Consider the following 66,945-nt stretch of genomic DNA (forward strand, 5'->3'; position numbering starts at 1 on the left):
TTGGTAAACACAAAACACCTATCATCTTTTCTTTCTTGTTTAAAAACTTCTTAAATTTTAAGAATGATTTTTACAAAAGGAAAGAAAATTGTGACATTGGTTATTTCTAGACAACTAAAAGACTTTGTAGTCCTGCTGTCAAAGGCTAACACATTAGGATAACCTTATCATTTAGCCCTTCTTCTGTACGAGTTTCAAAACTTATAAGGATTAGTAAGGGATTTTTTTTGTTATTGCTTTTAAAAGTAATTAAATAATTACATTGTACAAAACAAATTGAAAAGAACTGGTTGCCCCAAATTAATTTCATAATGCTTAATAGACCTTGTGAAAAGATAATAATAACACCCAATGTATGGCCATTGGATTTTCATTAGGAGAAAATAATGGAGTTTTACTATTACTATTTCAATTCAAAGTAATCCATGGTATATGTATAATATTTCCCACATGTTTTAGTCTTTTTTTCAATGAAGCCTTCTCACATGCTAATAAGACGGATCTTCATGGATGTCATGTGGATTGTTTATCTCCCATCAATTGATATTTCTTGGTTGTATTTCTTTTGAGTGGCCTATTTAATTACTTTAGGTGTTATATATATATATATAGTAAAAGATTATGTGATCCTAAAAAAATCTATAGTTACTTCATTATTTATATATTGTCAAAATATTAATATATAACTATTTTTTCATTTGACTTGATAGTTTAAATTTTCGACTGAAATATCCTTTTGATATAATATAAGATTCTCTTTAATCAAATGGTTTAGAGTTCCAATTATGCCACCTTTTTTTAAAAAAATGGAAAAAAAAGAATTATGGATTGGCTTATTTATATGGTTTTCAAATTAAAATTCTAACTTCAATTAAGAGGACTTCTAGTTGAGATTTTATTCACATCTTCTAAAAGTTGCATGATATACCTTATCTCTAAAAAGCGCAAGCTATTAGATTGGTATACAGTAATCAATTTTAAATAGGATTTTCTTTTATTAAAAAAATAAAAGAGCTCATGGTTTTACTGTAACCCCTCATAATTTACTGTGGATTTGCATAATGAATTTATCAAATTATCTCTAAAAGAGAGAAACATAAATGCTTGTTTTAAGGTTTTTTTTTTACTTTTACATGGGATATATTTGGTATTTTAGAATTAGCGAGGGAGTATGGATGCCTTTTTCTCTTTTTATTGCATAGTATAAAGTCCTAGATATCCTTGAAAGTAGAAATTCAATTTTCTTTAGGAGAGGGGATTTTTCGATTTTTCCTATTCTAGAGCATAATGAGTTTATCAAAATAACTTTGGATTTTAAAACAAATATTTTTGTCTTTATGGGTATTGGCGTCTTTCAGACTCTAGTTTTTTTTGTAAATTTCGTGTGGGGTTAGGGGTGTTTTGTATTTATAAAAAAATGAAAAAAATAAAAAAATTGTTGGCGCGTGATAAGAACACGCCGACGTGTTTAGGTTGTTCATGCCATTTAAGCGGCGCATAACACCTCCTCTGGTATCAAAAAACACCCAACCATTATGTGAAGAAAAACGTAGCGGGGCGGAATTGCATCCTGATCGGTGCGTGTTGTCCTAAGGGCCGTTGTTAGGTGACGATTGGATTTCTTCTTCTCCACCATCTTTTCTCTCTCCTCCAACCATTTAAAGTTAAAAAATAGTCCTCACCTTTTATATTATTTCAAAAGGTTGTCCATGCCATTTGGGTGACGCATAACATCTCCTCCGGTATCAAAAAGCACCTAACCACTATCTCAGGCAAAGCGTAGTTGGGCGGCACTGCGTCCTGACCAGTGCGTGTTGTTCTAAGGGCCGCTGTTAGGTGATGATTGGATTTCTTCTTCTCCACCCTCTTCCACCCACTCAAAGTTAAAAAAATATTCTAACCTTTTGTATTATAGTTTTTATTGTTCTATATTTGCTTTTAATTCTTTTTATGATTTATTTTTATTTTCAATTTCATCTTTTATCATTTTATTTTATTTTATTTCTATCTTAAATTTGGTTATATTTCTTTTAATTGATATTTATTTTTTCACCCTTCTTCTAATTGATTTCGTTTTCAATTTCATACCTGATTTTTTTTTAATTTGATCCCTATTCTTTTCATATAATTGCTTTTGGTTTCATTTATTTTCTTAATTGAATTTTTTTTTCAGATTCATCCCTCATTATTTGATTTTATTTGATTTTAATATCAAATTTGATCCTTATTTTTTCAATCCTGATTTTTAAACCCGACCAGGGGTCGACCCCAGGCAAGTCCTAGGTCACAAATTGAGTGGGATGGTCAAGGTTACCTAGATCAACATGGCAAAAAAAAAAAATCAATGGGTTTTAAAAAAAAATTACAAGGAAATTGCTCTTTCATTTTTTTAATTATGGTTTTTAAACCCGGTCTAGAGGTTATCCTTGAGCAAGCCCCGGGTCACAAGTCGGGTAGGTTAGCTAGGGTTACCCGGACAACTAATTTTTTTTATTTTATAAATATGTAAAAATAACATTGTATTGGTAAAAAATTTACAAAAAAAAAAAATCAATAGGTTTTAAGATGGGTTTTAAAAAGAATTTAACGAAGAAATTGCATCCTCATCCTTTTTTTATCAGAGTTTTTAGAAAATAAAATTAGAAAATGAAAGTTTTCAATAATCCAAGTAACGGATCCTAGCCAAGGTGAGGCAAGATATTGATATGGGAGCTATTTTTTTTTAGAAAAGCAGATGCTCAAAGAAAGCCGAAATATATCAAGTGCTAGTCAACTCACGAAACAACAGACCAAAGGTCAAGGTCAAGATCAAGATCACCTCGACCTTGCTAATCTTAGCGGCCTCTCTTTTCCAGATATGTTAGGCCCCACCCTGGATCCCTTCCAAGCCAATAATTGTTTTCCACGGTTTATTGTTTTTGGATTTCTCCCTTGGCGTGTCAACCAAGGGAATAACTTCAATTTTTTATGCAGTGGAATCAACTTTGGAGATCGCTCTCTTTTACCCTTTAGTCTTTCTATATTATCTCTTCGTTCCACTACGAAAAATTAAAAAAAATAATAATCAGAAATATGCAACTGCAACTGATCACTGTTAGGCAAAGATAAACTGGGATTTGCATTGGAAAAGAGAAGCACCCCATAGAGGATGATATTGATTCCAGCCAAATCAATTTCTCTGCATAACCATCAGTCACCGGATAACCCCAAATAAAGATAAAAACTAAGATATTAAATAGTAATCCAATTATTTTAAATCAAGAAAAATATGTTGCTTTCAATTAGCAAAACATTGTTAATTACATTGTAAAATGCTAACGTTGCTTCTTTGGTTTCAGCTTAATTCGAAAATATAATGCCCGAGAAAAAAACAAATTTGAAAGTAAATAATAGCCCATAATCACTTTTCTTTTAATACCTCAAATTTATTTATCATGATTAAAACTAATTCATCTAGAACTTTCTCAAAATCCCCCCATCAAGTTTCTTTTTTTTTTTTCTATTTAAACAATATATTTGATAGATTAGCATGTTCTGATTCTTATCCTCATTTAAAGAAACTAAAGATGATAACCTAACATCTTTGGCTTATTTAATAATCAAAATGTTGAGCTTAAATATATATGAATATATACGGTGAACTGTCAGATTAAGAATTTTTGAGTTTAAACAAACATTGAACCTAAGCATATATAGATCTAACAAAAATCCAAACCTAGTATTATTGGACTTAATCAAGCGCTGGCGTCACACACATGTGATAGAACCAAAAATATTTTTTTTATAATAAAATTGGAGATATTTTTTCACTTTATAAGAGATTAGTCCTTCTCTCAATTAAATAGTAAAAAAAAATGAGCTGTAAAGATCCACTGGATCTTTACCAAGTCCTAACAATAGTCGATAGAGTAATCTAGTAAAAAAACAAAGAACCCCAACTACAACCCTCCTTGTCTGTATAAAGCCGCACACTTCCTACCTGGATGAGAAAACAAAACCGCCATCTCAAGCAAAGCATTTTTCAATATTTGTAGATGTTTTTGGCTGTATTTCTTTTGAGTGGCTTATTTGGCCACTTGAAGTGTTGATATAGAACTATGTTTTGAACTTAACAATTAATTTATTTTTTAAAAAATGATTGATATAATATGATCTAGAGTCTCTTTAACCAAATAATTTTGAACCATATCACCTCTTGTGTTAAAAAAAATTGACTGATGGATAGGCTTATTTATATGGTTTCCAAATTAAAATTATAAATTCAACCAGGAGAAGTTCTAATTGAAATTTTATTTACATCTGTAAAAACTGCATTTTATTACCCTAAAAGCCTCACATGCCCTTTGTTTTTATTTTTATTTTTAATTTTAAGTTTTTCGCCTATTCAAGGATTCTATCAAAACTAACATCACTCAACTCATATTCTAACTTGATATATAGTAAATATTTGTGCAATAAACGATAATTCACTTTGAGTTGCACATCCATCATATAATGCTTTATCATAATTTTTCAAAACTTAAAATAGTAAAATCTACATTTGGTTATTCATTTGAAGGGATGTTACGTAAACCTTCATTGAATAATCCAGATTCATTTTCATTGCATCTATTACCATACTTCTATAAGAATTACTATAATAATCTATAAACCTAGTTATGTTTCTAGAACTAGAAATTGAGCCAACTCACCCTAAAACATGGTTATGTAAAGAATATAGAGTTTTCTGTATGCAAATCAACATAAGTATTTTTTAACTAAATTTTTTTTAAACAGATGCATCATTACAATATCTTTATGGTGAAACTTTTTATTCAAAGCACTTCATGCATGGACATGCAATTTCATCTTCACTAATATTCTTTATATTAGAAAGTATAAAATTAATAAAACGTTTCACCCATTTTAGACAATCTTGCTTATACAACCCTTCGAAGAATTTTAATACTTCAATGAACGATTACCCATTACTTATGAAAGTTATATAGAACATTGATGATAATATTTTTTTAATAATGTAACTATTAATTTAAAATTCAATTTTTTATTAAAAACAAATTCACAATTCAATTACTAATTAACATTTTTACACAAATTCAATTATGGGTCAAATTGTGAACTAAATAATGATATCAACAACAAATAATTGATACCCAACTAATTACCCGTTATTTTTTCAATTTAAACTTATTCAACCTAATTAAATTAATAATTTTTAATTATTATCAATTTCATAAAAAAATAATTTCCCTAAATTTCCTCAAATTTTCAACTTGATAATAAAATTAACAAAATGTAATTGGTACCTTTTAAATAAACCATCATTTCTTCAATTATAACACACTTAAGTTATAAAATCAAACTTAATTTTATCAAATGATAAATTAAATTAATTTCTCCCAAATCCGAAATAAGCCCTAACATAAAAGTCATACAAGCAAAAAAATAGTACAAAACAATTTCAATAAATTAATCTAAAATATAAATGAATTACTAAAAATGAGTAAGTTGTTTATTTAGTGAAGTGAAGCTTCATAGGAAGTTGTTGAACTAATTAGAAAGGGATGCCAACATATTAATAGATTTAAGTCTACGAAATATATTTTGTCACAATCATCTATATTGGCAGACATTAACAAAAGTTTTTATCACTATTTAATTGAAAAGTATCGATATAATTTTTTTTTGTCGGAGTTTTTGTTATTTTTTGTTATTTGATAGTGTAATCCAAGCAGTTGTTTATGTCTAGTTTATATAAATAAAACAAAATTCGATTCTCTTCATCATTATGATTTTGAATTTTATATGGTAATAATATTGTTTTTGAAGTTTTACTTTGTTCTATATTAATAATATTCCTTAATAAAAAATATCACTGTCATGTCTAGGGTAGTAATTGGATGAGAGGAATAATTAAAGGTATGTGAAACATACAATATATTAACCTCCTTTAATTTTTTTTATAGAAAGTGAAATTTTCTTTTTAGTAAGCTATTCGTATCAAGTCACATCAATTTGTTTTTAGAGTAATCTGGAAAAAAAAAAAGAACAAAGAACCCCACCTACAAACCTTGTCTATATAATGTCTCCCAATCCCTACATGGTTCAGAAACAAACCCACCATCTCAAGCAAAGCATCATTCAAGTTCTCTCTCCCTTTACCTCAACAGTGCAGCCCCAACCTCAATCCATGGAAACTATTGAAAATATTGCTGCGGACCAAAATTACTGCGAGATGACTGAAATGTTTTCGAATGATGAGCTTAAAAGGTATACTCCCGGCCTTCTTAGCTGTCTTCGATTACCAAACTTATGTTCTATCGTTTTAATTTCCACGTTAAACAACTTTTTTAGTGTTAGGGGTTTCGAATTAAGAAAAGAAGTATTTTTATTTTGTGACAGTTGGACAGTGCATCAGGCATTTACCCAGTCCTATGAATATTCAAGCTCGCCGGAAGGAGCTGCTTCAACAGCCTCCAAGACTATGGTTTCAGAGAGGAAAAGGAGGAAGAAGCTTAATGACAAGCTTTTGGAACTTAGGGGAGCAGTCCCCAAAATCAGCAAGGTATATGCCTCGTTAATTAAGACATGCCATTGACAATCTAATTAATTCTAATACTGTTCATCACTTTGTTGAATCTAAAACTTTTTGGTTTGTATTTTTTTTTTCATTTTTGGGTTGATCAAATTTAGTTGGATAAGGCTTCCACACTCAAAGATGCTATCGTCTACATCCAAGATCTGCAAGAACAAGAGAGGAGACTTCAAGCTGAGATAATGGAACTCGAATCTAAAAGCTTGAAGAAAGATCCTGGTTTTGACTTTGAGCAAGAGCTACCAGTCTTGTTAAGACCCAAGAAAAGCAGATATGGCCAAATTTATGATCATAGGGCGCCCATAAGTTATCCTATAAAAGTTCATGAAGTAAGTCACTCTTTAGAACTGGAGTGAACTAACACAATCAGTTCTAAACAGTGGAGATATGCCACAGAAAGAAGTCTCTCTCTATGTATATAAAATGACTAATCAGTTATATTAGAACACTTTTTTTTCCCTGATGTCGAGGATATATTAGAACGCTTATGGTATGTTTGGTGATGTGTTTCAGCTTAGGGTTAACTCCATGGGAGAGAAGACTCTGCTTGTGAGCTTGACATGTAGTAAAGCTAGAGACGCCATGATTAAGATTTGTGAGATTTTTGAATCCATGAAGCTGAAAATTATTACAGCAAATGTCGCAATTGTCTCAGGGATGGTCAAGAAAACTGTCTTGATTGAGGTCTGTCTCTTTTCCCTTCTTCCCTCTCTGTCACGTCAATAAGTAGCACAAAATACGAACAGGTTTTTGTTTTGTATTTTTAGCCAGGGTTCTTTCCGGGCTAGTATTCACACTTCAAAATTATTTTTTCCTCTTTATTCTTATAAAAAAACAAAAATAGACTATCCATATTGAACTTTGATGGCTAAGAAAATTAACAGCACAACACCTTGACCATGAGGGCAATTACCCACCTTTGATTAATGATGAATATAAGTTATTTGTAAACTTTGTGAAAACTAACTTAAACTGGGTCAAATTATATATATATATATATAAAGAAAAATATACGGATCATAAAGATTGTCAATTTCTTGATAATGTAAAAAATAGAAATAGAAATGCAATATAAGGAATTAAAGATATTAATTGTCACCATTAGTGAATTAAATAAAAAGATTCTTACTTTAGCAAGGAAGAAAGCGACTCTTGAGAATAGCCTTAATATACAAAATTGACAGAATTTACTTGTTACAAAAAAATATTCCAGCAACCCGATTTTAGCACAAGAAATACAGCTAATTAAGAAGCGATCACTATTCAAATTTGGCCAGGATCATGAAAGCTGACACCAAATTATCTTGCAGGCAGACCTGGAAGAGAAAGATAATCTTATAATAAAAATTGAAAGAGCATTTTCAGCTGTAAGTGATCCGGATAGCCATTTGAGCATGCAATCGAAGTAAGATCTCTATTGTCAACAATGCCTTGGAAATCACGTCCAAATAGTTTAAATGACATGTTCCTTACTCTTTTCTTTTACCATGAGAAAATCTCATAGTTGTAAACTGAAACAGCCATGTAATTCTATGTTCAGGACTTGTGTTGCCGATTGCAGTTCGGACTTGTGTTGCCGATTGCAGTTCGGACTGTGCAATTCATCACGTCCAAACAATCTTTTGTCGGATGTTGGTACATGTATGTGTGAAGAAGTATAAATTATATTCAGGGTGACTTAAATCCAATTACAGGTTTTTATTGGGATGATATTGCAATGATATTTTTACCCTTGGACTAAAGTGGAAATTGAATTAATCACGTGAACCGAATTGACACGGGCACCCCTTTTCCCTAGACAACCGCCTTACATACGCACAATCGAATTTGCTTCACTGTCGCTTCGTATCAAGGAATTAATTAAGATAGATATTCTTTTGATTGTTTCTAATAAATAAATGAATGAAAGATATATATAAAGAAGTTGAACAACTAAAGCCAATCAGAATATTATTTTAATTATTTAATCAAAGGAGAAGATAAAGTATTTTTTATAATTTGTTTTATTTTATTTTCTTATGTGTCTTTTTATATGAATATATAAATTCTACATAAGTTGAATGTAAAATATATATTAAATTCTCAGACAATAACATCATTTTCTAATCCAATTTTTTTTATTGTTATCAAAGTAGGTCGATCATATTTTACTCTAAATATTAGTTTCTGTTTCTTCACCAGGCAACTTTATGTTGTTCATCCAATCACTTTAAAACATTTTATTTTCAATTATCTTCATTATCTATCAAATATTTTATTTATTATCCTTTATTAGTAATACATCAACTCGTTATAAAAAGAAATCTCAAGATCACGTGGATGACCAATGACATCCTAAGAATAAAAAAAATGAAGGTGCAAGATGACAGAGCACAAAAAGAGAATTGAGATTTTGCATAAAAAGGACATAAAATCTTAGTGCAAGTTGATAAGTTCTTGTATAAGAGATAAAGTGACTCTAACGAGACTATCTATAAAATAAAAGAAAAGAGAGTTCTTCCTAAAAAAAAATAGCCAAGGAGTTATGATATAAAGAAGGCATCAGTCTGATGAAGAGTGAGTCAAAATAAAATGACCATTTAAAAAGCCAAATCTTATAAATAGATGTTTGACTAAAAAAATATGGTAAGAGGAGAAAAATGATTAAGAATTTCCATAAAAATAATGTTTAAGGTAAGTATATTTTTTTTAAAAAGAAAAAAATCTACGACTCTTGTTATAGCTCAAGCTGATGATATAATAAAAACTAGTAAAGGAACAACTAAAGCATGCTAGAGTACATACTACAAAAACCAAGAAATAAATTGTAATGCTTTCTCACACCTTGCTTTCCTAACCATTACTTTCTCGTAAGCAATGACTAAGAAAAATACTCTTTAGACCCAAAAGTTAGTGATGTGCTTGGATTTTAAGCAGTCAGGTATGAGTCTATTATAACTAGATAAAAATCTATCATATAAAAATTATGTGAATAACCTAACAGATGTATTTATGGATAAACTGAACAATTCTAGGTGAAAAGGGAGGTCTAGACATGCCAGACCAGAATAACAGCTCAAAAAGATCATAACTTTTGATCCGACCATTAGGCCATGCTTAAATTTTTATAAGAGTTTTCAAAGGTTTTTTTTCTTATACTATCCATTACATCACTATACAGACCGTTGGATCTTTAGATATAAAAAATTTCATTCGGACCCCTAATTTTGATAGTTTTTGTGATTTTCTTTGTTATTTTTGGATATCATGCTATTTTTTAGATTTTATGATTATTTCCTTTGTAGTTTCAAATTTTTGTTTTATTTTTTTAGTTAATGTAGAGTTTTTGACCTATTTAAGGTTTTGTAAACTTCCTAAATAGACATACTTTATTATTATTAGTTAGAGACAATAAAGTTGTGAATTTGGGGTTTACATTCGTAGCACTTTTCACCCACAAAAAAACTGTGTTCTTTGTTTAATTGTTGTCTTTAGCTTCCACCTGCATTAATTATGGTTTATTTCAGATTAATTATGAACTAAACTTATTTTTCTAGGGATTTGATGTAGTCTAGTTTTGATTATACCATTTAAATTCCAAGTTCTTTTATTTTTAATTTCTTTCATATTGAGTGTTTATCCTTGATCTTAATGCTTATAATTTTTTGGCTAATTATTGTTTGATCTATTAAATCATATTGAGATTTTGAGCTAATTTATTATTAGAAAATGTCAGGATTAAACACCATCAGTTGAGTGAAAAATAAAGATACTTTACTGCGATTATTGAGACTATAGAAAAATCCCAAGAACTTAATGAATCTTTAAATAATTTAATTTTCATATAGATATGTTTAATTATTAGATAGAGATATTTTTAATATTATTCAAGAAAAAACATTGAATAATTAAGGGATCTTTTAATCCTTAACATGAGGTTTTGTTATTTTCTAACAATGAATAATAAATTGTGTCAAAATAACTAGGTGAAATCAAAAGCTCTAGATTTATTTTTATTATCTCTACAACCTTAAGTTTTGTACTCTATTTTTTTTTAATTTACTTTTATCAAACACTTTAGTTTAATTTAGGTGGTCAATTTTATAAAATTTTGTTTTGATTTCAAAATAGTAATTAATTTGGTAAATTTCAAAACTCAATAGCATAATTAGTTCTTGTGGGTTCAATACTTTTTTCTTCACAAAATTAACTACTTATTACGATTTTGTTCACTTGTAAATATGATCACATTAAGTTTGTGGCATCATTTTCAGGGATTAATAATTTGTTATTAATATTGATACTAGCTAGATTGTTGCTAATTTAGATTGATTATTTATTTATTATTGTTATTATTAAAGATTGCTTTGATTAGATCTCAGTTTTGCTTTTCTTTTTATTTCAGGATTTAAAAGTGTTCGATTCTAAACCATTAGAAATTTTCCAAAGTAAAAAAATAATAATTAAAAAAATAAAGACCGAATCTAATAAAAAAAATTAAAAGATGATGAAATCATAATAAAAAATTAATTTTAAAAAATATCTCAAATAAAAAAATAGAAACCAAATATGATAAATAAAATAATCGAATGAGAATGAAATTGACATTTTTTTTATAAATTATTTCAAATGAAATAAATAGTGATAAGAAGAACTGAAATCAAATTTGAAGGAAAAATAAATTGAAAAGTTGCTTTAAAAATTTAAAGAATCATAATGTGAAAAACAAGAAGGAAAGAGAAAAGGAAAAAAAACTATCGATGCTAAACCAATGTCAATAAACAATATGTGCCACCTAGAAATGGAGGGGCAACCAAGACAATTTCAATGTCATCATAAAAGACAATGTTTAGTCATCAAGAGACATCGCACGCATCGCCCGAAAAGCGCCAACATCTCCTATCCATTAGCACGTTCTTTGCACATTATAACAATTTTTGTTTTTAAATTATATTTTATAATTATTAAAATATCAAATCACCTATTCAAGTGAGCTTTGGTGGTTTTTAGAAATAGTTTCATTATATGATATAATGTTATAAGAATTATGAATAGATAATTAGATTTAATTAGCTTAATTTTAATAAAATATTACGATATGTTATTCATTATGTTTAATTTTGTTAAATAAGATTGAAATGTGATTGAAGTTATGTGAATTATTGAGGTCGGGAAAACTGTGTTGGTAAGTGAATTTTGCTGGTTTGGGTTTCTCTAGATAGAGAGTTAGAGGCTAGAAAATAGGGGTGAGCGAAAAAATTAAAAAACCAATTAAATCGAAAAAACCAGAAAAAAATAACCGAAAAAACCGAACCGAAAAAAACCGATTAAAATTTTGAAAAAACCGGCTGGTTCAGTTCGGTTTCAGTTTTATAAGCAAAAAACTAAAAAAACCGAATTAAAACCCAAAAAACAGGAAAAGACCAAGCCAAACCGAAAAAAACCTAGCCAAAACCGGAAAAAACCGAGAAAACCGAGCCAAACTGGTTTGAACTAGTTTTTACCCTAAAAAACCGAACCGAAACCGGTCGGTTTGACCTGGTTTTGATTTTTTTTAATTTCGGTTTGGTTATTTTTTTTTGATAAAGACCAAACCGAACTGAAAATGATTATCCCTACTAGAAAACACGTCGCTGTGCATATTTTTTTTTTTTGTAATTATGTTGCAATTATTATATGCAACTTTATATATCAATTATGATATGCAAATAAAAATTGCATTTCATGAAATTATAAAATTATGTTATGATAATTAATTTTTTTTTAATGTGAGTTTTTTTTTACTGGTATAAGATCCCAAAAGGAATCCAATAAGTGCCACATTATTTATTATTGTTTTAGTGTTTTTTTAATTTTTTTTATTTTTTAAAAATTATTTTTAATATTAATATATCAAAATGATTTAAAAATATTAATTTAAATTTTTTTTATTTTTTTTAAAAATATTTTTAAAATACAAAAAACAAATAGATTGAGATTATTAATTTACAGTTTTCCTTGTCAATAGTCTTTTATTCGGTCTGAAACAGATAAACAGTAAAAAATGCCGTCTCCTTTTTCTCAATTCTTGGAGCTGTGAGCAAGCAAGCGAACTAGCTAGCTAGTTAGCAGAAGAAATGAGCAAAACCATGGAAGGACTCTATTCTCTTCTCTATCTAACCTTAGTCTTTACAATCCTCTTCACTCTACACACCCAGGTTGCTCACAAATTACTCGTAGGCTACCACCCTCTTCACCTCAAGAAATCCCCACATCTCCCTCTCAGGTTCAATTCTGATGGCACCTTCAAAATCCTCCAGGTTCTTTTCTGTTTCCTTGACATCCATTCTTTTTTATTCTTGTTCATGTTTTAGCTGTAATTTTGATTTTCTTTCTTGTACTGTTTCGTGATCAAGAATGGTCTTTGTGAAAGTTAACAGGTGGCTGATATGCATTACGGAACTGGGATGCTGACACGGTGTAGAGATGTGTTAGCTTCTGAGTTTGATTACTGTTCTGATTTGAACACCACTCGTTTTCTTAAGAGGATCATTCAATCTGAGAAGCCTGATTTCATTGCTTTTACAGGTACCCTGTTCATTCTTTTAACTCCTATCTTTTGGGGTTTTTTTTTTCATGTGATAACTGCTGAGAATATAGCTTTGTGTTCATGAATATAGAGACCCTTTTTATATTGCATGGTGAAGATGGTGATGCCTATTTTAAAATTGGTTGAATATGGCTTGTATTCTTGTTCCAGCTTCAGTGGATCCAAACTATATTGATTCTGATCATAGTGAAATTTCCTTTCTTCGGCTGTAGACATATAGTCACAGACTAAGACATAGACATAGACATAGACGAACCACATAAAAATGAAAGATTGTAATTTCTTGTGATAGTATAAATATGTTTATTGATGGTAGTTAGGATTATGAAGAGATTGAGTATGGACTTTGGAGAGGTGTTTCGAGCATAAAAATTGTGTTTTGGGACTGGGAGAAGTAAGGTCAAAGACGGGTATATGCGAAATTTGCCTTGTTTCTTGACTGGCATAGCGGTTTAGAGGATGGGTTCTGTTCCTTGTTTCTACTTGGTAATGAAATTATGAATTTCTTCTACTGAGTATACAATTGAATTGCGGCATAGAAGGGTGGAGATCCACTTCCCTTCGTTTTTTTCCTCAGTCACTAACTTGAATTCAGTTCTTGTAACTAGGAGATAACATATTTGGACCAAGCACTCATGATGCTGCAGAATCTCTGCTTCGTGCCTTTGGTCCTGCCATGGATTCTGGACTTCCATGGGCTGCAGTTTTAGGAAACCATGACCAAGAATCAACAATGACTCGAGAAGAATTAATGTCTTTCATATCCTTGATGGATTACTCAGTCTCGCAAACCAATCCACCTGTGGATGATCTCTCTAGCGCCGCTGAAGGAGACGTGACAAAAAATATTGATGGATTTGGGAATTATAACCTCAGAGTATATGGTGCTCCAGGTTCCCATTTGGCAAACAGAAGTGTCCTCAATCTTTTCTTTCTTGACAGTGGAGACAGAGAGGTGGTTCAAGGAATTCGAACTTATGGATGGATTAAGGAATCTCAGCTTCGTTGGCTTCGTAGTGTTTCTAAGGGATATCAGGTATAACCTACTGAGAAAACTGGGTGAAACCAAACCATGAGTTTTGACATTTTAAGAGTATGCTTGTTCTTCAGTTATATTTTATCTGCAAATGTTAGTCATATCTTTTTATGATGAGATAGAAGCAACTGTATTAAGTTATCTATACTATAAACTCTTGCAACTTTTCATGTTTTATTCCAAATCCCACAAGGGAGGCCTCCTAGATTTAGACTTTATTAACATTTTGCAGGCGACAAACTAACAGGGCCAAAAGCAGGATAATAATCACTTGGAAGAGGCTTCAGTTTGTGCTATACCCCCTGCAATGGTTTTTTTCCATATCCCAATTCCAGAAATTCAGCAGCTATACACCCAACAGATTGTTGGAAAGTTTCAGCAACGTGTATCTTGTTCATCAATGAACTCAGGAGTCTTACAGACCATTATATCCATGGGAGTTGTAAAGGCTGTGTTCGTGGGCCATGATCACACCAATGACTTTTGTGGGAATTTAAAAGGTATATGGTTTTGTTACGGGGGAGGATTTGGGTATCACGGTTATGGAAAGGCCGGATGGCCACGTAGAGCAAGGATCATATTAGCAGAACTTGAGAAGGGTGAGAAGTCCTGGATGGGGGTGGAGAGGATCAGCACGTGGAAGCGCCTTGATGATGAGAAGCTGAGAAAGCTTGATGAACAAGTCTTATGGCAATCACACCCGTCATGCAAGATGACGTGATTGCAGGTGTCGATAAACCATATCATGATATCATCCATCTGAATCATCTGATCATGTTGTATATTCTCCATGTTCTGTTTATGCTATTGTTTCTTATTGTTACAATAACTGAGAAGATCTCCTTGTGCGCTTGTAACTTGATGTAACTTAGAATTAGTTGCAAGTATTTGCAACTTAATTTGAAGCAGATAAGAAATGCAGGAGACAATAGTTGCTTTGCTTCGCAAGCACTAATTGCAAGTAACTTGGAAGACTGGCTATTGTTTGCAATGCTAATTAATCTGATGCTATTATTGATTGCAGAATGGTTAGAACTAGATGGAGAAGAAATAAATTGTCAGCAATCCAACTCCTTCAGATGTTAAGATTATCATCTTGCTCTGCAGTTCCTTTGACGAGAAAAAATTCACGACCAAGTTTATGAGACTGTAATAACCTTATATAAAGTAAATCAAAACAAATTATGAAACTTAATTTTCAATAAACTCATTGTTGAAAATTGAAATTGAGAAAAAAATCAATTTAAAAATAGACACAATAAAATGATTTAAGTCTACACATGACCTGAGTCACAATACTCGGATAACCCTATAGAAAAAAATCATGAAGCTTAATTTATAATTAATTTCATATTGAAGGATAAAATTAAAAAAATTATCAATTAAAAAAGATGAAAAAACTTGAGTTAATTGGGTTAACATGTCATAACTCGCGACTAGAGTCATGAGACCGAGATAATCTCATAGAAAGCAAACTAAAATAAATCATAAAGTCTAATTTTCAATCAATCCAATATTGAAGGTAAAATTAAAAAAAATCAATTAAAAAAAAGTATAAAAAACTTGAGTCAACTGAGTCAACTCGTCAAACTCATGATACCGGTTATGAGATCGAGCTAACCATGCATGAAGCAAATCACAATAAATTATAAAATCCAATCTCTAATAAGCTAAATATTGAAGTATAAGATTAAGAAAAAAATATGAATTTGGAAAAAAATAATAATAATATTATTGAAATAAATAATATTTTGTGAGGTGTTGCATGATAAATGATCACCTCTTTTGATTTATTCTATAATATAATAGATGTAGAAAAAAAAAAGTCTTAGGTTATGTGTGGCTATCAAGTTGTAAGAGATATAAGTTTAAAAAGAAGATAATAAGAGCCGAGAGAATGAAATTTCTTATTTATAATGAGTCATAGTGTTTTGTTGGGATATACCCTAGATAATCCAGTTAAAACTTGTGATTTGAAACTTGAATCGGGTCAATTATTAAACCGGGTTTAAAATTATGATGCAGACATTGAAGTCAAATACGGAGACTTAGATCCTATTTGGAAACCCAGTTCAAACCATGTTCCACCAAAATTTAAAATATTTTTTTGTTTAAATTTAATTTTTTTATTTTTAAATTGTTTTGATGTAATGATGTTAAAAATAATTTTTAAAAAATAAAAAAATATTATTTTAATATAATTCTAAATAAAAAACACTTAAAAAACAACTATGATTATATTACCAAACACACTTATATAATGTGAGAACAAGACTTTTTGAGAGGGGGTGCTAGCTCTATTCTTGTCGTAATTAATTGATTTATCTATGGCTACGAGCTCCATTCTTTTCGTAATTATGCTACTGGTTAGAACAACATTCATAAAACAAAGTTCAAGTTGCTTTTGTTATTAGAAATATACATATTATAATGCCAGAGGAAATAAAATTTTAAGCTGCCCAAGACAAATAATGACAGCAACAAGGTGCCATATTAAATTATATTGTAGATTCCAAGATGTTAACGTGTTTATTTACCCCAAAAGCCATCAGGCACTCAATATTTGTCGCCATGTTAAATTCTGTCACAATCACCATAATAGTAATATATTTTGCTTGCTGCATAATTTAACACAATTATTCGTTTTCTTTTTCATTTAACGGTAAAAACGTATCCTGGAACCAGTTTTTGTTAACACATATTTTCTACATAGCCCCAAATCCCAATACTTGTGTCGATATCATGGCTGCAAGATAGGTGAAGAAACAAGTTGAAAGTTCTCAGAAAGGACAAGAATTTGTATGGCCAGCTAGACTTTTCAAGGAGACATGTTTATCAGCTATCCTCGGTACAAATGCGAACAGCACCGCTGACTATTTCTGCTGACTATGACTTGCAATCAATTCCAACTTTAGACCAGCAATTGTGGACAGAAATCAAGCGTATATAACGCATGTGAAAGCAATACCAGTTGGCAAGAAATATTAGCAGAAAAATAATGGCAGCTGAGCTCAGTCGGGATGAAGCGAAGAGAAAAACAAGTGATGCCTCATCTGGATCATTGCAGACTGTATTGAAGCAGTCAGATTGGATGGATATGTTGCTTATGGTACTTGGATCAATGGGGAGTGTTGCAGATGGATCATCTATGGCAATAATCATGATAATTCTCTGTGACCTCATGAACAAATACAGTGGTACTTCTGTCACTATTGAAGAGATAAACAAGGTTTGTTCATAGATGCAAGTAATAGAATCTTCAATTGTTTATAAAAGCAAGCATCATAAACTGTGGAATCAAAATCTAACGATCTTTTTGTTTATGTTAGTACTGCAGTTTGCTTTGACCTTAACTTATGTTGCTGTTGGGGTGGCTTCAGCCTCCTTTCTTGGTATTTGTTTTTCCCTTTTACTAGCCTACTTTCTAATTTGGTGATCCCATATCACTTGGAATATGTGAATGATATGCGTTCAGAGGATCTAAAACCCAACAATTTAAGGCTTTGAGTGAGAGGCCAAACTAATCAGATGCTTACATTTTATCAATTGTAACTTCATTAGCGTTCTATTACGATTTTCGAGAGTTCAATCACAGAACTGGAGAAATACCACCATAATATATACTGTATTTTTATTCAATTTCCACTATATATACTTGTTCAAAGTTAGGTTTTTACCATTGCTGCATCTAGCAGCATTTGAACAAGTGCTGGTCTATTGTTTAGTAAATATAGATATAGTAAGATTGAGAGCGCACTCTTTTAGTATAGCAATTACATAGTGTGCACTGATGGGCCAACCTAATATATTATGTGAGTTGATTTCTAGATAGTAAATGCTATTTCACTCACCTTCTGGTATTGCCTTCTTGTAATCCATAGAAGGATTCTGCTGGGCACGCACGGCCGAAAGGCAAACCTTTCGACTTCGCAGGCAATATTTACAAGCAGTGTTGAGGCAAGATGTTGGCTTCTTTGACACAAATCAGGGTGCATCGCTCGCTTCTCAAGTAGTCTCCAATATTTCAGTTAACACACTTACCATACAAGGAGTTCTTTCAGAGAAGGTGCTTGTCCTATCCTCATTTGACATTATTTAAACAATTCCTGATTGTTTCCTTACTGAGTTTCGTGTAGCATACTGACTTTGACATCGCATTTGAATCACAGATAGCCAATTTCATTTCAAACATAACAACGTTCATCACAGGCCAGGCGGCAGCATTATACCTCAGCTGGAGACTAGCTATAGTTGCTATTCCTGCATTGTTAATGTTGATCATTCCAGGATTGGTATATGGGAAGCTTCTAGGTGAGGTTGGAAAGAAGATCCAAGAAGCTTATGGAGTTGCAGGAGGGATAGTGGAGCAAGCAGTGTCATCAATCAGGACTGTTTATTCCTATGTTGCAGAGGAAAGGACAGCCAAGGATTATAAGAATGCATTGAAACCAGCTTTAGAGCTAGGGATCAAACAAGGATTGATGAAAGGTATGGCCATCGGTACGGTTGGCATTACATTTGCAGTTTGGGCTCTTCAAGGCTGGTATGGAAGCACCCTGGTTATAAACAGAGGAGCCAAAGGCGGAAATGTTTTCACAGCTGGATTGTGTATTATATATGGAGGACTGTAAGTTCACTGCATTTTTTAATGTTCAATCCTTGTTAATATTCTAATATGCTATCCGTTAAATGTACCTCGATGATAAGGATGATCATATTCACATGGTGCGATGATCATCTGAATTGCCATTATAGCAGTTATATTTAAGGCAATCATGTCCAAGAAACTTCATTGATTGCTGCACTCTCATAGTCATTAGCAGTTTCATTCACTTTCATTACAGTGGAATTAACTATCAAACTTGATACCATTCAACCTTTCAGTTCTCTAGGTGGTTCTCTAATCAATGTGAAGTACTTCATAGAGGCAAATATTGCTGCTGCTCGAATATTTGAGATGATTCATCGTGTCCCAGGAATTGACTCTGCAGATGAACAAGGCAAAACCATATCAGATGTCAAAGGTGAAGTGGAGTTCAGAGACATAGAGTTTGAGTATCCTTCAAGACCAGGGAGCCTGGTATTAAACAAATTTAATCTTAAAGTTATGTCTGGCCAGACTGTTGGTTTGGTAGGCACTAGTGGATCAGGCAAATCAACAGTTATAAATTTGCTTGAGAGATTTTATGAACCTCTTAGGGGTGATATCCTCCTGGATGGTGTTGACATAAAGACCCTTCAGCTGAAATGGTTGCGGAATCAAATGGGGCTAGTAACCCAGGAGCCTGTACTTTTTGCAACCTCAATCAAAGAAAACATTCTTTTTGGAAAAGAGGATGCTTCTATGGAGGAGGTAATCAGAGCAGCCAAAGCTGCTAATGCTCACAACTTCATCAATAAACTCTCTGAAAAATACAACACTCAGGTGAGTCCTAAATATAGGATTAGTGTTGACATCCATGTGCTTGTAATTGTATTATCAATCTTTATGGTAACTAAGAATGGGAAGGTACTAATGTTTGATTATCAATCTTTATGGTAACTAAGAATGGGAAGGTACTAATGTTTGCGCCAATGTTGCATACTTTTCAGGTTGGACAACTGGGAACTCAAATGTCTGAAGGGCAGAAACAAAGGATTTCCATTGCAAGGGCACTGTTGAGGAACCCAAAAATTCTTCTTCTCGATGAAGCAACGAGTGCACTGGATTCAATTTCTGAAAAGGCCGTCCAGGATGCTTTGAATCAGGCATCAATAGGTCGAACAACTATCATCATCGCACACCACTTGTCTGCTCTCCGCAATGCTGACTTAATTGCTGTTATTCATTCTGGACAAGTGGGAGAATTTGGCTCACACGAACAGCTTATACAAAACTCAAGTGGTACATATGCAGTAATGGTGAAGCTGCAGAGGACATACATGAATGATGAAGTTCTGTTGGAAGCTGAAGATACAGAGGATGGAAGTGCTTTTACTGTTCATGATGGAACCATTCGGGTTGGGGAAACACCTGACAAGTCTCTCTCTCGAAATTCTAGTTTTGGCATGATAACCAACCAGCAGCAAGACGATGACAGTTCCCCAAATTTAAGGCAACTGATAAGCATGACAGCACCTGAGTGGAAGTCAACTCTATTAGGCTGTGTTGGAGCTCTTGGCTATGGATTAATTCCGCCATTGAACTCATTCTGTCTTGGTGCGCTTCTAGCAGTATACTTTGAAAATGATCATACCGAGATAAGGTCTCAAACAAGAATCTATTGCTTTGCATTCTTGGCCTTTGCTGTCTTTACTTTTCTGACAAACGTGATTCAGCATTACTATTTTGGGATAATGGGAGAGAAATTGACAGAAAGAGTTAGGGAGGCAGTTTTTGAGAAAATCTTGACGTTTGAGATTGAATGGTTTGATCAAGAAAACAACAGCAGTGGGGCTATATGTGCAAGATTGGCCACAGACGCGGTAATGGTGAGAACTCTTGTCACCGATCGATTGTCATTGCTGACTCAGGCAGTTTCATCAGCGACATTGGCTGTTGTCTTAGCTTTGATGTTGTCTTGGCGACTTGCACTAGTAGCTATTGCCCTGGAACCAGGTGTCATAGCTGCCGTCTATCTTAGAGAAATGACAATGCGAATAATGTCTAAGAAAATTCTCAAAGCACAGAGTGAGAGTAGTGAGTTGGCTAGTGAGGCTTTTGGAAACCACAAAATCATCACGGCATTTGGCTCTCAGGAAAAGGTTCTGAAACTATATGACCGTACACAGGTAAGCTCCAAGAAAGAAAGCAACAAGCAATCTTGGTATGCAGGGGTTGGATTGTTTGTCTCACAGTTTCTCACAAGTGCCCTTATAGCTGTAATTTGCTGGTATGGTGGGAAGCTGTTGTTCCAAAAAAAGATAACATACAAGCACCTCTTTCAAATCTTTTTCATTTTGGTGTCAACAGGGAGAGTTATAGCGGAGACTGCTAGTATGACAGCTGACCTATCAAAGGGAACCAGTGCACTGAAGTCAGTTTTTCAGATTCTACAAAGAGAGACTAAAATGGACCCTGAGAATCCAGATGGTATCAAGACAGAAAAAATTAATGGAGAAATAGAGTTTAAGCAGGTGTATTTCATCTACCCAGCAAGACCAAAACAGATCATTTTGAGGGGATTAGACCTAAAAATTGAAGCTGCAAAGTTTGTTGCATTGGTTGGAAGAAGTGGATCTGGAAAATCCACCATCATCAGATTGATTGAGGGATTCTATAACACATTGAGTGGTTCAATTGAAGTTGATGGAATCGACATCATGCGCTATAATTTAAGGGCTTTGAGGTCACATATAGCGTTGGTAAGTCAAGAACCAACTCTTTTTGCAGGAACAATACGCGACAACATTGCATATGCAAAACAAAATGCAACTGAAGCAGAGATAATTGAAGCATCAAGCATTGCGAATGCTCATGAATTTATAAGGTGAAATTTCTTATTCATTTTTCTTCTTCTTATTTCTTTCTCTTATTGTCAGTTCAGAATCTAAATTTGCTTAAATTACTACTTCGATGGAAGCTCCCTGAGGGATGGATATGAGACCTACTGCGGAGAAAGAGGTGTGCAGCTATCAGGAGGGCAAAAGCAAAGAATAGCGCTTGCTCGAGCCATATTAAAAAATCCTGCAATACTTCTCTTGGATGAGGCAACAAGTGCACTAGATGTTAATTCAGAGAAACTTGTTCAAGAGGCACTAGAGAGGACCATGTCAGGCAGGTCAAGCCTAGTTTTGGCTCATCGATTGTCGACAATTCAGAAAGCTGATAAAATAGTAGTCATTGATAAAGGGAGGGTCATAGAAGAGGGAAATCACAGTGAGCTTCTTGCTCTAGGAGAAAAGGGTGCATACTATGCACTTGTAAAACTCCAACAACTTTCTGTCATTTGATGACGACCCTAGCTAACTACAAGTAGTGAACCCGGATAAAGAATGTGCAGGGATATATAGAATTTTTTTCTGAATTAATATATAGATGATAAATCATTTCCGATTTGTGAGAGTGTATTTGTTGTTATTCTTATATCTCTTGGTTTCAGTATTGAAATGTAAGCTAGAATCTAGCCTGCAGCCACAACGATGCCTCATCTCCATGAGGGAAAGCCCCATGACTGATCATGAAGTTTAAATGCAAGTGCCTTCTGTTCGTAGAAATTTGCAGTGCAAGGGTCCTTTTACTATGCCACAGTTGTTACCCATCCTGATTATCATGTTTAACTCTCTTTTGATACTCACAGGACACTGGTTTACCAATTTCAGTGGAACGGAATGCAAGGATATTCTATCAAAATCTCACAAATCGGCAACAAATTTCAGAGGTTAAGAACAGAGAGAAGAATATTTCCAAAGAATAAGCTATAAACATTCTATAAACTTATCAGGAGTCTCCAAGCTGGGAGCTACCTGATAAAATTAAAAGTATATGGTTCCATCTGATCAATGGAGACAGACAGAAGGAACAAAACGAAATCTTCCTGTCGAATACTCCTAGGTAGACCGAGTTTAGGTCTCTAGTATTTAAGGGAAACAAAAACAACCTTGGAATAAGGGTTTCTGGACAAAGGTAAACTGTAGAATTGCTTTAGTCGACAATGTTGAGGGCCATCAAGGCCTGTAAGTGACTCAAAAGTGACTCTTCTTCCTCATCTGACAAGGTGCGAATTATTTCTAAATTATTTTCTTCTTCTTTTGTTTTTTTAATAACCAAGGAATTTCAGAATCTAAACCTTTTTTTTTTTTTGTGAATGTCCTGAATCCTAATTGACCTTCAGAGTTCAGACATGGCTTTTAAAACTCCACACAGTAAGAAAGCATGCCTTTAATCTTGTGCGGGGTTGGGAGGTAATTGTTGTGTCAGACGAGAGTTTCTCTATCAGTTGTTGTGAAAAATCCATAAAATAAATAACAAATAAGCATACAACCAATCGTCCCAAAATAAATAGAATGAAAAGAATAAATCCTTCAACTAATCCTCTTCTAGAAACCTCTAAATAAAACCTTCCAACAAACACTCTCAAATTAAACCTCAGTTATAATTTTTTATTTAAATATTCAGATTTTATTTTTCAGTAATTTATTTCTATCATATAAGTTACGTAATTTCTAGCATGAGACATGCAAGAAAAAAAAGCACAAAAAAAGGCCTTCCATATTAAAAAGATGTGGTCATGTGAAGGGATTTTAGACCTCCATACATCTTGGAGGCTATTTGTGAAAACTTATATCCAGCACATGATGAATAAATGTTTCGTGCGACGGTTATGGTCTAGTGCGGAGAACCAGAACATGAGATTAATGGTTTAATTACCAAGCATACTGGCAAATTCATTTCGTTCATTTTGCATGCAAAGCGAATGATAAGATTTTTTTTATTACATATATTTTTTTAATTGTTGTTTTATATGAAAATATTTAACTAACAATAGCTTCTTTTTTTTTTCCAGGTTACAATTTTTGAACGCAAACCAAGACTAATGAAGCTTTTTGTAGAAACTCACATGCAAAATGATGACTGTTAGAAAAGGGGTGCAACAACTCGTGGATATCTGAGCTTAGAAGTTCGTAATAAGTTGGATTTCAATTATATTTTTTTTAATTTATTATTTTTTAAAATTAATTAATTGTTTTTTTCAGGAAACATATCACTCGATTGTAGAAGAAATACAAGGACGATCCTTTCACCTATCCAGAACTCAATTTAGATTTGTGGTTGGAGGTTAGATCTTCTAGTAAACCTAATAGAAATCGGGTTTATGGGTATTTCAAACACCACGGCCGAGAATATACAGACGAGCAATAGTGTATCGACCATTGATTCCTCGCAATCAAGTTCGAGCTCCTATTCTCCAGCCTTCCAAGCGATTGTATAAGAACAAGTTGAAGCTCAGATAACCCGGCCTAGGTGATTGTACATAGAGCTGTTATCAAACCTCGGTAGTACAAGATCCTCCTCCTCGCCATGTTAGTTTGTCACCTGCAACATGTTAATCAAATCTAAATCTAGGAGACCTTCCATGTGGGAATGAAGGAACATGGAAAATAGCGAGGTTCCTTGAGCCATCCATAAGAGCTCCCTGTTTCATTTCTATTGGGCAAATAGGAACCTGGGGCACCATATACTCTTGAGATTATAATGTTCAAAGCCATCGATAAATATTGTCATATCGCCTTTGAGAGACTGAAGGTATACGGCGGAGATCCTATGTAATCCAACAGAGATATGAAAGAGATCAATTCTTCCCGAGTCATTTGGATTTTTCTCAAACTGGAGGGATACCTGCAATTCAAGATGAGAGACTCTAAACTATTCAATTGGCTAATGAAAAGATTTCGTTCCAACGTGCATCTAACCAAGAACAATTTCTTAGGCCATATACTTATTGGCTTGTAGTTTACTGTCCTGTGCTCAGCAGTGCTTGATTTTGCTTTAACCTGGTACTTCTTTAGCGATATATTTATTGGCTTGCTTTGTAAACTTGTTTTTCATTAATGAAATCTTGATCACATTCATCCAAAAAAAATCTAAACAGGCACAATTTCTTCAAATTGGTTTTTGCACCTTCGAAGAGCTCCTTTAAACTACACTACCCTTTTTTTTTTTGCATTGTTCAAGTTAAGATAGAGATCTATTGCACCCATTTTAATGGCAAAACCAACCCATCAATCAACATCATCAGTGTCGTCACACCCTGCGTGCAGGTTTCTCTTCTGGGGAGCTAGAGCTTGTTAGGCCTATCCAAGATGAGGTTAAACAGCAACAACCAAACATGCGTCCATCTATAAATGATAGTAAACTTGTTCTAACAGCATCCATCAGTGCCAACTGCTCTCGAGAATCAAATGAACAAGTTCATTTAATCTCATAAAAGATAATGCTATGAGTGCTTAAAATGTTTTGCAAAATATCTGTACTAACTGATATGGCATTTGTTTTAGGAAAAGGTTTTCAAATCATAGAATCTGAATCTTATCTCATTTAGAAATGAAATGAGAATGATAGAATATATTAATCAATGAATCCCCAATCATGTGCTGTGACATAATTCAGTAAAACATTTTTTGTAAGAAATTAAATATATCTTGCATTATTCTTTCATAAAATGAAAGTAATTGGAGAGCAAGATGCTACAATATTCCTAGCTAGAGTGAATTCCGTTCAACCAATATTTTACAGCGTATTCGCATCACACCTTGCTACAATAGGGAACAAAATGTGCTATCCTCAGAAAAAAATAATCACAAATCCTAAGTTCTGAAAATTCAGAAGAATTCATCTTTCTACTATAACATTCTCCCACCTTGCATAAATGGTCTGCTCTTTTTCTTCCAAAGAGAATTCACCTGTCTACAACAATATTCATCTTCAAAAACAGTGCTGAGGTTATCTGCTAAAAAAGAAGGGGAAAAAAAGAGAGAGGCTATCAATTAAGTTTATATACATATTTGCCACTACTTCTGTTGTTGAATAATTACACATCAATGAGGAATCACTACAATTATGCAAGCATTCGAATTTATGTATTTCAAAGGATAGTTGTCATGCCCATCTTAGTCTAAAAAACCCCTACTTCCCTCATCTTTTGTCATTGTACAAATTTGATACAGATTGCAAACCCTATAATAAATACCAGTTTATATACATAGCAAGCTGGTTTGACAGTACAAATAGCTGAAGACACAAGACATAGATGGCCCTAAGGTTTATTGATATTTAGTTTGGGGGAAGAAGGTTAAAATGAAGGTAACATTCGAAATGTGAATTGATAATTAACAGCTAAAAGAGATAACTTGCTGCCGATTTTGGTGTTGTTGATCTACTTCTACGTGTTATTCAACAAATAATATTATTAGATAAGAAACCCTGACAATATCCAATCCTCCAATTTGAGTGCAATAAAAGTAAGAGAGTCAAGTTGACTGTTGTCCTCTTTGGTGAACAAGCCAAACATTTTGGATAGCTTCTCACATCAAGTTGCCTATGTAACATGAATTACTTCCAGTTTTAAGCATGTGGAGAATATCTTATCACATCAATAATACAGATGATAATACAGAGGATATAGAGCATGATCAGATGAAAATGTGGTATATCGATACCTGCAATCGAGTCATTTTGCATGGTGTAATTCCCACAAGACTTGTTCATCAAGCTTGCTCAACTTCTCATCATCAAGACGCTTCCATGTCCTGATCCTCTCCATTCCCATCCAAGACTTCTCACCCTTTTCAAGTTCCGCTAATATGATCCTTGCTCTCCTTGACCACCCAGCTCTTCCATAAGCATGATACCCAAAGCCTCCACCATAACAAAACCATATACCTTCTAAATTCCCACAAAAGTCATTCTTGTGATCATGGCCCATGAACACAGCCTTCACATCTCCCATGGATACAAGGGTCTGTAAGACTCCTGAGTTAACTGATGAGCAAGCCACACCTTCCTGAAACTGGCCAATAATCTTTTGGTAGTATAGCTGTCGAATTTCTGGAATTGGGATATGGAAAAATGCCAATGCACAGTGTGTGGGTGCAGCTGATGGTGAAGCCTCTTCCAGGAGATGACAGTCCTCCTTTCGGTCCTGTTAGTGAGTGACCTGCAACATGTTAATAAAATCTAAATCTAGCAGACCTCCCTTTGTGGGAATTGAGAGAACATGGACAGTAGTTAAGCAATCAGTTGCAGAGCTAGGCTTTTCCTTTGGAGGCTGAAAAATACATGTGCATAAAAGTTAATTCGGTACAAGCATGTTTATATAAACTATGTGTTTGCATAAGCTTCAATGTAGTGTATAACCATACACATTCACGCACATGCATCTCTATTGACATCGTATTAAGAAAACATACACCTAAATATTCTAAAATAAAGTTTAGGTTTATACTTAGTGCAAATTAAACAACCTATTTCCCATAAAACAGAAAAGTATAGTTATCATATCAACAAATTTATCTTAACATAATCGTTGACATTTGCATATCAATAGATGAAATGAGACCCAAGTGTAATCATCTTTTTAAAATATCAATAACCATGGTTTGGTTTCAACCAATTTGCAAACTTTGTTATACCTGATATCCCTTGGAAACACCATGAAGCCAACGAAGTTGAGATTCCTTAATCCATCCATAAGTTCTAACTCCTTGAACAACCTCCCTGTCTCCACTGTCAAGAAAGAAAAGATCAAGAACAGTTCTATTGGCTAAATGTGAACCTGGAGCACCATATACCCTGAGATTATAATTTCCAAAGCCATCAATATCTGTTATCGTATCGCCTTTGGCTGCACTAGAAGCATCTTCCACTGATGGATTGGTTTGTGATACTGAGTAATCCAATAGTGATATGAAAGACATCAATTCTAGTCGAGTCATGGTAGATTCTTGGTCATGGTTTCCTAAAACCGCTGCCCATGGAAGTCCAGATTCCATGGCAGGTGCAAAGGCACGAAGCAAAGATTCAGCAGCATCAGGAGTGCTTGAACCAAATATATTATCTCCTATATATAAAAATTGAATGAAATTCATAATTCCATTAACATGCAAAAAAGCAGCAGTCCACATCATCAACAAAGCATACTTAGTTTAGTTTAGTTTAGTTGCCGATATAACTCATAACTCTAAATTAAATTCAACTTAAATTGTACAAACAAAAAAAAAGGTCCTGTTCTAAGTCAAAACAAACTTAGATTCATGTATGACTTTACCATAATAGCCTATTTAAGCAGTCTATATCTAAAACAAGCACACGACAAGAAACCATATTTTTCACAAACAAGAAAAAATATGTATTTATATTATTTCTATATCAGATCAGGCACGATCACCTTTATTATCATGCAATAAGTAAATTCATTATATATTTTAATTAAGAACCCAACATTAATCCTCAAATCTATATCCTCTACATTCATTACTACATCATTTATATTAAAAAAAATCAAGAGAGAAAACCAGAAATGAATTATGTATACCTGTAAAAGCAATGAAATCAGGCTTCTCGGCTTCAATGATCCTCTTAAGAAAATGAGTGGTGTTAAGATCAGAACAATAATGAAACTCAGAAGCTAACACATCTTTGCAACTTGTCAGCACCCCAGTTCCATAATGCATATCAGCCACCTGTTTACTTTCACATGTCAGTCACAGGGCTACATATGCCAAGAAAAAAGAAACCCATTTTTTTTCAAGAAACACAGTCAAGAAAGGAAACCCACTACAGCTAGAACAAGAACAACAAAAAAGAATGGGAATCACAGAAAAAGAAGAGAACCTGAAGGATTTTGAAGGTTCCATCAGAGCTGAACCTGAGAGGGAGATGTGGGGATTTCTTGAGGTGAAGAGGGTGGTGGCCTATAAGTAATTTGTGAGCGATCTGGGTGTGTAGAGAGAAGAGGATTGTCAAGATTAAGATTAAATAAAGAAGAGAGTAGAGCCCTTCCATGATTTTGTTCATTTCTTCTTCTAACTAGCTAGCTAGATAGCTCGCTCGCTCCTAGCTCCAACAAATGAGAAAAACGAGGAGGGCATTTTGACTGTTTCTCTCTTTCCTACTAATATCCTGTTTATTTTTTTGTTTTAGAAATATTTTTAAAAAAATTAAATATTTTTATTTTAAAATTATTTTGATATAATTATATTAAAATAAATTTTAAAAAATACTATTTTAATATATTTTTAAATAAAAATTATTTTTACAAACAATTATTATCACAATAAAACTGTAAGATTTAAGAATATAAAAGATAATATGGCAATTGCTGTAATAAGTACACTTTATTTATGTTCAATGATGGTATGGTTGTAATATAATGCTTTTTTTATGGAATTTTGTTTGAGCTTGTTTAATTGTTATCCAATTTTAGTATAATAAATTAAGCTTAAGTTGCTATCTATCCAAATGGTTGGTTGTTATTATTAAATTTATTAAATTCAATTTAAGAATTAATTTGAGATAAAGCTTGAACTATGAAGGATAAAATAATATTATTTAAAAATAAAAAAAAACCTCTAAGAAGTTGTGTACAGTCAACTCGAATTTTTTAATTTGATCAATATTGGGTTAACTCTGCTTTATTAATTGTGAAACCTAATCTAAGTTAAACCTTGAGTTTACCGACACAATGAAAAGGTTTTTTTGTTTATAAAGATTATAAAAATCATATATATCATGATGATTATGAGAAGTTTACATCCGAAAAGTGAAGTTGATGTATAATATCTCCTTTGTTGTACCTCGGTTTTTTATAGAATTTTCTTCGTATCTTTAATTTTTATCCAGATATATAATATTAATATGCGATTGAAATTACAGGAATTCTAACTAAATATGGACAATACCTAAATATTTGCATTTTTTTTTGGAACCAAATAATAATAAAAATGATTTTCATTGTGAGAATTTGCAAAAATGGTTTGTATAAAATCATTTCTTATTTTAACTTATTTAATTATCCAAAATATAACAATGAGATTGAGATAAAAAGCATAGATACTTGCCCTTTCCTAGTCAGAAAACATGCTGTCAAACAGAATTTATTAATGCTATGATCAAGAGGGCAGTATCTGTACACAAAGTACACAAAAAAACAAGACATGGTCAGGATATATCCAGCTCAAGTAAAACGTCATCATACTGGTTTGGTTGGCTCCATGCCGAAGCCTTGGAAGCACTTTGACAAGACCTTAATTAGTTGAAGGTTGGTCCTTGAACAACCCTAGTCCATTGACGATATGTCCATTTTTTTCTGCAGTTTGTTTCTCTACTGGTTTAATTTGGCGCATGTAATCCAGATCAGTGGTAGAAATTGCTGGTGATTCAGATGGGTGCTCTCACTGTAAGATCCCACGGAATCCAAGCTGCGAGGAAGCATGCATGACTGGCTAGTTGGAACTCAGTTTTCTTGAGGATCTCGTTGTGGTATACTGTTTGAAAAGAAAGGATAATGTTTTTGTAGAGAAAGAGAAGAAGTGCTTGGAGGAAGAGAGTTTTTTATTTTTTTCACTCACAGTACGCTAATGACCTTCGGATATCTTATACATGAACTTCAATTAATACATAAAGCATGAAATTAACACACCAAGTACATAATTATCATATTGAAAATACCGTACATAGATGCACCTTGAACTTACTGAAAAGGCACAGTATGTATATAATTACTTAGAAAATATAAATTATTTATTTCAATATTTTTCCTTAATTAAAAATTTTCATAGATACACCTTGAACTTACTGAATTTACACTTACAAAGCAAAACCCTCTCATACTAAATAAATCTCTGGGTAAAAGCTAAACTCATATGCAACTAAATTAGCCTGTCTAAAAATTAACTCCTTGCTTGACTAAGTTATCAGCAACATGATTCTTCTCTCTATAAACATGCTAAAAAGAGCACAAAATGAAGAAGATTGCTAGTAGATATATTATTAAATTAATTCACCTCACAACTTTAATCTAAGAGCATTGTAAGAATTAGAATCCACAATCCATTAATTTTAAAAAGTGTAGCTGCAATCTATACTTAAAAGTAGTGTTTTTTAAATTAAAAAGACCTCATATTCATTGGAGCTCGTATTATATCGATATGGACAAGTTGAAGTGGCATTATTGCTATTGACATGACTTCTTTTGGAAAACTCCATGTTTCATCCCCTCCACAAGCTTTCTAGTGTTGCAACAAGTGTAGGTTTACATCTCCAGTAGTCGAATGCTCTTACAGTCTTAAGATTTTATCTAGATCATTTCCTATATTGTCAATATAGGCTTACATCTCCAGTAGTCAAATGCTTTTTGATTATGAAGAATGAATAGATTATTTGAAATAAAAAATTAACCAATTATTCAACTTATAAACTTTATTCCTAAATATTTTGGATTCTACAACTCACCATGTATTTGTCTTGCAGTCCAAATGCATAGTGTACAAATTAGAAAAAAAATTTTCCCAGCTACTAGAGACGTGTAACTCTTGGTTTTGCAAGAATGCCGGATGACTTGACAAAATCTTTAGTTTTCCAGTTCCCAAGGTTACAGATGGATAAGAACAAAGATGATATCATCTAGGAAATATTCGTATTCTTAGTTATGTCTTCTTCAGTAGTAATAGCGAAAAAAATTCCAAAAATGAGAACAAGAGTGGAGACTGGAGCGGATTAAACTAAAATGAAACACTAGATAAGTAAAGCAAACATTATAAAGAAAAAAAACATATATACTAAGTGGGATCTTCGTGACTAATTTCTAATGTAACTGAGAATTCTGATAGCAACGAGAAGTTTTCCTTTGATGGTTTTTCTTCTCTGGTAATTCTGTCTCCGCTCCTCTTAATAATAGCATATGGATACTGATGGATTGTAGCTTAACTGGCATTGATGTCCCTTTTATTTTAAAAGATCTTGCATTCGAACATCTTCTTTGCAACAAACAAAAATAAAATAATAATAATAATAATTGCCAAAAAAAAACAGAGACAGAGACAGAAAAAACCACCTAGGCAGAGTTTGACAACAACAATGGCAAGATTCTGATATCATAGGCTGATGATAATAATAATAGCAAGTGAATATATATAAGATGGAAAAAACACCTTTACATGTGACCTAGGCAGAGTTTGACAATAACAATGGCAATATTCTGATATCATAGGATAGCTTCCCAGTCGAAAGGTATATTGTAGATGATCACAAGACATAGTTTTTAACGTATGATCCCATGTTTTTCGAAAAATTTAGACACCAAGAGGCAAGAGTCACCTAGCTACTCTTACCATATAATGATTATCATGAATCCTGTATGAATACATTTCAGAGACATTTTAAAATGTCTCAATTATGTCACCAGTGAAACTTTGCAGCAAATACTAACCTGAAAACAATGGCAGAGAGCAGTTCACCGAGAAAAAAGAATGTCGAACTATCAAGGAAAAGACCTGATGGAAAGGAAAAATCTAGTAGTAGTGCTGCACCATCAGGGTCGTTAAAGACAGTCTTGAATCAGTCAGATTGGAAAGATATGTTATTGATGATACTTGGATCAATAGGGAGTCTCGCAGATGGATCTGCCATGGCTTTAATGATGCTGATTGTCAGCAGTCTCATGAACAGTTATGGTGATGCTTCTTTCACTCTTAAAGATGTAAACAAGGTTGGTTTAAAGCTACAATAGTCAACTTTGTAATAACATTACATAAGTAAGCATCATAAGCAGTACTAACATAGTAATCAATTAGGGTTGTCTCATTAACAATAGTAATCAATTAGGGTTGTCTCATTAACAATAATAATCTTTTTGTTCATACTGCAGTTTTCGTTGGCATTTATTTATGTGGCTGTTGGTGTCGGGTCAGGCGCCTTTCTCGGTACTTCTTCTTTCTAATTGTTTGAAACCATGGCCAACCTAAAGAGTTACACTATAGGCTTGTGTTATATAGTGGATTGCTAATCTTGTTGTCTTGATTATGAACAGAAGGATTCTGTTGGGCACGTACAGCAGAAAGGCAAACTTTTCGAATACGGAGGCAATATTTACAAGCTGTGTTATGGCAGGATGTTGGCTTCTTTGATACAAATCATGGTGCATCCATTGCATCTCAAGTGGTGTCCAGTATTTCAACTGACACACTCACCATACAAGGAGTTCTTACTGAAAAGGTGCTTAGATAGTAGACATTATCCTCACTAGACAAGGTTCATTTCAGACTTGTAAAATGATTTTTTAGCTTATGTGAATTTGACATGGAATTTTAATCAGATTGCAAATTTCATTACGAACACAACATTGTTCGTTACGGCCCAACTTGCTGCTTTATACCTCAGCTGGAGGCTGGCTATAGTGGCTATCCCCGCGTTATCAATGTTAGTAGTTGCGGGATTCGTATACGCAAAGCTTCTAGGTGATGTTGGAAACAAGATTCAAGCAGCCTATGAAGTTGCAGGAGGAATAGTGGAGCAAGCAGTGTCATCAATCAGGACTGTTTATTCCTATGTTGGAGAGGAAAGGACTGTCAAGGCCTACAAGATTTCTTTAGAACCAACTTTAAAGCATGGGATAAAACAAGGATTGATGAAAGGTATGGCCATCGGTACTATTGGTGTTACATTTGCAGTGTGGGCACTTCAGGGCTGGTATGGAAGTACTCTGGTCATGCATAAGAAAGCAAAAGGGGGAGACGTTTTTACTGCTGGAGTTTGCATTGTATATGGAGGACTGTAAGTTCACTGAGTTTTGATATTCAAAATGCATTATAATTTTAAGCACAGAATACTTGCATCAATTTTTTTCTAATTTATCTGAACAGTGAGGCCAGCGAGGATTAGGAAAATGTAGATACCAGTTGCCTTTTACATAGAATCACTTCAACAGCAATGTCCACAAGCAACTAAATATTTCCTGTTGCATGCTGCACTCGTATAATATTAGGAGGTAAAACTTTCATTGCATTCAAAGATCTGAAATGATGACAAAGAAACTTTGCAGGGGTCTAGGAGGTGCTCTAATCAATATCAAGTACTTCATAGGGGCAAATATTGCAGCTTCTCGGATTTTTGAGATGATTCATAGAGTTGTGGACATTGACTCTGCAAAAGAACTAGGCAAGATCATGTCAGAAGTTAAAGGTGAAGTGGAATTCAGAAACATAGATTTTGAGTATCCTTCAAGACCAGGGAGCTTGGTATTAAGCAAGTTTAATCTCAAAGTGATGGCTTGCCAGACTGTTGGGTTGGTTGGCAGAAGTGGATCAGGAAAATCAACAGTAATAAATTTGCTTGAGAAATTCTATGAACCTCTTAGGGGCCATATCCTGCTAGATGGTGTTGACATAAAGACCCTTCAGCTCAAATGGTTGAGAAGTCAAATGGGCCTGGTAAACCAGGAACCTATACTTTTTGCAACCTCAATCAAACAAAACATCTGTTTTGGAAAAGAGGAGGCTTCAATGGAAGAGGTCATGGAAGCCGCTAAAGCTGCTAATGCCCACAACTTCATCTGTCAACTACCTGAAGGATATAACACCTTGGTAAGTCCTGACTATAGGATTTTCTCTAATATCAGTTGTCATTCGACATCCTCACCCAAGTAATAGTTTGTAATAAATCTTGCTGCTTACTGTTTTGTGTAACTAAGAATGGCAATTGGAAAAGAAAGGAATCAAAAGAATAAAGGTAATACACAATGACGAACTTTTTCAGGTGGGACAATTGGGAAGTCAATTGTCTGAAGGCCAGAAACAAAGGATTTCCATCGCAAGGGCACTGTTAAGGGATCCAAGAATCCTTCTTCTTGATGAAGCAACAAGTGCGCTGGATTCTCATTCTGAGAAAGCTGTCCAAGATGCTTTGAATCAAGCCTCAATAGGAAGAACTACCATTATTGTTGCGCACCGCCTATCTGCTCTTCGCAATGCGGACTTGATTGCTGTAATTCAATCAGGAAAATTGGTGGAATCAGGCTCCCATGAGCAACTTATGCAAAACTTGAGTGGTCCATACTCAATAATGGTGCAGCTACAGAAAAACTTCATAGACGATGAAGTTACATCAAAAGCTCAAGATACTGGATCTAGCAGCTCTGTTGTTCTTGATACAGGAATTGCTAATGCAGAACAAAAGGATGATACAAGTCTCTCACAAAGCTTTAGCGATGAGAAGAAAACCAACCAGCAGCAAGATGATAATTACAGTTCCCCTTCACTATGGCAGTTAATGAGCATGGCAGCACCTGAGTGGAAGCCAACCCTGATAGGTTTCATTGCTGCTCTTGCCTGTGGACTAATTCAGCCATTGCACTCATTGTGCATGGCTGCACTTCTAGCAGTTTACTTCACTACTGATCACAACGAGCTAAGGTCGCAAACAAGAATTTATTGCTTTGCATTTTTAGCCTTCGCTGTTTTTGCTTTCCTGACCAATGTGATTCAGCATTACTATTTTGGGATAATGGGAGAGAGCTTGACAAAAAGAGTCAGGGAGGCACTTTTTGAAAAAATCTTAACATACGAGATCGAGTGGTTCGATCAAGAAAACAACAGCAGCGGAGCCGTATGTTCAAGATTAGCCACAGATGCCACGATGGTGAGAACTCTTGTTGCTGATCGCTTGTCAATGCTGGCTCAAGCAATTTCTTCTGCAACTTTGGCTGTTGTTTTAGGTTTGATATTGTCATGGAAACTTGCGCTTGTAGCTATTTCTCTGCAACCCTGTATCATTGCTGCCTTCTACATTAGTACAACGACAATGCAGACAATGTCTAAGAAAATCCTCAAAGCACAGAACGAGAGCAGTGAATTAGCAAGCGAAGCCGTTGTGAACCACAGAATTATTACAGCATTCTGTTTTCAGGAGAAAGTTCTAAAGCTATTTGAGCTTACACAGGTAAGTTCCAAGAAAGAAAGCCATAGGCAGTCTTGGTATGCAGGATTTGGATTGTTTCTCTCGCAGTTCATTACAGGTGCCATTCCGGCTCTAACTTTCTGGTATGGTGGAAGGTTATTATACCATAAAGAGATCACTTACAAGCACCTTTTCCAAACATTTTTAATCCTGGTGACAACAGGAAGACTTATAGCTGAGACAGGAACCATAACTGCAGACCTATCAAAAGGTACCAGTGCACTGGAATCAGTTTTCAGGATTCTGAAAAGGAGGACCAAAATAGACCCTGAGCATTCAGATGGTATCAAACCAGAAAAGATCAATGGGGAAATAGAGTTTAAGCAAGTTCATTTCTTCTACCCAAATAGACCAAAACAAATGATCCTGACAGGCGTAAACCTACAAATTGATGCTGCAAAGGTTGCTGCAATAGTTGGAAGAAGCGGGTCTGGAAAGTCCACCATCATTAAATTGATTGAGAGATTCTACGACACATCAAGTGGTTCCATCGACGTTGATTCAATCAACATCAAAAGTTATAACCTGCGGGCCTTAAGGTCGCATATCGCATTGGTAAGCCAGGAACCTACTCTTTTCGCAGGAACAATCCGCGACAACATTGCATATGCAAAGGAGAACGCAACAGAAGCAGAAATAATCGAAGCAGCAACTATTGCAAATGCTCATGATTTTATCAGGTGCCATTCTATAAAACACTTTCCTTCTAATCATTTTCTCTCTCTTATCCGTTCAAAATCCAAAATTTATCAAGTTTACTGCTTTTCTGGGCAGCTCCATGGAGGATGGATATGAGACCTACTGCGGCGAAAGAGGTGTGCAACTATCAGGAGGACAAAAGCAAAGGATAGCTTTGGCACGAGCAATCTTAAAAAATCCTACAATATTGCTTTTAGATGAAGCAACAAGTTCATTGGATGTGAATTCAGAGAAACTTGTGCAGAACGCATTAGAGAGGACCATGACTGGCAGGACATGCCTGGTTGTAGCTCATAGACTATCTACCATCCAAAAAGCTGATAAAATTGCTGTGATTGACCAAGGAAGGATCATAGAAGAGGGCAATCATTTTGAGCTAATAAATAAAGGAGAAATGGGTGCATACTACTCACTTGTAAAACTCCAACAACTTTCTGCCATGTGACAATGACCCTACATGCCATGGTGAAAAGAGAACCATGCACGATCGAAAGATATATCCATGCTATGTTTAACACCCTTTTTTTTGGAGCTTACGACACATTTGTATAATAAATCTTTTCAATCAAGGTTTGGGCCATGGTTACGGTATTGAAATATTAATATAAAAAAATATATTCGTCAAGAGATAATATAGAGGAAACTAGCTATTTATGTACATGTGATACCTTGTGAGCCCAATTGTTTTGTCCATAATTTTCAGTTTTGCAAACACATTTTAAAAAAACAAAAAAAAATTATGGTTTGGATGATAGACATGAGATGAATGGATCAAATAAGTTAGTTTTAATTTAATTATTAAATGATAAAAAAATAGATAATGACAGAAGATAGACCAAGCTAAAAAATAATTCCGATAGCCTATGAAAATTATTATTTTCTAAAAAGATACGGCTCAATTCTTATCTCATAAATATTAAAGGATAAAATTAAATAAAAAAGTAAAAAATCGATTTAAATCAACTCGAATTAGCATGATAAATCTATAATTAATATGGTAATCAAGGTCGAGCTATCCTAGATAATTCTTCCAAACTTGCTTATATCATGAGATTAGAATAACCGGATAAAAAAAAACAATGAAAATCATAAAGCCAATTCAAAAAAATAAAACTGATGTTAACTTGTATTAATTTTTTAAACCCGTGATTTAAATAATTAGATTAAAAAATTTTAATTTAAAAAAATTATAAAATTTAATTCTTCGATTAAATGATAAAATTAAAAATATATTAAAAAAGAACTCTGGCATCTAGACAGGATATGCCGGTCTGTAAGTTTTTTCTAACCCAAAGATTATACTGTTATATATGGAATATAACGAACTGCTGCATACATGCACACGCACGTTCATCCTCGTCCAGTTCATTGTATTCTATTTTGACATTCCAAAAAAGCATGACTTGAATTCTCTACGACTTCATTTACATATTTGAGAAATAGTATGAACCAGAACCTTAACTTCTAAATACCACTTGTTTTTCCCATGCTTCGTGTAATTTAGTTGCCTATGGAGTTTGCAGTTTTGTTAAATTTACAAGTCCTATTCATATCCATTTGGAAATCCCTTTCATGATTTTATTCTAAACAATAATCCTAAATTAGAACCTAGAAGCAAAGCATTATAAAGTTTTGAATTGAACTTTTCTTGCCTATTTTCTCAGGTGAATTAAGGCGTCAAAGACAACATGATGCAGAGTTTCTTCCTTGCCGAGACACTTAAGTATCTCTATCTCCTATTTTCTCCTCCATCTGTCATCTCTCTGGATGAACGGGAATTTAACACTGAAGCACACACCCGTTGAGAATTGTGACTCGCAATCATCAAGAGAAGTTTAACGTTGATAGACAACAGAAGTAATTACCAATTCATTTTCGCTGTAGAAAGGAGGGTCGATTAGGATACAATTAGCCGGCATCCTCCCCACATTTTCAGTCAGCGCAAAACTCATCAAAATTGAAGAAAATAAAAAAAATTGAAGAAAATATATTTCTGCTAATCAAAGAACTCTTTTCTTGGATGACAGTTTTAAAAGTAGAAAAAGAAATGCTTGTCTGGTGCTCAGGCACATGGTTATCTCAAGTCATCTCGAATTAAAATGATGTTTAAATATGTTTAGCTTAACTGAAACATTCAATATTAAAATGATGTTTCTTTCTCAAATTTTATTTTTTTCTAGGAAAATAGTATTTGAAAATCTAAATTACCCCCTTCCATTCAACCTTTCTTTCCATGTTGTTTTGGCTGTAACTGAGTTGATTTCTTAGATTCAAACCCGTTGGATAACTTGTTAAACAGCTTGATATCTGGAAGTTAACTCGTGAATACTTTTGTTAATTGCAAAGTTAAAATCAATTTTCCCAAATATAGAATTGGAGATTAGGTCGCCATTGCATGTGCAGCACCTCCAAAAGTCACCCTGGAATCCAGAATAGAACGTGTAGACGACTGCAAAAGACATCCATCAATAAAGGGTTCTTTCTAAATGCCCTCCCAACATGCGGCAGTTGCTTTGCACCTTCGAATGAATGCCTTTTCGCCTACTTTCTCCATGTGAGAGTACTTTCACTTTCAAACCCACCTATTTTCTAATTCTTTGAACGGTAGCATTGTGTGTAAAGTTTTAGCAAAATGACACAATTTTGAGGTGGTTGGAAAATAGCATATTTTGAACAAATACATGATACTTAGAGTATCTTGTTGGGAAATATCAGAATTTTACTGTGTTGATTATATGTAATATAAGTATTGACTCTATAATAAAATCATTCTTTTGAAATGGATTAAACATGATGGAATTATATGTAAGTAGTCAACCTACCTGAAGAAGCTTCTTATCTAATATGTGGTATGATAATACTACTATCCCAATTTTCACATTTGCTTAACCACGTAGAAAAACATTATATTTTGTTGGTACGTTTAGGATAGTAAAAGATATTATTATCATAAGTAGTGATTAAAATATGTTTAACAATACATATTATGATAAAAAAAGATATGACTCCTCCAAACTTAATGATAATAAAAATAAAAATATTTTAAATTGGTTAAAATATCATATAATAATGAGATAATGAAGTATCTTGTTTTAGAATCTGGTGAAGATAATATAGTTAGTGAAAATAATATAGTAGATGATAATGTTAGTAATGATAGGTCTTTTACCATAGAAATTTAGTTGGTGGTATTGATTTAGTGATTGGACAAACTTTCAACACTAAGATTAATTTAATGAATGTAATTAAATGGTTTCATATTATATATTCTCTTGAATATCAAGTTCAACATTCAACAATTACTTTTATGAAATTATAATGTGTTCAAGTAATAAAGTGTTAATGGTACTTATGATAAGGGTTACCATAAAATGTTGAATTTTTTTGAGATAGTAAAGTTGAAAGTTGCTCACACATATACCATTATATTTGGTGCAAAAAAACCACCATCAACTTTATTTAGAATTTGTTGAATTAGTGGTTTTAACACTTATTAGTGTTAACATTGCTTATAAGGTAGAAAGCATACAGAAAGAAATAAAATTGTACTATAAATTTAAATTTGTATACTAGCATGGGTTGAAAAATAGAAGTGGTTGAGCAATTTTTTTATACACATGAGGACTCATTTAAAATATTTTCTAGAGTGTTATTGCCAATACAAGAATCAAATCCCAACATAGTTGTTAAGTGGAATCATAATGGGTAGTTTGATAGTAAAAGTATTATTTATATATAAAAAAAACTACAAAAAAAAAACCAGAACTTCAAGATTTAGAGTGTTTTTGATATTGTGGTAGCAATTGCTTTTTAAAGTGATTTTTGTTTTGAAATATATCAAAATAATATATATTTTATTTTTTAAAAATTATTTTTGACATCAGCACATCAAAACAATCCAAAAAAACTAAAAAATATAATTTTAAATAAAATAAATATTTTTTTGAAAATACAAAAACAAATAAGGTACTAATCACTTGTTTTCACTATCCTATCTTCCATATCTTATTCAAATCCTTTCAAAATTCTAAAGAAATGAAATTGTTTTTGCTTGTTTGAAGTTTCGGGTATTGACCCTTAAGATGAGTTTGCATTCTTTGTAGTTGTATAGCAAATATGGTGTTGGTGATACAATAATTTTACGAATGAGAGTGAATTTGATAACAAATATGGTAGCAAAAGTGGTGGCTTTTTTTTGACTCGTTAGATTTCCCCAGCCACTTAGAAATTCTTCTAGATATAAGTCTTTTCTCTGTAGATTTCCCTTAATCTCTTAGAAAAAATTTCTAAGTATAGAGTTCTTTATATCTCACCTTATCTTCTTAGAAATTTTTCTAAGTGTAGGTTCCTTTATGGTTCCTCTCTGCATATTTAAATTTCTTCGAGCATAGTGCACGCCCCTACACATAGGCTCTCCGATAAATAATTTCATCCCTCTTCTCATACAAAGAAAATTTGAAGAATTCGTCATGATGACCGAGTATTTTTACAAATTTTTGTGTATCAATATCACAAAGATTTTGGGGTTACTAATAAACTAAAATTTAACCGGCTAAAACACCCACATGGGTTTGAGCTTAAAATATCACAAGACTGAAATGACTCCTCAATCTCTCATCTCCACAAAAAAACAAGACAATGGACTATAAATACCTCATGAATTATTCAAACTCCAAGTTAACAATCTCTTCGTTCTTTATATTTTTATCATATATATTTTCAAAACATATCTCTTTAAAATATTATTATACTTTCTCTTTTTTAAAAATACTTAAGCATCCGATAATCCTTATATTTATCAAATGAAATCTTTTATAAATATTAGTTACCAAGTATTTTGGCTTACCAAACACCAACCACCAACTACTAACTTTTTTTAGCTAGAGAAAATAAATCAAATTATTAGAACTAAAAAATTAATCAATTATCCAAGATATAAATCTTATTACCAGATTACAAATATTGTGGGACTTCGTAACACATCACACGGTATTCAGAATTATTCAAAAAAATCAAACATTATATTGTAGATGAGAGGAAATTCCAAGGAAAATGATGAAAGAAAAGGGGACCAGGTAATCAAGAACCGACAAGAAGTAATTTAGTCAGATGATGAACCGTTTGAAGAAATATATTACAACATCCCTCATTATCTGGATAACCAAATCAATTGGTTAGATACAAGGAATTATAAAAAATAACATAAGACTATTAGTTTGGCTCTATAATAAGTAAGATCATTGGAAAAAAAAAATGAATCAATCAATGTAGTAAAACAGTGGTACGTTTTAGATATTGATCATCAGAACGTTTACACGCAACTCGTGGGGTTGAACAGCATGGCAGCCTATCTCTTTCCCCATTAATCTTTAACTCACGATCCCTGTGTCCTCTTTAAAAAAAAATATACAGATTCTTTCCAGTCACCGACAATCATTTGAAGTAAATGTGTCCGTAAATCCTCCCGAAATACTTGATTGGATTTGGGAGTGAGACCTATCATTAAACATTGTCGAAGTACCTTCATCAGCTTGCCATCTTTGGAGAAACTGAGGAAGGCTCATGTGGAGATCAATGCCAGAAGTGCTTTCCTCTTCGTGGTTGGTAGGTTTCCATTGTTCTACGAGAGGTCCTAAGACGTTGACGGCATGGCCCATATCTGGTCTTTGGTATGGCTCGCGAGCTGTGCAATGCCCTGCTAACTCAGCAACTTTGAAAATACTCACTAGGGTCTCCTCATCAGGATTCAGAGTTTGATCAATTGCCTTTGGGAGACTGTCCTTGTTGACTAGGACTCGGCGGAACCATGTGACCAAATGAGCCCTTTCATCTGGCACTGTATCATCTAAAGCTTTTCTTCCTGTCATAATTTCCATCAAAATCACTCCAAAAGCATATACATCCACTTTTGTTGTAACTCGTCCAGTAGCTGTGCAGAACATAGCATGTTCAGTTCATATTTGAAGAGAAGAAGTAAAGTCATCAACAAATCAATATGTTCAAGATCAAGCAGATGAATATGAAAACTAAATATACTAACATCTAAAAATCTTATAAACAAGAAATGACTGAAAGATAATGAAGACCATGTCTCACGATCAAGGGCCACATTTTCTGAAACTTCAATATGCCTAGAAAAGTACCAAGTTCATTGAAAAAAATTGTGCTAGTATGGAGGAGGCTTTAGGCTTTTCCTATAATTTCTAACACAAACGGGGAAAGGTTGGAAAATTTTACTACTTCAAGGTTGCATGCATGGAAAGATGACAAAATATGAATTGATACTATATTAGAAGCTCAGGTTACTTGCTATCAATTGAATGAAGATGACTGAAAATGGACATTTAAGCCTCTACTTACCAGCATATTCAGGTGCAAGATAGCCAAAGGTTCCTGCCAATCTTGTCTCCATAGAATAATTCCCATCAGGTGCATTTTTAACCAAACCAAAATCAGCAACCTTAGCTCTCATGTCATCTCCAAGAAGTATGTTTGAAGGCTTCAAATCTCTATGGATGAAACTCTGCTGTGCTAAGCTGTGCAGGTATTCTACTCCTCGAGCAACATCCAGTGCAATGGTAACCCTCTGTTTCCAAGTAAGAGGAGGGTAACCAAGTTCTTGCCATTCAAACAAATGTTGAGCCAGATTCCCCTGTGGCATGTACTCGTACACCAAGAGCCTCTCATTTCCATTTATGCAGTAACCCAAAAGAGCAACTAAGTGCCTGTGCCTCACTTTAGTAAGCACTGCAATCTCTGCCTGGAACTCATTCATTCCTTTTGTCCCCATTGCCCCAGCTTCCATCCTCTTCACAGCAATCTTAGTCCCATCATGCAATTCGCCCTTGTAAACCACACCAAAACCTCCCTTGCCCAGAATGTTTTTCTCACTGAAATTATCAGTTACTTGTCTAAGTACCTCAATTGAAATTACATTATTCCCACCCTCAAAAATGTTGCGGCTACTATGGTTGCCGCTACTTTGACTTTGTATTTCACTGAGAACCCCATAACCCTTCGTGCAACCCGACGAACCATTTGTAACCAATGCACTGATTCCATCCCCATTCTCTTGATCATTCACTCTCCCAGACTTCCCTCTCTTTTTCTTGATATTAATCTTAAACAACACGAACAAGCCAATAACACCAACAATCACTAAACCAACAACAATTCCAGCAATCAGACCTGGACTCACCTTCTTACCACCAATTCCTTTTCCATTAGGACCATCTCCAAGTGCAGTTGTATTTGAATCTGAACCAGGTGATGTTGCCCCTCCACTTCCAGGAACCCCACCACTCCCAAGAAAAGGATTACCTGGTGTAGTGGTTAGCTTCACTGAAGTAGCAAAACTCGGGATCTTCCCAGTAAGATTGTTGTTAGATACATCAAGAAGTGAAAGCTGGGACAACTTTGCCAAGCTATCAGGAATTGGACCTGATAAATTGTTATCATTCAATTTCAAAGTTGTCAAAGCAGTGAGATTAGCAAATGCAGGAGAGATTATCCCTCCAAAATGCTGCTTCCCCAAACTCACTGCAGTGACAGTCTTTTTGGATGAATCACAGAAAACAAAAGGCCAACCACTGCAGGCATCATTCCCTTTCCAAGAATCAGACAACGTCACAGGATAGCCAAAACCACCAGCAATCTCTAGCAATGCGGTCACTTGTGGATCACAAGCAACACCAGCAGTATCCACACAAAAATTATTAAGACCACTATTATCAACTATAACATCTTTTCCAAACTGAGGCACCGGACCTTGTAACTTATTATTAGACAAAGAAATATTCAACAAACTAGGAAGGGAATGCAAAGAAACCGGCAAGATCCCAGTAAACTGATTATCCCTCAATTGCAAATCAAACAAATTCTTGCTCTTTGACAAATCTGGAACTGGCCCAGTAAACTGATTCTTCTGAAGCCAAACTTGACTCAACTGCTCCATTGAAGACAACACCTCAATATTACCAGACAACCCCATTTCCTGATTATTAAGCCACAAATTCTGGATCTCAGAATTTGCAAAAGATGGAGGCAAACCTCCAGTTAAGTTATTGTAAGACAATCTAAGATTTTGCAAGCTTGGAAAAGAAGCAAACATATCAGGTATAGTACCAAAGATTTTAGCATTGCTAGCCTCAAAAGTAGTTAAACTAGACGACTCCGTTAGATCAGTAGAAATAACCCAGAATTCTAAATTAATATTCTCATTCATACTCAAAGTTTGCAAACTAGTTAACCCTTTAAAGCAATCTTGAGGGATACTAGTAAAATTATTAGTACCAATATAAATCTCTCTCAAAGAAGCTAAATTTGCAAGAGAAGGTAAAGCACCAGCGAGCTTGTTTTCTTGGAGAGACAAACTTTGGAGTTGAGAAAGTGTTGAAAGCTCAGATGGGAGAATCCCAGAAAGACTTTGAGTAGCTAAGTTAATGGAGATGACATTGTTGGAGTTGTCACATTTAACACCATTCCAGTTGCAGTAATCGTTAGAGTATGTTGTTGACCAGCCTTTTGGTGTTGGGGTTAAGGCAGAGGCAAGTTTTAGAAAGGTGGCTGCATCATCTGCGGTGGTTGTTGTGGTGGTGGAGAGGAGGAGAGAGAGGAGGAGGAGGAGGAGGAAAGAGAGAAGAGGGTCAGCCATTGTGTGTGTGAGAGGGGGGGGAGAGGGTTTGGTTTGTTCCTTTTCTTCTTCTTTTAGTGTGTTTTAATGTTTTCTTGTTATATTTGGTGTTGTGTTTGACAAGGTTTCATGCCTTTTGTATCAGTGAGGGATTAGTTTCCTGAATTTCTTGATTATAAGAAGTTTAAGTAGTGATTAAAATATAATTAATTAAACCCCACAATGTAATGAATTAAGTATAATACAATATAATATATCATCTTTCTTTCTCCGTTTGAGCTGTGGGCGGTGGATTAGCTAGCTAAGGGCTGGTTGGCAAGGGTTTTCCACTCGCATGGCAAAAAGACAATGAATAGTGATTTGTAAAATTGGTAAAAAGATTTTTTTCTTACTACAACCACGCCCGTCTGACTATTTTCGTGCCAATTTTTATTTATTGAGTTTTTTTTTCCTATCGGGTATTGCATGTGTTATTTATATTCATTAAAAAAAAAATTGCTTTGATTTGAAATTAAGATGGTAATAACATGGGAAATAATTTATTCAACATTTTGAGGGTTAAATCTATATATTTTTTGTAATTAAAAAATCGATATATAAATAAACTAAGCACATATTTAATGGTGAATGCTATGTTTTCAAGCCTAAATATCTCTAAAGAGACTTCACGAATCGAAACCAAAATTGAGAATATTTATATAAATGAAGCTAATTATATTTAAATATAAACATGCAATGACCCGAAATGAAACTTGTATAAATTCATGCATGTAACTATCAATAATAGTATTATTTATATTGATTATTTATCACTAAATAATAATAATAATTGATGGATTAATCATTTTTTTCTAAGTCCCAGTAAATAAACAAAATTTAGAGTGATAATCTATTATTTTTTGTTCAACTAAGCGTTAATCCTAGATATGTGTAGATTTGGTGAATTATCAGACCCACTATTTCTAAGCTGAGCTAAACGTTGAATCTAAATATATACGAGTCTGGCGAACCACCAGACTCATGCACCATTTTAGGGCTAAGCAAAGTGTTGAGCTTGGATATACGTGGGTATGATGAACCGCCAAACCCACCATTTCTAGATTCAGTCAAGCGCTCAGCCCAAATTTTTGTGAATACGGTCAAAGATATTTTACCCAGATGAGTCAGGAATATTTTATATTGAGGAGTAAAAGATATTTTATTCTGACAAAATAAAAATATTTAACAGATATATAAACATTTTTCCCTTTCCCTTGCACAAGGAGGGGATCTCAGGAGCTATAAAAAAAACCAATACAACCTCTATTGATCAGGTTCTATATATTTTTAAGGCTTTCTTTTAATAAAGAATCGTTTTTTTTTCTTATATGATTTTGATTTAATTATCAAAGAGTCTTCAAACTCGAAGGAAGGGATCTTCTGCAAATATTGAGCATAATCCATTAGTCATTTTGAATCAAGTATACTAGAATAAAAAGATCAACAATCTTATTCAAGGTCTCAGCTTGGCATTCAAATCCATAATATAAAATCAGATTTTATCATCAACAACAATAAATGCAAGTAGCAAGCTAGCCGACCTATTGCACTCACAGCATTCATTTTTACAATATGATCACAATTATGTGAAGATTAAGAGACATAATAATTGAAGGGGGGTTATTTTGTTAAGTACTAATGATTAGGAAACGGGATAATTAAGTGGAGTTTTGAGAACAATTGATTAAAAAAAAACTGGTCACTCATGAAATCTGAATTTTAGTTAACTTGGCAACGAGAACACGTAATTGGATGCCAGCTTGAAAGTCTTGCAACTTAAAGCACATTGACGTGAATGTGTGTACATTTTTTTGTAAAATGAGAGAAGATGACTGCTCTTGTTTATATATATATATATATATATATATATATATATATATATATATATATATATATATATATATAATCTATTTTGATAATGCTTAATGATACAATTTATGATACAATAGAATGGATCAAAGATATCAACATAATTATATTGATAGATATGATGTAGGAATGATTATTTTTGCTTTAGTTCAATTTTTATATATATAAAAAAGTAACCAAACCAAATATTTTTTAAAAAAAATTAAAAAACTAGTTTGGCTTGGTTTTTTCGGTTTGGCTTGGTTTTTTTCGGTTTTTTTCGGTTCGGTTTTTTCAATTTTAGACTTATAAAATTAAAACCGAACCTGTTGGTTTTTTTAAAATTTTAATCTGTTTTTTCAATTTAATCGATTTTTTGGTTTTTTTTTCACCGCTAATATGACACAAGGATTTATAAATTTATATATCTTTCTTTATATCAACAATTTTGTCAATTATCTCTACAGTCACAAGAAGAAGACGAAGAATAAATTCAGTACGTGATTTCTTAGAAGGAAAGTCGCTCTAATCGTTTGGATATTGGATAAATTAGCGTGAAAAGGAAGATAAGGTTACAAAACTTCAAGAGCAGAAAGCCTCTTAGCAGAGATCTACCTGATGGGGCCCAGAAAACGAAGCCTCCTAGCTAGAGGGCATCTGATACCACAACCAAACAACCCTTAACTGGCCCTGCACTGCCATTCTTAGCTGTACTCTTTGGCCTTCATGGGAGCCTAATTTCCTTACAGAAAGTTGTCCGAATTATTTTATTTTATTTTCTTTTTTAATCTTTTATTTGATGATCAGGACATTTTCAAAATAGCCTACATATTAACCGATATTAAGTTTCTTTTTAAACAATCGTAAAGGCACATCTTCACGTCGATCTGCTGCATTTCTTGGATGTTGTCCTTGAGGTTACTGTCTATGCTTAAACTTGATCTCCAAACTATTATCCATAGCCGACACTCCGATTGGTATAGATTTAGATATCCAAACTTGATCAAGTCGGATATCAGATATCCATTACCCGACCAGACCAAGGCACCCATCAAGACAGACAAACAAGGGCGGAGGCAATGCAGGATTGGGTGGGCTCTAGTCTAGGTTAAGATTTTATCAATATTTTTTTATTAATTTTATATTAAAAAAATTTGTAATTTTCAATTGAGTTATCAAAAAATTCTGAAATTTTACATAGAGCTTTTTAATATGATACTTTAACTTGGTTTAAAATTTTAGAATTTTTGGAGAAATTCAGAAATTTGATAAAAAATCACAATTTGAACAGTTTTACGTTATTGGGTGTAATTTTCAATCTGAGCATCAGATTGAGCTGAAATTTTACGAGGAATCTTAAAATATATTGAATAAAATCTGATTAAAATTTTAGGATGAACAGAGTTTGATAGTACTAGCAAAAAAAAAAAGGACCGTCAAATAAAAGCAAAACGACTCATAAGGATAAAATGGTTATTTGCTATTAAAAAATAAAACAAATCAATTATTCCTTCCTTTAATATGTTGCCGACTGGGCAAAAGCAGAATAGAAAAAGTAAAAAGAAAAAGAAAAGGCGAGAGAGAAAAGTAAGGGAAAAAAATAAAAAAAAATCAAAGAAAAAAAATAAGAAAAGTGAAAGAATAACCTTGTAAACTTATAAAGTTCAACTTATAAAACGCTAACCTAAAGAAGAATCAAGTGAAGAAAGGAGGAATTGAGAGAGGAAAAAAATTTAATTACTTTGGTTTTTTTCAGTTGACATGAGATTGTTATTTTATCACAGTTGAGAGGTTGTTACAATATTGATTTAGATTCGATTATAGATTAATTATATTCCACAAAACATCGAAGGATGTAACTTCAATATTAGTGAATTTATTTTTACTTTCATTTTAATTTTATGTACTTTCAAATTTATTTTTTAATATTTTGAGTAGTGTATTTGAATTAAAACTTTACTGTTAATTTTAAAAATTCATGTATATAAATTAATAATTTATCTTAAAAAATATATATATTTATTTAATAGGCTAGGGTAGAAAAAATTTCTAGCTCCGTACTTGCAGGAAAACATAAAAACCTGAAAAAAAAGAGAGATTGATATGATACGAGGGAAAATAAGATTTTATCATGGGATTTCTAAGCAACGGAGAAAAGTAATTAATTGCCTTGAAAGGAAATGCAACCGTGCTTTCTTTGAATGTAACAAGAACTTCTCTGTTTGAACAACCCATACAATGCTTCAGCTGCTGATGCTTAAAATTATGAATGAAAGTAAAACCCTAGACAATAGTTGGCATCCGAGCACACCAAGCAATGAGACACAGATAACATCATCCATTGCCTAAACATTAAGTTACTGAACAAAACAGTATAATCGCCTATTAAAGTCTCAATAAGCAAGGAGCAGTTGTTAACAAAAGTCTCCACTCTGACATTGATCTTTAAATATATGGACTCAGCAAGAGTTTTTTCTTTTTTTTTTAGTTTAGCACAGAAAAAAATTAGAAAAATAAAAATGTATGAAAAAATATTTAGAAAAATAACATACTTTGACGAATTGCATGTGATATTTTTTGATATCAGAAATCCATAGTTAAATAGATCATTTTCAAAAAAGCTAAATTCAAGTTTATGATTGAGCTTAACATAAGGATAACTTATATCGAGATATCAAGACTATAAATAATCAAACCCTCACCTAACACCTACAAAAAAACATGAACAAGAATTATAAAAGACACGACAAAACTTGGTTAATTCTTTAATAAATCAAAGTACTTCAATGAAGAACCAAAGGGTATGAACAAAACCTCTCACACAATATAATAATTGTTGAAATCAAAGTTTGTCCTAAAACAAAACAAAACACAAGCTAAATAACCCTATTTATAATAGGTAAAAAAACATTCTAAATAATGTTGGAGAAATAATAAAAGAGTCTAAATAAAATAGGAAAAAAAAGTTTAATTAAATCAATAAGAAACTAATACAATTCTTACATAGTAGCTTCTAGATCTTATCATAAAGCCTTTTTGATGTCCGATTACCCTGAAATTTTAATCCAACATGGAACAAGATCTCTGAGAAATTTTGGTAACATATCATCCTGATTTAATGGTCGGATAAAATATTATGCTTGCTAAAATAAGATTGCACATTAGAAAAAATTAGTTCCAAACCGCCTCTAGTGTCAAAATCAATTAGCTCACCATTATAAAATAATTAGGCCCATGTTGTAGATGGATCATGTCGCTTTACATATATATTAGATTCACTAAGATTTGATCATCACTTGTTGAAGTTGTAGCCTTTTTAAAATTAATATTAGCTCAAATACTCTGAATAAATCCATTGAATGCATCTTTAATTTTCTTTGTCTTTGATCTTATAATTGGCCTAACTAGAACTTTTAATTGATCTTTTGATATAGTTTGGATCACATCATCCTCTCTCTTTCAAAAAAATTCGACCTTGAACAATAACTTACATCAAACAAAGAAAGATAAAAAAAACATTAAAAGCAGCAGTAACATTATACTCACCTAATAAATTTATTTTATAAGTATTATCATTAGGCTTTTCAAGGACTTTGGTATTTTTCATCTACTCTCAATATCAACTTTGTTAAAGAAATCTTTCTTTTTATATATGCACCCAGCATCAATAACCTGATTAAAAAAATGATCTTATTTTGATCTTTATTAGCTTTGAATCTGCCCATGTTGGTTTCCTTGGAAACAAAAAAGAGGACAATTGCTGCAGCTATGTATTATGTATACAAGGTCAGACCTTCTGTTTCACATTTTCACTCTCCTACCCCACTCCCATTGAAGTCTTGATAAATAAATAATCTGTGGTATAATTGCATTATAGGCACGTCAACTCTTTTATTCATCATGGATTTTAATTCTTTTCACTTTTTCAAAACTATCAATCAAGTGTTTTTATCCCAACTTCTGTCATATCTTTCTCCCCAAACTACTAAATTATGATTTTCTCCTTTCATTTTTAATAATAGAAACTTTCCCTCCCAACTTGGTTTTCCCTTTTCTACTTTTTATATAGCAAATATCCAAAAAAAAAATTGTTTTTATATCCAAAAAGTAGAAAAAGGGAAAAATAATTTAGCAGAGAAAATTCTCTTCGAGAATAACAACAGCAAAATCGTAATTTAGTAATATGGGGCAATACATTATTACATAAAAAAGCCAAAATACTTGACTGATAGTTTTGAAAAAAAAATTGATATACTCAAATGAAAATAATTAAAATTCATATGGGTTAAAGACTGGTGTCCTTGCAATACAATAACTAGATTAGTGAATGCAAGCCGAGTTGGTTTTTTCTGTAAACTAAAAATATAATATTCAAGCATAACGAATGTGTTTTAAAGCAAAAACAAAAATCATTGAGCCTGAGTTATAGACCTTAGTGAATCTAATAAGATAATTTAATTTAACTATACCATAACCAAAAGCAACAACAATAAATCTATTTAATGTAAACGTACAGAGAAAAGGTGATAACAATATTCAGTAGAAAAAAAATGCTTGCCAAAAGGAAAAAAACATTATGATGCTAAATTCTAAAATAATTTAATGTTAAATGATGAAATAAAAAAATCAAAAAATAACAAAAAAAACTTTAATTCAATCCGAGTTTGCATGACAAACTCGTGAACTGGGTAGTAATGTCAGGCCATCCTCATAAAAACAAAATCGAGAAAGAAAAGAAGCTCAATCTTTAATAAAACTAATGTTAAAAGCTGGAATCAAAAAAGAAAATTGATTAAAAAAAAAAGAAAAAGGATAAAACGAGATCGAAATAATAAAATTATGAAACTCAATTATCAACAATATAATATTGAAGAATAAAATTAAAAAGCTTCGTCTTCAATAAACTCACTGTTGAAAAATAAAATTGAAAAAAATTTTCAATGTAAAAAAAGATTAAAAAAAACTGATTTCAATTCAGGTTAAAATTTTATCCTTACGACTCAGGTTATGAGATCGGGAACACCACACATAAAAAAAATTATAAAACTTAATTATTAACTAATTCACAAAATTAAAAAAAAATCAATTCAAGAAAAACAAAGAGAAAAAAAGAGAAAAATTTCGGGTCAATAAAATATAAAGGTATGCACATTACATTAAATATCTCTCTTTTAACTTTTGTTTTAATATACCAGCACCCCCTGCCTTCACCATATGGGGACAAACAAATTTGCCTAAGAAACGAGGCCCATATAATGATACCAGGCCCAAAAACCCCAATTGTCAAACAGAAACGAGATTGGAATCCACTTCATGACTAAGCTTAAAAGTCATTGTTGCCCATGCATGATTTAGGCTTTGGAAGTATAGAAAGTTTGGTTTGCTTTGTGGGTTAGTGGCCCAAGAAGGAGCTCCTACAATGGGCCTAGACTACACGCTTGAACCGTATTCATTAGTGGATTGGCTGGCCTGCAGGGTACAAAAACTTGATTTCATTGAGCATCCCTGCACTACGCTAGGAAAACAAACCCATCACTGAGATGCTGAGTTATCCCATAAAAGTGAGACTTCCTATTTGTTATTATTATAATATTTTAAAAAAATAACTATGCTATGCTATATCGAGGCCAATTGCTTCTAATTTATTAAAAAAAAAAAAACAAGATTGAAAGAAAGAAAATCGGTGTGAAAAAGGTGGAGAAACAAGGTGGCTTCTTTTCAAAAATAAACTAGGTTAGTGCTATGATTCATGTAATTATCTAATTATAAAATCCAAGCAAGAAAGCAACATGGGATCAATTTGGATATTTCATATTTGTCTTCTTCAAATTTATCATATGTTCTTTTTGATAAATTTCATTTATCAAAAAATATTTCTTATTTTTCTTTCGTGTGTGAGCAAGCATATAATATTACGTTTTTTTTTTCTTTCTGAAAAAGAAAGGAAATAGTTCTTCAGGGCATGGACAAAAGTTCTACATTTTGTTTGTAATGCCTACACCTTCTCCAACTTTATTGCAAATTACCACAAGTAATGTTTTAGAGCTGTCTATTAACAATGACGAGAGCGAAACTGACATGGGAAAACGTTAATCACTAATTAGCAAGAAAGAACCAAAGCTTAAGGTTGAAAGTTCCTTCCATTCCATTAAACACACACACACACACACAAAGTGAACAACAATCCATAGTCCCAAGACAAGTGGAGGGCACGAAGATTGATGAAAAAAGAGAAAATTCACAAGCTCATGCAAAGAGACATTCCTTCAACCCTACCCAAAAAAAGGTAAGTTCAAAGTTAAAAAGAAATACCATCCCCCACCACCATCTCAGCTGCAATGATGACAGCAAGAGTGGGAGTGGGGTCTTACTAATACTCGAAATAAATAAAAAAGAATAACCCAAAAGGATCATGATCACGATTCATGATTTGTTATTTATTCCCATGCAAAATAAACACATCATCATCAATATATAATCTGCTTAATTATACACTATAGGGAGAAATATATAATAATTATTTTTTTAATCTCTCTCTCATGTATGATATATAGATGATGAAAGGGGGAAAAGAAAGTGTGAAAATAGAATCTAGTACTATCTCTTGAGAGGAGTGATGGGTTTTGCACTGGCTAAGAGAATCCATGTTGGTAGCTTGAAAAGGTGAGCCATCAAAGAAAGAAAAGATAGAGAGGTGAGTGTTTAGGGTGTCTGTATGTGTGTTTGTGTCAGCTTCATAGGGCATGCGTTACTCTAACTTCAAAGGCGGATAGATATAGAGCTGGTGCTTTTGCTGTTTCTGGCAATAAGGAATTTTGATGGGTTTTCCTGGGTTATTTCCTTTTGGCGTACGCACACTATACCTTTTTTTTTTTTTCTTGATGTAAGAATCTCCAAAACTAAGTTATTTCAGTATGATCATCTATGTTTATACTAAGAAGTTATTCTCTCACGGGTTCTTCTAAAATTTAAATCCAATAAAGTTCATATAAAATTATTTTTAAAATATTATTTAACAGTTTAGATTTTTTAGTTAAAATTGATTATTTGATACGATATTTAATTATTTTTAACCATATGATCACTAATCCAAATCAATTGCTAATTATATTTATTATAGGGAATACAATTATATAGCAAATTATGATACCATGTTTAGTTTTAATTGTGTGCAAGGGTTGCATTGTTAATATTATATATAACCCTAATTGTATGAATATAAAGGATGACTAATACAATTGTTTAAGGCCCCTAAACACTTATTATATCTTAATTTGGTATTAGAGCTTTATACAAATCTATTATTCATGGACCCTAATCAAAACATCACCGTTGCACTTGATTTTGTTGACAAAACTACAATGTCATTTTGCTATGTTGTTCTGCTAACAAGTTTTTCTTCTTCAATCATATCTCAGTTGCAAGCCTCTGCACAGTCGCTTTATTATTTTTCCATTATGACATCTGGTTTTGTGATTCATTAGCTGTCATCCTCTGCATTAATGTTTTCTTCTTAGTTTGTCGAACTCTTACCGACTACCCCTCTTGTTACCTATTCTGCTCTTGGTTCTCATCTTCATTCTATGGTTCCTTTAGCCTACACACAACATGTTATTTCCTTAAAATTAAGTATCTCATGACAACTATATATATCGGAGGATGCAAATGAAACCTTATCTCTTAAGCTAGGGTATTTACTCTTTTGTTGATGGATATCTACCATGTCCCTCCTCTCATCTTATACCATCATCCATGGTTGTTCCTGTCCACAATCCAACATTTGTGTCATGGAAACAACAAGATCATTTGATTATGAGTGCTCTCTTGTCCTCTCTATCTACTGAACTCTTACACTTAGTTGTTGATTGCCATACCTTGTTCTCTATATGGCAGAATATTGAGTAAGCTCTCGCCTCACCATCAAATTCTTGTATTATTCAACTCTATGGGTCTTTCTAGGACCTACGACAAGGGTGATGACACGACCAATACCTATTTACAAAAGACCAAATCTCTCATTGATGAGCTTGCTACCGCTTGACAACCCATTGTGTTGGCAGATTCAATCTCTATGTTTTCAGGGGTTTGCGTGGAGAATTCAAAGACTTGGTTACTAGCCTATCCACCAAAGCTAAGACATTTACTTATATTGAGTTGCATGTTCATCTACTCACCCATGAATATCTTCATAAAATTACTCTTATGACCAATGTTTCAGCCCCTCTACTGCCTACCCTGTCCAGCGACTCTTCAACTATCCTTCGATATTCTTATTCCCTGGCTGCTATTGAGCTTGAAATTTAGTTAATGTTTGCATTTGTAGAATCTTCACTAGCGTCCAATTTTTTTTAACCCAACTACAACCCCACAAATAAGAATATTATGTAATATGATGCAATCACAAAAGTTGTCTTATCAAATATATTTTGGATTTTTTTTCATTGAATAAGTTTTAGTGCATTTCAGTCATTGTACAAAGAGCATATCTAAGAGAAGAGTTTGTAATTTCAAATACAATCAAGTTAATTATTACTAGCACAAATTAATTGGTTAGGTTAAAGCACATTTTTTTTCTTTTTAATGAAAAGGTAAAGCATAAGTTATACTGATAAAACAAAATATACCATCTTTAAGTCAAACCCTAGGCCACAAGGAGATTTATTAAATAACATTTGGTTGCTGCCTTGAGATAAGAGAGATAAAAATAGTAAAAATAACAGCAAGATAAAACAAGTTACAGGAATATAATTGTATTTGATAATAGTGACAAGATAAAGTAATAATTTATATATCCTATATAGTTGATAGTTGATAGTGGACAACACATAATAAAATATATAAAAAAATATTCTATCTTTAATATGTATTATTATTAAACTTACATATTTAAAAAATAATTAGATGTTATTTCTTTTACTTTAATTTATATTGAGTGTTGAAATTAATAATTAATAATAATAAATCAAACATTTTGATATTATTTCAATCAAACATTTTTCTATATTCATTGTCTTTATTTGTCTTAAAATAGTAACCAAATCTTCTTTCTTGACTATTTAATAATCAAATTATTAATGCTAGCTAACAAATGTCTTTAAATTATTTATTAAGAGTTATATAATGTTCCAAATTCATTTTGACTTTTTTTAGTTATAGAATTTATTATTAATACTTTAAAATATTATCATATAAATTAACACTTTTTTTAATGTTTATAATCCATATAATTTATTTTTCTTTAAATATTTGGTTTTTATTTTTTAGCACAATCCAACAACAAATGAAGCACAATAAATATATTTAGATATTTCTTAATGGATTTTGTAAAATTACGCATTAACTTTTGCTATATAAGAGCGCTTGTCTTGATGATTACATTAATAATGAAAAACAAATTGGGGTTATTGCTACCTTTGTTCCTTGAAATTGATCCATTTTGTGCATTGTTTGGGCACAGGTGGAAATTGAGGAACACTGGAGAAGACAACGATATTATTTCATTTATTTTTTAACAACAAGAAATATATATTGTGGGACAAGAAAACATTAGAAAAATATTATAGACATGGGAGAAAATTTCGAAAATATAATCAATATAAATTATTCAACAGATTGTCCTAGTTCTTAGGAAAAACATTTCAGGGAGAAATTCCGAGTCATTGCCATCAAATAATGTAATGTCATGTTTAAAAATCTGGGGCCAATTTTCCCTCAAATTATTGTATTTCTCTCAGTTATGAACTTAATTATACATGAGATATATCAGTTTTAATAGCTTAAAAAATGCTTAAATATTGTTATTGATACATACTCTAGCTTTTACTGCAGAACTCGAGTAGAAGGCGTGTTCTTCCCTTGCCCAGATCAAGGAAGCAAAATAACATAATATTTGTCACAACTCTGGCTTAATTAAATGGATCGGCAATCACAGTGCAAAAACGGGTTAAGTATTTGTGTGGAGTCTATTCAAAACACAGCATGATGAGCATTATTAGGACTGTAAAGCGTCTATTTTGAACCCATCACTCGCGTTTTGAGAGGTCTATTTCAAACCCAACACCCATGCACAGGGACTTTGTTGTTTTGTAACACTTACGTGGTAACGTTTTTATTATAACCCTAGCTGGAGACCATAACATAGAAATTTTGGATTCCATGTACTTCTCTGTCACGTACCAGAGCTATTTGGAAGGGAAGCTAGCCTTTTGTCTATGAATTATTAGCTGAGTGAAAGCTTTTGTCCATCAATTATCAGCTCACTGTGAACCAGGACATAAGCCATGACCTCTCTTTTCTCTTGTGCTAGATTATTTAAGAAACAAAAACTGACAAGGAAAAGGAAAAGGCGTTAGAAAAAGGATGACAAACAGAGAATAGAACAAGCTCAATGTTTAGATCTGACTGACTCTCATAATTGTGGAAAGTTGGGGTTGTTCTATAGTTTCGTGTATTTGAGTGGGAGTTTTATTAATAGTTTAACCCTATCCAAATCTCTCTTCTTCTTCTTCTTCTTCTTCTTGGTTGATTGCAAATCTTGGTGGGAATATTAATCCTATCGAAATCTCTGTGGGGGTTGTTATATTATGGAAAAACTTCAATTTAGTCTCAAATGTATAATCATGTTATCAATTGAATCCCAAATCTTATAATTCTATCAATTTTATGCCAAACATAATCATCCGGACAATATCACTACATGATTTCTTTTTTTTTTCTTATTAAAGGCACGTGATATATTTCGTCTAATTTGCATATGATCGATTTATACATGCTCAAATTATCACTAATTGTCTATAATATATCAATTTAAAGAATGCGTGGATCATTCGATAATTAAATTAGCTAAAATAAAGAGGGGCGAGGCCTAAAAAAGGCTTTGATGCAAGTATGTAAGTACTATTGAAGATGACTATAAATAAATAAGAAGAAGAGAGATTATAAATCTATAGTTAAGTGTTCATATAGCTATTAACCTTGACAACTTGTATAGAGAGAATAATAGAAGGTTCAATCCCTTTACCATCTATTATTTTTAAACCTAATTAAAGGTTGGATGAAGTTTAAATTTGGGTCTCTGTGTTATTTATTTGGTGGAAAGTACAAACCCTATATTACTTTTAAAGTGTCTAGAGCCCTTATATATTAGAGGGTGTTTACAGATATAGTAATGATTATCATTTAATTTTTTTTAATTAAAATATTTTTTTATTTTTTTAAAAAATATTTGTAATATTAACACATTAAAACAATTTAAAAATACATAGAAAATTAATTTTTGAAAAAAAATAAATGATTTAAGACAACCTCTCTAGGCCATATTCTAAATGACTATTTTAATATATTCTTTGATTATCATTAAATATATATATATATAAAGTGAAAGAAAACATAAAAGAAGAGAGAAAATGAATGTGCCTTTCTTTTTTTCTCAATTACATGCATACATAACGATGACAACCCATAACCCATTATTACTCTCACTCTTTCTTTCTTTCTTTTTTCACTAATCCCTATGAACAGAATATGAATATCTGATCTCTCTCTCACTCTTTCTCAGTTGCTTTACAGGAACCAGTACCAATTTGAGAATGGAAGTGTTGTGAAAGGAAAGAATAAATAGAAAGTAATTAAGACCTACTTGCCTACATGTCCAACTTGATGGACCGATGTTTCCTTGGGGTGTGATCAGATCTGTTGATCCGAAAGAAATAATAGGCCAGAAAAAAGAGATTGTCGGTCAAATTTCTAACATTTATTTTCTTAACTACCTAGGTTGTCAATACACTCCATGGGTTTTAATCTTATGTGGTGCTTCATTTAACCTACGTTAAAAAGTTTTAATATTGGTACTATGATATTGTTACATATGCATATTCAGAAGAAGATTGGTATAGATTTTCTTTTTGTGTGTCCGATCATGGTCGGTTAGGATTAATTTAAGAATCTGTATTATCCGATCCCATGTGAAATGACTATGAAAATATTTATATCTTTTCCTTAATTAGCAAGGTCTTGCATGTGCCAAGAAAGAGCAGAATTCTGTGTTCTTTATTTATTTCTTTTGGAATAAGATTTTAACACAAAATTAATGATTTGTAGAATGCTTTGCAGTCATGACAAGCAGATTGAGATCGCAACCCTTTTTTGCATGCATGGCAAGTTAATAATTACAGCACACCATCGACTACAAAGGTGCCATCGTCGTTCTGTTCTTTCAGCAGAGGAAAAGGTTGAGTGATAACCCCACAAGAAATCTATGGCATCTATATATACTTATCCGGATATTGAAGGACCACTGTCCATGAAACATTTTATAGTTTAAATACTTCAATCAATTACAATGGCAGGAGGTTAATTTTTTGCGTTTTGTTGCTATTATATATCTTCCCCTCTACACCCGGTAAAGTGGACCTTGTTTCTTTTGATTTACTAACGAATCACAGGGTATAGAATGGATCGGAGATATATAGCCTTCTCTATTATATCATAATCATTAGAATTTAAATCTTAGTTATTTCGTTCATGAGTAAGATCGATTTACAGCTAATTTGATGTAGAACGTTAGCTACAGATCTTACTCATGCAATCCTTACAATATACATGTGTGGGTGTGTAAAGATAAGATCATAATCTAGCTCATGCATGTAAGAGCAGGACCACAAATTTCATAAATGGCATATACATGTAAAAATCTGCAAAAAGCTTGTCTGCTATTTCCTCAAAAACATAACCTGCCAACGCCTAAAATGATGTAATAATAACAATAATAAAAACAACCCTTTCTTCTCATTCTTTGATCCCAAGCTACTATTCGAAACACTAGCCTAACTAAATGCCCTTTGGAAATAAACTATTTCCCCTTCCTCTTTGCAACTTTTGTGAGTCCAAATCAAAGACTGTTGAGGAGGTTTGGAAAGATATCGTTTTATATATCATTTACATATAATCTTTGTTTTATTATTCATTATCACGTCCTTAATTTAAAGCCAGTGTACATAAATGTGTGTGAATAATAGACTAACGATAAATCAAATTAATTCATCTAACAATTCGTCATACATATGGTGCTCGAAGGAACCTCAGCCATTTAGAACTTGCGGCTCCATGTCCATGTAATAAGGTGGATTAGCATGGAACAAAGGGATCGCAAATCCCCATGAAGGAAAAAAGGAATCGGAATGGAATGTAAGGTGACTCAGTCGCTCAGGGAGAGTACGTAAAAAGAGGAGGAAAATTAAGAGTGTTGGACTGAGAAAAGAAAGCAAAAGCAAAAAAGGAGGACCACATGATATGATGTTTGTTTGTGAATGTGAACATTTATTTATTGTATAAACTAGCACGATTTCCTTACAATTTAGCCCTCTTAATTCCAAATATCTCTAATATTCCTCTAGCTATACATGTATGTTTTGCCTTTTATTTTTATTTTTATTTTTATTTTTATTTTCTTTTTCTTTCTGAGTCAGGTAGGGATTTTTTTTTTAATGACTAGAAAAACAGATGTGCATAACTGAAGTATGATTTGGAGAATTGGGATTGGATTATGTATTTATAGAGGGGCTCATTTGCCCAGCTGAAGGGCTATACGCACTACTGCCATTACCTTTTCTTTTCTTTTTCCTTTCTTTACTTTTCCTCACATTCCCACCCCAAAAGGCAGAAGCTATTTTCGTTCATGGTTATGGGCATTATCCTTAATCTGGTCCCCATCTGAAGTATTATGGCCAATTTCACCATTTCCAATGCCTTCAGAAATTCACCAGTTTTCAGCTTCATCTTCCATTTACTAGTAGAATTCATTTTTCTGACCGTGAAAAAGAATTTTTTTTTTTTAATATTAGAGATTTAATTAGATATATGCTAGGAGTGGTACTCCATCATCTCATAAGAACATGAGATCTATTATGAAAAATATTCATGAATCCCATGTTCTTGTGAAATGATGAAGCATTAAATAATTCCTCTGTTTAGACAAGGAAATGTCAACAATAATGGGCATCGAGCCCATATAGAGAGAGGGCTACACAAATTTGCACCACTTCTATCGAGAGACTCCCTCCCAAGCTGCTGCCCTCCAAAAACCTTCACCGAAAAAACCAAAATCACACACCAAAACCCAATTGTACGTACCCTTCACAAGTGCCCATAAACTACAGGGCACTCCATCCATGACAGTTTTATTTTTTCGAACCATCTGTGGCACTGCATATCAAAAGATATGTGAGATTTCAAGGATCTAATTGCTACATTTGGAAACTTGTGAGAACATTATTGCTTTATTTTTTTCTTGGAGGGCCAAACCTCCAGTAAGATATAAGCATGAGATTATATAAGAGATGATGTGGCACATGATCCATTGTAGACCGGGTTAAAATTTTCCTATCGTGAAAAAAAGATGCCACCATTTTCAAAGAAACATGAAAAATTTCAGACCTTAATTATTGATTTGACAGGATTTAAAAATTTCAATTAATTTAATAATATAATTAAAAAAATACTAACAACAAATAAAGCAAACAAAATTTTATAGCATTAATTAACCATAAAAAATAAGCTATCAACATCATATTTAAGAGAATAAAAATGAAAAGTCTATTGCACCGTCACTCTATTATAGATATTGTCTCGCCACTAAAAAAAGTTCACCAAAACAGTTTTAACGCCACTATTAAAAGTTGCACGACGACGACATTGAAAGAGGATACACACGTTGTTAGAGCAACGATCTAGAAAACAAACCAAATAAAATATCATAGATTGAGCACCTCATGCTTATATTTAATCAATTAACTTAATTAAATTTAAAAAAAACCTATTTAAAAGAAGTTGAATTTAACAAAGAACAACAAATAAAAAGACTCGAGATAACTCGGATCAATTTTAAAATTAGTGAAAAGTCTTATAGAAAGAAAATAAAAAATAGTAATGGAGCTCAATCTCCAATTAAATAGACGTTGAAGGATGAGATTGAAAAAATATGAGTTTAAAAAAAGAAAAAAAATCAAGCAAACTCGAGCGAATCTCTTAAATTCGCAACCCATGAAATCTTAGATATGGCTCAATCAAGAAGCTCAATTCTCAACCAATTTAATATTGAAGGTTGAAATCAAAAAAATATATCAATTTAAAATATCTGACAAAGTTAAAAAGAAAAATAACAATCAAAATAATAAAAAAAATCAAATCTGATGGAAAAAAATTAAAAAAGAATGAAATCGTAAAAAAAAATTAAATTTAAAATTATCTTAAATAAAACAATTAACAATAAAAAAAATAAATATAGGATAGATAAAAAAATAAATAAAAAACAAAGAAAAAAATAACGAGTTTGGACGATCATATCCATTATAAAAATAAATTCAAAACTCAAACCTTAATTTCACATTGAGCGAAGTGATCGAAAAATGTTCAAACAAATGACACATAATTCACCTAGAAGGACGGCACGTTATCAATTCTATTTAAATAATAATAAATAAATAAAAAACAACTTGAGCTGATGACTTGCTTTTTGCTCTTTTTTTCAAAAACGTGACCCTTGCTTTCTCGGGCCAACAACACCTCACATTTTTTATTTAGTTTGATTAAATTTGTTTTTATAATTTTTTATTATTATTATTGATATCCTCTTTCTCTCATTTTTTAAGATTCTTTAGCTTAACTGTTTTTTTTTAATTAATAATCAATCTTTTAGGTGATTTCTATAATTTCATAACACCTCAATGAAATTATTGTAATTTATTTTAAAATTTTGGATAGATCAATTATATATGCATGGTGCATTTATAAGAATGAAAATCATATGTATATATTTAGCTAACTTAGCAACTAGGATAAACATCCAAGAAAAATTATAAAAAAAATGTATAAAATAAAAAAGGCAATCTAAATAAAATTTATATATATGCATCTATCTATCTTTAGCTTCTTATTAGAAAGATTAATTTTCTATTTTAATCTTTAATATTTATGATTTATCAATTCATATATTTTCCAAGACATAGACATCATCTTTTCATTTCTCAAATAATAAATTTTCATTATATTAAGAAAACCACAGCATATATATAGCTTGCATTCATAATAATGACATCTACTCCTTTCAAATTGAACTAGGAATCCTACCTCTAGCACGAGAGTTAACGGCTAAAAAACCACAGCATCGATCTTATTGTGATCACAGCTTCGATCATTGAGCACGAGCAATCTTATTGATTAATAATTTCCAAACCGAAACAAAACAAAATTACAAAAGGGGATTGATTGAGTGATATTGATTTGAGCTAGATCCGTGCATGGTTGTAAATCATGGTTTTGCTTTTATCATGTGGGCCTTAATGTCCCGTTTAATGTAGCTTGTGATTTTACCCCTTTTCTTCCTTTGTTGAAAATTTGTTTCGGAAATTACTGACCAAATCATTAGGAGTCCCAAAGATGACACAAAAGAATTACGCCATCTTCAATTAATTCCATAAAGGGATACTTTTCTTCCAAGAAGAGAAATCCCCATCCTTCCCCTCTTGATCGATCATCACCAACTTTAAACCTTGAAATATTATGCCCTAATGATTTGGGCACCCACCCCTCAAAATAATTGCCCTTATTTCAATCAAGACCACAATTTTCCTAGGCAAAAGGGGCATTGATAACCCAACTAGACGAACCTAATGCATTATACAAGCAAAAGAGCACGTACGGAGGTATATAGCCAGGAGTGCTCTCCATCTCTTTAAAGCAAGAGTAGCCCCCCCACTTCATTTCTCACCATGTTAACTTTTCATCTTTTCTTGCAATGGATCGAATATAGTCATATGAAGCCCTCGATCATCAGAAGCAAGATGATAAAAGTCGTTAAAAGGGTATTTATTGCTAGTATTTTCTTTAGCGCTATTGCCCTTAATAAATAAATCTTCTAGCACGAAAATATGATCTCCTAGACGATATCTATGACTTTAAACGACTAAGACCATGTTTGAATGAATGTTATTTCTCTACTTTTTTGACCCAAAAACAAAAGGTTGTTTTAAGCGTTCGAGGTGGTGTTTGTGAGTGCACCAGCACAAGAATTGACTCGGCACGCTGGATTTTATTTGTGCACATTAACTCTAAACTTTTTCATGTGTTGCACGATGAGGATCAAATAATTATGTAGCATTCGGATAGAGATCAAATGACGATTTCGTTTGACTTCATGATTAAGGAGTATCTTCTAGATGCATGGCGGAAAGAGTTTTTTTTTTTTTTTTCTTCAGCTGGGAGTGTTATCGTGCAACAATGGACGATTTTTTTGGATTCTACCCTGAAACGATAACAGGAGTTATTTAGTGATTTTTTCTTCAGAAAGTAATTCCATGTCTCATCGATTAACATAGAGAACAGCAACATGGTTGTAAATACGAATCTGGTGTTCTTTGGCTTTACGAATTGCATGTGCCTTTTCCAAATACTTTAAACTGAAGCACTTTTTTGGTGGTGGCATAGCAATCTGCAAATTTCTTTTGGCTCCTTTTAATGCAATGAAAACTTGGGAAAATAACCCTTGAATCCATCTTTTAAGTCCTGTATAGATGCTATTCTTGGAAGTCTCCCCGTTCGAGTTTCTCCTTGTTCAAATTTCAGATTAAAGAAGTTAAATTCTAATATTGTTTATTTTCTTAATTTGATAATTAACCTGCTATTTTTTTGCACTAAAGTAATAAATTATGCATGCAAATCTTGAGGAGATTAATGTTTTTAATGTGGGTCCATTTCCCCTTGTTGATTAAACCTCTTAATTCGTTTTGCATGGCAAGTTATCATAATCACATCCCACATCACGCAAGAGTTTGAAATATTCACTAAAGTTAGCTTTGAGGATTCTCATCATATATAACAATTGAGCTATAATGTCTAGTAATTTTTCCCCACGATCTTCAGCTAAATTATATATATATATATAACTATTCTAGTGTTTCATTTAAAATGAAAATGGTTTTTCGATATAATGGATCTATTATAAAGTCATTCCTAGAACCTCGTCTATTATTTAAATGTTTAAATGATGCACTAAAACATTTTGTATTACTTTAATACAATTATGTTGTATATGATTCTTGAATAATAAGAAAAATCAAATTAAAAAACAAGTACTACATCATGATAAAGAGAGTCGAGATGATAAAAAAAAAATAATAAAAAGAACTATTCTTAAAAAATGATTGGTGCATGATAATATTAACTAATTTCGCTAGCGCTTATCATTTGTTTATGGAGTTATTATATGCGTTTTGATTTTATTTAATAAGATATTCATTCAATAATATTAGAGCTTATTAAATTAGATAGTTAAAATTATTTAGGTTTGATTTAAAAGACTTAGAATCAATGATGTGTGATTTTTATATATATTACTTTTTTTTTTATAATACTTATAAGATGTGGGATAGTTTCTTTAACATAACACATTATCAAAATGTTAAAACATGTGGGTTTTTCACTATAGCAATTCACAATAAAAAATTATATATATATATATATATATATAATTAATGCTCAAAGTTTATTTCTCTTTAATTGCATCCATTTATGCCCAAATCCATTACTAATTTATCAAAAAAATATTAAGAGGTCATAATTATAACAAAGAGGATGAAAGTATAATGCAAGGAGAAAAAAGATGTCTGTTTAAAAAATGAAAAAAAATTCAGTTTGGTTCTAATAGTAGATATTTTTTAATAAAATATAATTTAGTTTTTATTAGCTTAATTACGACTATGCTTTCAGTTTTTTTTCTAATCTTAGGAGGTATTCTTGCTATATAGCCTATATAGCCATACTTGAGTTTTTTTTCTCTTTAATTTTATTAAATTATTTTTCTATGCATGTATTTTTTTATTAAATAAAACATTGATTTTAAAAAACAATGTTATTAAATACAAGTCAGTCTTCGACCCATGTTTTGAGGTAAAAAATCTATATCCATATTTATCTATGAAATTTTCAATTTATTATTTGGTTAAATATCATTTCATTTTTACTTGATTTTCATATAAAATGGTAGCTTTTTGTTATGTGTGCAACCTTCATGATATTTTTTTTCCTTTGATTTTATTCAATCGATTGCATGTGTGTGTGTCTATTTTTATTAACATTTGATAAATAAAAAAAAATAGTCTAATAAACAAAGTCATTAAACACAATATGATAAATGACTCGTGTTGTATAGTCGAATATCTTGATTTACATTTATTTTTTAATTTTTTCAATTTATTCTTTAATTATTGTTAACGATTTGTTTTTACATTTATCAACATAGGTTGTTTTTTTATTTAATTAATTAAATGAATATATAAGTTTTTTTATTTACATTTAGGAATTTTTATGTTAACAATACGTTAAAAAAAACTTACATATTTATTTTATTTTTCAAAAAAAACATTTATCCAACTCACGGTAAAGTTAAGTTTTGTTGAGATCCCTTTTTATTAAGACCCTACAATATTCTAGTACAATTGAATCGCTATAACGACAATATTTATTCAAGTATGAAGCAGCTAGCAAATAACAAAAAAGCAATTCGATACTCGATAGTGAAAAACTAACCAAAACTTTCTATCATCTGTAAATTACGAACACAAAGAATTACAGTTACTATGAAACAAAATTATATAGAAAATATGACATAATCCTTGATGTGCAAGCATGGACAACCATTGGAAGAAAACAGGGAAAAGGATGAGAAACCGATCAAGAATATATATTTCTTGATGTGCAAAGGACAACCAACAGTACGACTGTGTGTTGCTTGCATGAACATGATGTGAACATAGTTGTCTATTAGCACAGCAGATTTCTTTTTTTTTTACCTCCTCTTTTTCTTTTTCTGTTTTGTTTAGTAAACATATAAAAGGGTTTTCTCAAGTGGTTTGTTGGAAATGAATGGGATTAAGACAAAATGCCATTGCAGGTTGGAGAAACAGAGAGCTGAAAAAGAACCAATAATGCTATATAGGATAGCAGACAGAGGGCTGCTTTTTGAGTACTTTGGGAATAAAATGCTGTCTCTCTACGAGGATTGGCGTAGAGAGAGAGAGAGAGGGAGGGAGGGACACCTTTTTTT

At 32.5% G+C, this 66,945-nt stretch overlaps 6 protein-coding genes across 11 annotated transcripts; 4 read left to right on the top strand and 2 right to left on the bottom strand.

Annotated features, from left to right (window-relative positions):
- Nucleotides 1-6,119: 6,119 nt before the first annotated feature.
- LOC133690192 (transcription factor bHLH35-like) lies at nucleotides 6,120-8,302 on the top strand. Of its 2 annotated transcripts, none has more exons than XM_062110413.1 (5): nucleotides 6,120-6,270; nucleotides 6,403-6,565; nucleotides 6,694-6,924; nucleotides 7,109-7,279; nucleotides 7,906-8,302. In XM_062110413.1, exons 1-5 carry the CDS (start codon nucleotides 6,191-6,193, stop codon nucleotides 8,002-8,004), a joined length of 744 nt encoding a protein of 247 aa, XP_061966397.1. In that variant the 5' UTR covers nucleotides 6,120-6,190; the 3' UTR covers nucleotides 8,005-8,302. The 2 variants fall into 2 exon arrangements, with proteins under 2 accessions (XP_061966397.1, XP_061966398.1); XM_062110414.1 differs by having other exon boundaries at nucleotides 7,910-8,302.
- Nucleotides 8,303-12,589: 4,287 nt separating this feature from the next.
- On the top strand, nucleotides 12,590-15,147 carry LOC133688762 (probable inactive purple acid phosphatase 28). Its single transcript, XM_062108371.1, has 4 exons — nucleotides 12,590-12,873; nucleotides 12,994-13,141; nucleotides 13,772-14,199; nucleotides 14,447-15,147. The coding sequence occupies exons 1-4, from the start codon at nucleotides 12,691-12,693 to the stop codon at nucleotides 14,918-14,920; spliced, it is 1,233 nt and encodes a 410-aa protein (XP_061964355.1). The 5' UTR covers nucleotides 12,590-12,690; the 3' UTR covers nucleotides 14,921-15,147.
- A 1,770-nt stretch (nucleotides 15,148-16,917) lies between these two features.
- On the top strand, nucleotides 16,918-22,236 carry LOC133689389 (putative multidrug resistance protein). Of its 3 annotated transcripts, none has more exons than XM_062109240.1 (7): nucleotides 16,918-17,428; nucleotides 17,537-17,591; nucleotides 18,081-18,265; nucleotides 18,369-18,826; nucleotides 19,084-19,624; nucleotides 19,792-21,668; nucleotides 21,762-22,236. In XM_062109240.1, exons 1-7 carry the CDS (start codon nucleotides 17,198-17,200, stop codon nucleotides 22,129-22,131), a joined length of 3,717 nt encoding a protein of 1,238 aa, XP_061965224.1. In that variant the 5' UTR covers nucleotides 16,918-17,197; the 3' UTR covers nucleotides 22,132-22,236. The 3 variants fall into 3 exon arrangements, with proteins under 3 accessions (XP_061965224.1, XP_061965226.1, XP_061965225.1); XM_062109242.1 differs by having other exon boundaries at nucleotides 17,287-17,428; nucleotides 17,529-17,591; XM_062109241.1 differs by having other exon boundaries at nucleotides 17,287-17,428; nucleotides 17,529-18,265.
- Nucleotides 22,237-25,283: 3,047 nt separating this feature from the next.
- On the bottom strand, nucleotides 25,284-28,772 carry LOC133690348 (probable inactive purple acid phosphatase 28). 3 transcript variants are annotated; one of them, XM_062110609.1, is made up of 5 exons: nucleotides 28,511-28,772; nucleotides 28,212-28,359; nucleotides 27,310-27,737; nucleotides 26,338-26,819; nucleotides 25,284-25,585 (listed from the first exon to the last, which is right to left on the bottom strand). In XM_062110609.1, the coding sequence occupies exons 1-4, from the start codon at nucleotides 28,691-28,693 to the stop codon at nucleotides 26,349-26,351; spliced, it is 1,230 nt and encodes a 409-aa protein (XP_061966593.1). In that variant the 5' UTR covers nucleotides 28,694-28,772; the 3' UTR covers nucleotides 25,284-25,585; nucleotides 26,338-26,348. The 3 variants fall into 3 exon arrangements, with proteins under 3 accessions (XP_061966593.1, XP_061966592.1, XP_061966591.1); XM_062110608.1 differs by having other exon boundaries at nucleotides 25,284-25,625; XM_062110607.1 differs by having other exon boundaries at nucleotides 25,284-25,628.
- A 3,342-nt stretch (nucleotides 28,773-32,114) lies between these two features.
- Nucleotides 32,115-36,773, top strand: LOC133689450 (putative multidrug resistance protein). Its single transcript, XM_062109307.1, has 7 exons — nucleotides 32,115-32,384; nucleotides 32,544-32,598; nucleotides 32,706-32,890; nucleotides 32,991-33,448; nucleotides 33,717-34,257; nucleotides 34,430-36,309; nucleotides 36,404-36,773. Exons 1-7 carry the CDS (start codon nucleotides 32,115-32,117, stop codon nucleotides 36,771-36,773), a joined length of 3,759 nt encoding a protein of 1,252 aa, XP_061965291.1.
- A 4,631-nt stretch (nucleotides 36,774-41,404) lies between these two features.
- LOC133689832 (receptor-like kinase TMK4) lies at nucleotides 41,405-45,105 on the bottom strand. Its single transcript, XM_062109896.1, has 2 exons — nucleotides 42,689-45,105; nucleotides 41,405-42,257 (listed from the first exon to the last, which is right to left on the bottom strand). Exons 1-2 carry the CDS (start codon nucleotides 44,979-44,981, stop codon nucleotides 41,752-41,754), a joined length of 2,799 nt encoding a protein of 932 aa, XP_061965880.1. The 5' UTR covers nucleotides 44,982-45,105; the 3' UTR covers nucleotides 41,405-41,751.
- Between the last annotated feature and the right edge of the window lie 21,840 nt (nucleotides 45,106-66,945).

The sequence above is a fragment of the Populus nigra genome, chromosome 3 (assembly GCF_951802175.1).
Source record: "Populus nigra chromosome 3, ddPopNigr1.1, whole genome shotgun sequence".
Lineage (NCBI taxonomy): Eukaryota > Viridiplantae > Streptophyta > Magnoliopsida > Malpighiales > Salicaceae > Populus > Populus nigra.

Coding starts and splice junctions, on each gene's coding strand:
- LOC133690192 (XM_062110413.1), top strand. CDS start 6,191: ATGGAAACTATTGAAAATATTGCTGCGGACCAAAATTACTGCGAGATG. Junction 6,566..6,693: donor CAGTCCCCAAAATCAGCAAG/GTATATGCCTCG, acceptor GATCAAATTTAG/TTGGATAAGGCTTCCACACT. Junction 6,925..7,108: donor ATCCTATAAAAGTTCATGAA/GTAAGTCACTCT, acceptor GATGTGTTTCAG/CTTAGGGTTAACTCCATGGG.
- LOC133688762 (XM_062108371.1), top strand. CDS start 12,691: ATGAGCAAAACCATGGAAGGACTCTATTCTCTTCTCTATCTAACCTTA. Junction 13,142..13,771: donor TGATTTCATTGCTTTTACAG/GTACCCTGTTCA, acceptor TCTTGTAACTAG/GAGATAACATATTTGGACCA. Junction 14,200..14,446: donor GTGTTTCTAAGGGATATCAG/GTATAACCTACT, acceptor ACAAACTAACAG/GGCCAAAAGCAGGATAATAA.
- LOC133689389 (XM_062109240.1), top strand. CDS start 17,198: ATGGCAGCTGAGCTCAGTCGGGATGAAGCGAAGAGAAAAACAAGTGAT. Junction 18,266..18,368: donor AAGGAGTTCTTTCAGAGAAG/GTGCTTGTCCTA, acceptor TTTGAATCACAG/ATAGCCAATTTCATTTCAAA. Junction 18,827..19,083: donor TGTATTATATATGGAGGACT/GTAAGTTCACTG, acceptor TCAACCTTTCAG/TTCTCTAGGTGGTTCTCTAA.
- LOC133690348 (XM_062110609.1), bottom strand. CDS start 28,693: ATGAACAAAATCATGGAAGGGCTCTACTCTCTTCTTTATTTAATCTTA. Junction 27,738..28,211: donor TGATTTCATTGCTTTTACAG/GTATACATAATT, acceptor TTTTATATATAG/GAGATAATATATTTGGTTCA. Junction 26,820..27,309: donor GTGTTTCCAAGGGATATCAG/GTATAACAAAGT, acceptor ACTCACTAACAG/GACCGAAAGGAGGACTGTCA.
- LOC133689450 (XM_062109307.1), top strand. CDS start 32,115: ATGGCAGAGAGCAGTTCACCGAGAAAAAAGAATGTCGAACTATCAAGG. Junction 32,385..32,543: donor CTCTTAAAGATGTAAACAAG/GTTGGTTTAAAG, acceptor TTCATACTGCAG/TTTTCGTTGGCATTTATTTA. Junction 32,599..32,705: donor CGGGTCAGGCGCCTTTCTCG/GTACTTCTTCTT, acceptor GATTATGAACAG/AAGGATTCTGTTGGGCACGT.
- LOC133689832 (XM_062109896.1), bottom strand. CDS start 44,981: ATGGCTGACCCTCTTCTCTCTTTCCTCCTCCTCCTCCTCCTCTCTCTC. Junction 42,258..42,688: donor TCTTGCACCTGAATATGCTG/GTAAGTAGAGGC, acceptor TGTTCTGCACAG/CTACTGGACGAGTTACAACA.